Source organism: Microcaecilia unicolor, chromosome 10 (genome assembly GCF_901765095.1).
Source record: "Microcaecilia unicolor chromosome 10, aMicUni1.1, whole genome shotgun sequence".
NCBI classification, from domain to species: domain Eukaryota; kingdom Metazoa; phylum Chordata; class Amphibia; order Gymnophiona; family Siphonopidae; genus Microcaecilia; species Microcaecilia unicolor.
The window spans coordinates 192779343-192851431 of record NC_044040.1 but is presented as its reverse complement, the minus strand read 5'-3'; the positions used below and the strand labels follow the sequence as shown (position 1 = coordinate 192851431).

Genomic DNA, 72089 nt, shown 5'->3' with positions numbered 1-72089 from the left:
CACGTGGGTGGGTATCAACATGTATGCCTTTCCCTGAGCAAAAGATAAGAAGGCTCAGAGGTGTGGTGAAGTCAGGGAAGGAAACACACACAGGTCAGATTTTTAAGACTTTATGAATTGTTTTAAAGGGAAAATGTATCTACAGAAAAAAAAGAGGTGCAAATCTCTGTGGGTAATTTTTCCTGGAGCAAATTTCAAAAGGAAAATGTACTCATACTTCTCCTTCAAGCACAGATGCAAAGAACACACGGGGACTTTGCATCTGTGTGGGTACTTTTTTTTATGTTTAAATCTTTTTTATTATCATTGCGCAACAAATAGAAAAACCAGTACATATGCAACAAACAGTGAAAAATCACAATGATCAACAGCTAGCCAGGCGTCAACATGTCATTTACATTTTCTCCCATCCCCCCAACCCCTTCCTCCGATTCCCTCCTCCTCAACCCCCACCCCTCTCAGTCCCTAGCCCTCCCAACACACCCCTCCTCCCCCCTCCTACTTAGCATATCCCCTTCCCTTCTCCCTATCCGCACAAGATTTATTAATGTTAACATTACTATCACTATTAGGTACTATGAATTGAGGATACTTTTAACATTAGTTTGATGTGTTCCTGAATTTCTTTTTCATATTAATGCTGCTTTTCTTCTATCTGCGGTCAAAACAGACAATGTAATCGTCATAAAATTATGGTCTCCATTTTGAAAAAAGACAGTTTGAATTTTCTTCATTGCCTTATTTGGATAATCAGATTAATAGAAAGTACATCAATTTAGGTGGTATAAAAATAATAATGCTATAACATTCGTTCCCAAATGGGACATCTTCATGACAAAGTTTTGGTCAAATATAATTGCATTCTCACATTCAGGATTCCTTTTCTCGTTTTTCATTTCAGTTTTCTTCTATCAGAGATAAATCATTTTTTTTTCACTCATTACACTCTGAGATGTAAAAAAACTCACACTCTACAGAAAAGAATTGGCATATCGTAATCTTATAAAGGGACAATGATTATGGCTCATCATAGAACTCAGTCAAGCGACGGAGTGGCAGAGTTCCAGAATCACTAGGCAGGGAAATGGTTAATAGTTTGCTGCAAGCAGGGCTGCCGAGAGACAAAGCCGGACTTGGGGCAAACAATCGTAAGGGCCCCACCCACGCTTAGGCCCTACCTGCACCTGCGTCCTCCACCCCACTCGCATCCCCTGAGGAAATGTGCTGTGAGGAACTTTGGAGTTGTCTTGGCTGAGGCTCAGAGTCTTAACTCCTTAGCTCGGTTCAGCCTGGCCCCAACACCTCAATTCCTGGCTGCTGAAGCCTTCTTCCGTACTTAATCCTCAGTGACAGCATCGCTGCTGTGCTCCCTCGGTCGATGCCAGGTTGTCTGTCTTCTTTCCTGCACTCGTGTGTGCAGCTGGGACCCGGGTTAGCGTGATAACGCGTTAACTCCTCTGCCATAGCAGTTCCTTCCTGCCGCGTTCCCTCTCTCGACGGAAACAAGAAGTATGTCAAACGGAGGCGGGATGAGGCAGGACGAAGGACCTGTGGCGGCACTGAGACTTAATGCGTTAATGCGCTAACCTGGGTCCTGGCCGGCTCACACAAGCAGGTTACTCTTACCCTACTCCTTCCAGAGACATTCTTCCCCAAGACCAACATTTACTTATCAAACCAACTTATCGACAAGTATCCCATGAACACACCTGTTCCGTAATAGTCTCCGTCCAGGGTCCACACCTTTGGAACTCCCTACCCTCATGATAAAACAGGCTTCCTATCGATGTTTAAGAAAGAACTAAAAGCATTCTTATTCCTAGACACTTTCTCTTAGTACTATTATTAACCAATTATCTCTTCTCGGAGTACTGAAGAGCAATCTTATTGTTTCTCCCCCCCCCCCCCCCCTTCAAATATTGTAGTTCTTCCCTCTTCCCTTACAGTCAATGTCTGCCTTAAAGCACTCGTAATAATATTATTATTGAAATTGTAAGCCACCTAGATGGAGCCTCCGACTGACAGGTTAGTAAAACATAATAAACTTGAAACTTGAGAGGAGACCAATGCAGCCTGAGTCTTCTTCTGCTTGCTTGACACCGGAAGCCTTGCTGATGGTGTGGCAGCGGAGGGATCCCTTGGAGGCCGGGTCCGGGGAATCTTGCCCCCTTCCCCCTCAGCAGCCCTGGTTGCATGCCTGACTCGCACATATTTCGATTATAGAACGGGAAACCCAAAATATATTTCTTCATTTCATTTAAATTCTTTTATTTGCACTACTCCCAACCTACCACCTAGAATCCTGCTGCTAGTTTTGGCATTTGTAAATGTTGGGGAGGATTTATTACATTTTTAAGATTTGGCTTCTGTTCCGTGTATTATTGCGAGTATATTAAGGTCTTTGTTTAGCTCAGTTACTAACTTTGTATCAATCTAATGGCTTTTATGCAATGAAATCATACTAATTACTTACTTGGGATGGGAAAAATTGTATATTTTAGTTAATATTTGAGTGCCAATGCAATGTAAGTTAAATTGGTAGCAAATTGGTAGCTGAGTAATGTTATTCTAGACACATTGTACTCATGTTTTTTGGGGGGGAGCAGAAGCACCCTCCCACTTCTATTCATTTCTAGCTCAGTTTGAATCAACGCTTGGATCCATCTCCATGCAGAGCCAGAGGCGGTGGCATGCTGAGCCAACTTTCGGCGTTTGTGCCCCCTTCCCCCATTTTGGGGTAAGCTGGTGATTTCAAAGACAAGGAATTTTGGCACCTTTATCTCCGGGGTTCTAAGCCAGTGCCTCACCTGATTCATGGTTTTAGCAGGCCCTGGCTTCATGAGCCTTCAATCACAACTACTGCATACTCCACCCAAGATACAGAAGGGTCCACGTGCCCCAATCCTTCTCTCAAACCCATTTAGCAAAATAATGCAGGAAAATCGACAAGTATCATTTTGAACTTTGTGAGCAGAATACCTCATTCTTCTTTAACACCACTTCTAGCAGGAGATGAATGCTGCCCAGAGTTAATCAAAGCATATGGCACTTTCACCTCATTTATTTATTGCATTTGTATCCCACATTTTCCCACCTATTTGCAGGCTCAATGTGGCTTACAGAGTTTTGTTATGACATAGTCATTCCAGGTTATCAGATACAATTGGTAATGTACAAGGTTTAAGGGCAGAAAGAACGAGGATGTTATGCAGGATAGTATAGAAGGTGGACTATAATACTGGCTGGGTTGGTGAGGTAGTTTTGTAAGGCTATGGGTTATCTTTGTAGGCCTTGTTGAAGAGATATGTCTTCAGAGATTTGCAAAAGTTAGTTATTTCATCCATAGTTTTTAGGGCTGTAGGTAGTGCATTCCACAACTGCGTGCTCATGTAAGAGAAGGTGGTGGCGTGTATCAGCTTGTATTTCAGTCCTTTACAGCTGGGGTAGTGCAGATTGCGAAATTTGCGGGCTGATCTTATGGCGTTTCTGGGAGGCAGGTCCACAAGGTTTAGCATTTCAGTGGGCGTGCTAAAAGGGAAATCAGGGCGTGCAGTACTTTCTGTATCTTTTACAGAGGGGGATACTAAAGGGGATCAGAATATGTAGCCCCTTCTACATGATGGGGGGGGGGGGCAGAGGTATCAGGCTATGTGGCATCATCTGTATCTATGCAAAAAGATTGGCTCCTTTCCCAACTTCAAGCCACAGACGGGATGAATGTCTGGGAGAGTTAAACAAATTGGGAGAGAATCCGGTAGAGGATTTATTTTTGTTTTTGGTTGTAATTTTAATTTTGATTTGTATTTTTATTTATTTGTATGTTGCTTCATTTTAAAATAAAATGAAACACACACATACACAAACCAAATATATATAAAAGAACTAAGAAACAAAATAAAATGACAAAATGTTCTATGCACACCCATATAATTCTACCATATACGTGCTAACATTTAGGAACAAATCACACACATCAGTCATTAGAATAATGGTATGGGCAACTGTGTGTATGCATATGTGTGTAAATGCCAAAATTCCCCATAAGCACTGTTCTAACACATATTCTTAGGTGTCACAAGGCCCTGCATCTTAACCACTTCAAGGAACAGTTTCAGAACTTAACTTACTTGGTTTAAAATATTGAAAACCACTTTAAGAAACAGTTTCAAAACTTACCTTGCTTGGTTTAAAATACAGAGCTGGTCTCTAGAGTGCCTTCTCTTTAATACAAAGGATCACTAACAACCTACAGCTATAGCACCTTTCAACATCAGTAGTCCCTATTCACTATAGCTTACTCACTCAGGGTGATTATTTTACCATTGGTCAAACAGCCTCTCCCACCAGTGTATTCTACTCCTTCGTGGAAAGATGACAACACCCTTGTTATTCAGTATAACTGATACTCCTTCTGGGATATCTTTGGATATGCAAATCAGTTCATAGTCTCTTTCATAGACTGCCACCTCTTATGCAAATTAGCTTTCCTTTACTGGTACATCATTTGGGGGTTTCTCTTGTCACTTTCTCTTAAGACAAGCTTCAATCAAAAACTAGTCTAAGTATTAGGAGCTCAGTCTAACACCCTCCTTGCCCTTGATAGGCCCAAAATTTAACATGACTTTTACCATCATATCCTCCACCCCCAGCTGTTAATCCCAATTCAAAGAAACGTAATCCACTATTAAAGCAGTTGAAAATAAGTACCTTATTTAGATATACTGCACCTTTGTGAGTGCTCCTTACTCACCAGTATTTTTCCCATGGTCACATCCCCTTCTGAGTTACAGCCAAGCCAATTCATGCTATAGCCCTCTGGAGGAGAGAGCAGGGAGAAGAGAGTACTCATGTGCTGAAGGACCCCTTGTGGCTCCTGTTCCATATCACAAGCCCACAGTCAGGACTCACTTAAGCTTCACCTCTAAGAAAGGTTCTTCTATAGCAACCTGTAATCCCAGTCTCAATGTTTCGGCTCCTCTTTCAACTCAGGGTGACTGTTCCTCATTTATTATCATTTCTTAGCATCCTTCTCTGAAGTAGCATTGGGTAACAGGTCACATTTCTGGTACCCCTAATGTGCCCCTGTCACCTTCCTTGGGGGGATACAACACTGGTTTCTCAGCTTTAACAGATATGCAAATTAATCAGCAGATGCAAATCCACTCCAGTAGCATCCATGATCCAATCCTGTGGGGAACTTCTTTCCAACAAACCATTCATCCCATTTCTTCTCAACGGAGCCCACTTATTTGGGAGACCTGGGTCTCAGTTTATAACAGCCCCCTCCCCTGGACAGGACTTTCCACTCTCACTGTAACTTTACAGTCCTGTCCTTCCCCCCCCCCCTCCCCCAACTGTTAGTCCAATTCAACTAGCATTCAGTTCTATCTGGACCAATGTTCCTTTCACATTGACTTTCTTAGCATCATAGCAAGGTAAGTACCTTCTTTCTCAAGCTTTATAGTGATCCCTTTTCCTTCTGGCTTCCTGGTGGTTCCTTTGCCAGCACTACCTCCTTTTGTTCCAATCCCTGTATTCCTCTCCTCTTAGCTCCTCTAGGTGTTCTTTATATACGGCTGCTCATAGCCCACCACACCCCTTCTGAGCCCCTCCTCCTGGTTCCAGAAGGGTTCAGTACTTTCTCCAAGGTGCTTTTTTCTTAAAGGGGAATCCTCGGCTATGGGTCCTCCCCAGCCCCTATGTTCCTGACACGAGCTCCCTCTAGTGGCCCCTTCAGGTTATGACCTGGGTGTCTCATTGGAGCTCCCTCTAGGGACTGGATCAGTGCATTTTCCCATCTTTTCTCTAGGAGTACGCCCTCTGGCGGCCTCCTCAGAGTAGGGCAATCCTGTGTTTATCACAATGCATCCAATGTTATAGAATAGCGCACAACCAGATTTGCACACAAATCATAATTAGTGCTGTTAACTCCAGTAATTATTACACTTCATTAACTGAGGGCCCCGTTTACTAAGACACGCTAGTGTTTTTAGCATGCGCTAAACGCTAGAGACATCCATAGGAATATATGGGTGTCTTTAGCGTTTAGCATGCACTAAAAAATGCTAGCATGTCCTTAGCGCAGCTTACTAAACAGGGCCCCAAATATTCTGCTTGTGAATCTGGGATCTGTTAGGCACCTAAATTTGGGTGACCTTTATAGAATCTGGGGTTTATTGTGTACGTTACATCTTCACTGCATTAACACACTATTTTTAGAATCTGTAATACTGCCTTATTACGAACACTAAAGTTTATTCAATAAGACACCGAATTAAGGGGTCCTTTTACTAAGGTGCGCTGAAAAATGGCCTGCGGTTATGTAGGCGCGGATTTTTGGGAACGCGCAGAATCATTTTTCAGCACACCTGCAAAAAAGGCCTTAAAAATTTTTTTTCCCAAAAATGGATGTGCGGCAAAATGAAAATTGCCGCGCGTCCATTTTGGGTCTCAGACCTCACCGCCAGCCACTGACCTTGCGGTAAAGTCTCATGCGGTAACCGGGTTCTAATGACCTTTGTGTGCCAAATGGCACTTGGCGAGCATCCAATATGAAATTACCGCAAGAGCCATGTGGTAGCCACGGCAAGAGCCAAGGAACCAATAGGCTTACAAAGAGCAACGTATGACCTCCAGTTTTGATTATCCTCCAAAAGGCTTCATATGCCAAAATTATATTATCCTAAAGATACTGAATAAAATCTAATCTGTATAATAAGAAAATCCCAGTTTGGGAGGTTTTTTTTTCTTAAATATATACCCCTAGAAAATGCAAAAGCATTTCCATGCAAATCTTGTCAATAGTGCCAGAGAGACATTACAATTGGCAAGCATTTCACATATGTCATTTCAGGCCCTCTTTAAAGTCCCCACTAGAGAGGTATCTACATTCAAAATCCAAAAATCGCAGTTTGGCACTGTCAACGCTGTTGGCTGTCTGTCTCAAAAGAAAGGAGAGGAATTACACAAGCTTGGGGGTTGAATTAACCTCTTACCCTGAGCATATTGTCGGTGTAATGTAAGAGAAGTCTGCACTGCTACCATCCGTGTAGCTTTTATTTGAACAAATGGAAGCCTTAGGCTTTCAGAGTTGTCAGTCTAGAACCTTTCATGAGCACTAAAGGGTCATAACACTACAGGGCATTAGCATTTACTTGTATCATGTGCAAACAAGGTGTTTAGTATGTGTTTTAAGAAGAGCTGATGTTAATGAGATACAAATAAGGAACGAATTACCACAGAAGCTAACGTACAAGCTCGCAAGTATGTGTGTATTGAAGACAATATTGCAAAAAAAATATAACGACACATTTTGGACTAGATTCTATATATCACACCTGTGAAATTCACTTAGGTATATTCTATAAAGTACACTTTAATTTGGGTGTACTTTATAGAATAAGCCTAAATTTCTGTGCGGTATACAGAATAGGGCAAGCACCAGTCCACGAGACTAAATTTAGTCGCAGTCAATTATGCCAACTAAAACCTGGTATAAATCCCGAAGCCTAATTTATACGTAGAGCAGGTATATTCTATAATAATGCTCACGTGGGGTCCTTTTACCAAGCTTGGGGGAAAAGGGCCCTGTGCTAGCAATGGGGGTCATTTTTCCCACGAGTCAGGGTCCTTTTTACTTCAGCAGGTAATAAAGCCCCCACCACACATGGCCATGCGATAACAGAGTTACCGCATGGCCATGCGGCAGGGAGCCCTAACAGCCACCCATTGAGGTGGTGATAAGGACTCCCACACTAACCCGGCAGTAACCGATGCCCGATTACTGCAGGGTTATTTATTTTATTTATTTATTTATTTATTGCATTTGTATCCCCACCTCTTTGCAGGCTCAATGTTGCTTACAATACATCATGAATAGTGATAACATGAGAAAATACATTTAGTGTTACAGAAGGATCGTGGGAACATGATAATAAAACATAAGATTAGTTTAACAAGTAAAAGTTGTAAGACATTTCTGGATATATGTATAGGAGTGCTCATTTATTGATCTTTGTGGTATGCTTTGTCGAACAGATGGGTCTTCAGTAGTCTGCGGAAGTTAGCCAGTTCATAGGTCGCTTTTAAGTTGCGTGGCATTGCATTCCAGAATTGTGTGCTCAAGTAGGAAAAGGTTGACGCATGCATTATTTTGCGCAAACCATTTCCTGGGGTTTTCTTCTTCTCCCAGAAATGGCACGCACTCTGGAGGGGACTACTGCCAGTGGCTGTGTCGGGCCAGCGGTAGTCCTGGAAGAACGAACGGTAAGCTTGTGTTGGGCTTATTGCCACTCTGTAAAAGTGATTATAGAAATACCCATGACCCACCCATACCATGCCCACTTTTCAATTATGCAACTTATATTTACATGCACCATGTTACGGAATGCGCTTAGACAATAGTGCATGTAAATTAAAATTAATGCTGATAATTTGCTTGTTAACATCCAATTATCAGCACTGATTAGCTTGTGAACTGCTTAAGCTATGCACATTGTTATGGAATAGGTTGTGATTTCCACGCGGAAATCTTGACGCAATATATAGAATCCCGGGGTTTGTGTATCCTAATACATGTACTTTCTGAATTTGTTCACAGGTTATGAGCATACCATTAGTTCATCATATTTTCACAGTAAAACCATTGTAACCTAGTTGTCACACATTGACTATTGGCAATGGATAACTAAAGCATTAAATTGGTATTAATACTTCTTATTGGCAACTTGACTTCTAGCTATACAGTACACAAGTCTGCCACTATGAGGTCAGAGGCACCATTTTGCACTAGGTGCCCAGTGGGGCAAAAGTACATGATGATTGCTCCAGCTTCCTACTAGAAACCAAGGAGATCCCCAGTAAGAGTTCAAGAGTTTAATATTGCAAAGGGTCTGTAAAAGGTGGGCAGGGATTCTGAGAATTGTGCAGATAAGGTTATGATTAATATTATAGGAGTTGGGGATAAACTGACTCATCCCACTTATCCCCTTCACAGTTGGTCTGTCTTGGAGACTACTATCTTGTTGCTACGGCCAGGAATCTGCAATGTTCCTGGCTGCAGAACGTTTAAGAGCTCAGGACATCCTTTTTCTTTTTTTGTCCTTTTTATAAATCGTTATTCCTGCTGCATGTGCCAGCAAACAATTGTGCATGCCTACATGCCATAAGCATTTTACAAGAGGCTGTGCATTTGGCAGAACCTTTTGTAAAATACAAGGGAAACTGAGCACATCCTGATATGCATATCTCAAATTCCTCCCTTGACATGCTATGCAAAATGGAACTTTGAATGTGATAAATGAGTAGAAATAGGAGAAAATGAAGCAGCCATGTAGACTAATACAAAAGAGACATCACAAAAAGTAATGAAGATAGTGCAGGAAGGCAGAAGAACAGAGTATTATGTCCCGTGGATCCAGTGATGGGACTCAGATATTTGAATGAAATCAATGAATCTTTATGAGGTAAAACATGCTATTTGGCCCATGGGCATTTTAGCAGATCCTTCAGGGGCTGCAATAATTTCCATGGCTGCTAAAGAGGTACCACCTCAAGAAGGTCTTATAGAAATGCCCAGGCCATAGGGTCTTGGAGGGATCACGGTCAAATCTCTTGGGTGTGTCGGGGACCCTGGCCAACTCATGGGCTGTAATTGGGAAGGGGTCTCTTTGGGAGAAAACAAAATAGAATGCAGACCTACAGAGCAAATTAAAGACTAGTTTTAGTAGCACTTGCCTCACTATTAAAGGCAAGATAAACACAACACTTGTGTTCAAAACAAGAATCCCAGTGAAACAAGGTATGAAGAAACATGAAAAGACAAGGCAAAACAGGAGTCCAGACAAAATCTGGAGCAGGAATCTGGTACGGGAGCAGGAACTGGACAAGACACCAGAAAACACAAACACACACACACACACACACAGCAAGACACACAGCAGGATATAGACACAAAAGCAGTGACCTATCATTGAGTTAGACACAAAAGCAGTGACCCATCATTGAGTTAGACATGAAGCAAGGCAGATAAACCATCAACATTCTGGACTGCCCTCTACAAGGCCAATCAAAATGAGACACAGTCAAAAGAGACAGACAAGAACAGAAGACACCTGAGTACACACCCATCAAAGAAAGACAGTGAAAGGAAGGGAAGCAACTCTCTTTAAGAAGGACAGTCTCATGCCTGTGCTGTGCATATTAGGGATGGGCTTTTATTTTTGAACCAAATATTGTCTGCTGATAATAGTGCATCCTCTTTACACATAGTGGGTAATTCTCAAAAGGTTGCCTAAAGTTGGATGATGTGCACTAAGCATCAAATCTACATTGGCAATTATGTGTATAATTACAGTTACCAAATGCTAGCATTAAGTCCTAAGTTACATGCCTAACTTATGCTAACTTAAAGGCTGGTGTAAATTCTCATGCCTAACTGCTATCAGGAAGCCAACAGAAGGTGAATTCTCCACAAAAAAAGCGAAAGGCAAGCAGACAAACAGTGGATCCAAAAAACTCCCCTCTCAGATGGTGTTCTTGAACAAGGTTTTTATTCAGATAAAATTACGACCAAGAGGATTATGATGTAAAAATTCTTTAATGTATAAATACTGTAACCCAAGTACTGTAAAACCTGACAAAGTCGCATTTTGGCAACTGCCTGCAGCAGGAGTATAATACAATTCCTGCAAGACATATAGACAAATGTTAAGTACTTGAAAACATAAAAAATGATACATCGATACTAGTCAAAAATCTTCTCTTCCTCACCCAGTAGCTAGAACAATTCAAGGGACATTTATTCAGGTTTAGTACAAAATCCAGTGCTATTGCCTCAGGATTGTCTCTGGTCATCGTCCAACACCGCAAAAGGTAATGCTCCTCAGCATACCTAGCTTTTGTCAGATGAATGGTTGTACTAGTTAAATACAACACTGTTGTCCGTCCATTTCCCCTGCAGATACTAGCTGTCAGTTATGGATGGCCTGGATTGTGGGTCATTCCTTTGTCTTTTGAGGAGAAAGACATGTAAGCTTTTCAGAATAAGTCCTCACTTGAACCTAGTGGCACATCTTATATAATAATTCTCACCTCCAACGTTCTGACTTGCTGCCTGGGACCGTGGCTCATTCTGAGTTGGTCTGCTCCGTAGATCAGGCTGACATCACTGTAGCCATTATGATGTCAACTTCAGAACCTGGGGGAAAAAAAAACATGCCTCACAGCTGATCCATGTCCAGAGGAGGGTCGCTGGACATGGGTGGCTGGAGGGGGGGCGAAGCAGGGGAGAGAGGAGGTTCGCTGGACATGGGTGGCTGCAAGGAGGGCAGGGGAGAGGAGGGTCACTGGACATGGGTGGCTGCAGGGGGGGCAGGGGAGAGAGGAGGGTCGCTGGACATGGGTGGCAGGAGGGGGCAGGGGAGAGAGGAGGTTCGCTGGACATGGGTGGCTGCAGTGGGCGCAGGGGGAGAGGAGGGTCGCTGGACATGGGTGGCTGCAGGGGAGCCGAGGAAAACCTTGCTAGCGCCCGTTTCATTTGTGTCAGAAACGGGCCTTTTTTACTAGTAATATATGAGTATGATTGAAAGGCAGTAGAGGAAAGCACTGGAATCAACTTATTCATTTCCTGCATTGGCTGCTGATCAGGGGTTTTAGGAATCCAGGGATTTTTGTCATTCACCTTAAGGAACTTGGTTGACAATTCCAGTCCACAGTCGAAATAGGACGGCAAAACCAAATCCAAGACCTCTGACAGGACCAATTCTCAGTCTGCAGCTGCAAGCATCTAAAAAATTAAGAGAGAGATTAACATGAACAAGCATAACCTGAGTATGCAAGTTAGGCAGAATTAACTTTAGGGCTGATAATCAGCATGGTTTTAGCAGGCAGGATAGGTTCCTGCTTGCTTAAATCATACTGAACAGGTCAGCTGCCAAAATTCAATGGCCTTAACTGAACAGGGCCACAATCATCGCAGCACTGTCCAGTTAGTGTGGAGGTGGCACTTAACCGGTTAGTGGCAATAATCGGTCTGCTAACAAGTTAAGAACAAAAAGTTAAGCAAAAAGGCCATCCTAACTTTAGCTGCCAAGCAGTGGCATAGCCATAGGTGGGCCTGGGTGGGCACAGGGCAACTCAGCAGTGGCACAGCAACAATGTGGCTGGCAACGATCCCAAAGCCCCACCAGCTGAAGACTCCCAGCATGTCTCCTTCCAGGAGATCAGGGAGTCACTTAAAAGTCCACTCTGCCCCAAACCACCAAGTACCTTTAAATCCTTTAGTTCTTCGCTGGCAGCAAGTATCAATACAGTCCCCCCTGCTGGTACCAACACAAGCCTTCCCTCTGATGCAACTTCCTGTTCACGAGACTAGGCAGATACGTCAGAGGGAAGGCTCGGAGTCGATGTAAGCAAAGGGGAATGAGTTGCTGCTCGCTTTTGATAAACCTAATGGATTTAAAGGTACCAGAGGAAGTCAAGGACTGGAGTTAAGTGACCCCCCCCTCCGATTTCCTGGGGGGGGGGGGGTGAGGGAGAGATGGCATGGGTGAAGTTGTCATGCTCACCCACTTTGGGCTCAGGCCCACCCAAAATTGGCTACACCCCTACTGCCAAGTTAACCAGGAACAGGTCTGAATATCAGCCAGTGCACGGATAACTTCCAGGTGACCACACTGACCCAGGACCTTGATTGAATATCCAGGCTTAATTCATTCCTGGGCCTTCAGTGACTTAAAAACCACTGACTACTACGGGCTGAATTTTAGGCCCACTGTTACCAATAGTGGCGTAGCCAGACCTCGGCAGGAGGGGGATCCAGAGCCCAAAGTGGGGGAGGGGCACATTTTAGCCCGCATCCCCCAGCCGCCGCCCCTCTCCCGACACTTCCGACTGACCCCTCTCCTGCTGCCGCCGCCACCACCACAAGGTACATTTGCTGGTGGGTATCCCCAACCCCCGCCAGCCGAAGTCTTCTTCAGCGCCGGTCTCCGGCGCGCCGCGTTTGCTGCTGATCTGTGCTTTCTTGAGTCCTGACATCCTGCACGTTCCTTTAAGTGAACCTGAGCGTGCAGGACGTCAGGACTCAAGAAAGCACAGATCAGAGACCAGCGCTGAATAAGGCTTCATCTGGCAGGGGTTGGGGACCCCCGCCAGCAAAACCAGGGGCCCGGACTAAATTTGTGGGGGCCCAGGCCCTTGTGGCCCCACCTAGCTACGCCCCTGGTTACCAACGGGTAAAAAATAAACAAACAGCAAAAATACAAGAAACTAAGACAGAAAATAGGCAGTATTGTTAGAGTAATACACAGGAGTAAGAAACAGATTTAAGCTATAATTCAAAACTGAAAACCATTGATCTCTGCCTGAAAGAAACAAGAGGGTGAGGAAAGGAAGGAGAGGGGAGTGAGCAGACCTGGTTATAGCTATTCCTAGCCCAAGAACGGCTTGTGTGGGCAGGCAGACTACGCTTGCAAGCTATTTGCCAAACTTTGAAGACGAGGGGGAGTGGGGAGGAGAGGGAGCGGGGAGGTGGAGGAGGAGGGGGAGGGGAGAGGAAGGGGGAGGGTACCGCATGAGGTACCACAGAAAGATAGGATCAATTTTTACGCAGTCCTATTTATGTAGTTACCTTGGCTGGTTGACTGTTGAATACTGACATTTAACCAGCCAAGTGCTGACTCCACCCCAGAACATTCTCAAAATAGCCAGTTTCATGTTGGGCACTAACCAGACATTTTCAGCGGAACTATCTGCTGAATACTGCATCTGACTGCCGTGGCACTGTCCGGTAAGTGCAGGTACCAGTCTAGGGGTGGAGCTTGGGCGGAGCCAGTACTTAACCAGTTGGAAGTGATGTTTTAGTCTGCAAATTGGTTAAGCAGGTAAAGTTAGGCTGGTGCTCAGCTAACTTCTGGGTGACCGCACTTATTCAGTGCTGGATGCTGGGCATCACTGTTCACTCTAAGCTGAGCAGGCCTCCTCCAACTTCATTTTTTGTCGGGGGGGGGGGGGGGGGGGGGGTGCTTCAATATTGTGTTTTCAATTGCAAGGGGTAGACAGGTTCCCTGAAGTCCTGCATGGCTTGCCTGTCTCTCTCTCTCTACTGAAAATGTGTTAGTGAAACAGCACCTCCAACTGGCAGGAAAGTAGGTGAGTGACTCCTGCTGAGCTTAGAGGGAACAGTGCCAGGCATGGCCTGGGACTGAATATCCGGGTTTAATTCAGCCCATGCCTGTCAGCGACTTAAAAAACACTAGGCTGAATGTTACCCTCAATAAGTAAGGGAAAGGCCTGCTGAGAAAGACATGCTTTTCATTTCTTATGAAATGTAGCCCTACATGAGATTATTCTTAACTCACTTGAAAGAACATTCCAAAGGTTCAAGTTTCATCAGGCCCACTTGATGGAAAGAGGGGGCATCCGATAAATTCACACCTGTTGAGGAAATGAATATATTTTAAGTTCAACACTAGCGCATAATGGATCTTCATGTTTTAAATACTAATATGATTTTAAAATCAGATCCTCCAAATTATAGACCACCAATGGAACTCATGAAATATAGGAGTGATATGATCTGTTCATTGAGCACCTACATGTGTAACTTAGAGGCTACCATTAAGACATATTACTTTACCACAAACTTATACTATTTTAGCCTAGGTCCCATTTTATGTAATGAGACCTAGTTACCAATAGTAACCCATCTTAACTTCCCCCCTTAATTAAAGAAAAAAGAAATGTTTCTGGAAATCTAGATCACTGCTATATGTAATAAAAGTGAAAGTATAGGGCGATCAAGCTATTGTGACATCACTGATGAGGTTGCTTCTTAGGCATTGGTGGAATGAGGCATTATGACATCATAATATCAACTCTGGTTACCAGAGATTGAAATTCGTCACACTAAAGGGGGAAGTTATCAACTTGGGCTACTGTTAAGACAGGGTATTTTACCACTAACTTGTGCTATTTTACCACAGGTCACATTTTATTCAATGAGACCTAATTACTAATAACTGGGGTCAAGGGCGTATCTGGACTTCGCCGTTAGGGGGGTCCAGAGCCGAGGTGAGGAGGCACATTTTAGCCCCCCCCACCACTACCATTGCCAACACCCCCCTCCGCCGCCAGAACCACCTCCAACAACTGTGGCCCCCCCCTGCCTGCCGTCGCCTACCTTTGCTGGCGGGGGACCCCAACTCCCGCCAGCCGGTCTTCTTGCTTCGTTTGGTTTCTGAGTCTGTCTAACGTTCTGCACGTACAACATGCAGGATGTCAGACTCACAGAAACAGAACGAAGCCCTGCAGATCGCAAGGCTTCGTTCTGTTTCTGTGAGTCTGTCATTCTGCACGTTGTGTACGTCCAGGCAGGACGTCAGACAGACTCAGAAACCAAACGAAGCAAAAAGACTTCAGCTGGCGGGGGTTGGGGTCTCTCGCCAGCAAAGGTAGCAGACGGCGACGGCAGGTTGGCGGTGGGGGGGGGGGGGGGGGGTTGAGAGGGTTGTTGGCAGGGGGTCCAGGGCCAAATCTATGGGGGCCCTGGCCCCCCGTGGCCCCATAGCAGCTACGCCCCTGACTGGGGTTAACAGTAAAATAACATATCTTAACAGCAGTGTTAATAACTTCCCCCTTAGCTACACTGGGCCATTAACTCATGTAAACTCCTTATTAACATGTGCAGATGCCACCCAATCCTTCTAAATTGCACCATTGAGTATTAAAATGGTGCATTCATGTGCTGTTGGTATCACCTGTACTCTTGGATAAAACTGCTTGTTCATTCACCTCTTTTATATTTTCTTAAACAATTTGATTTAGGAACATTGAGAATTGTAAAAAAAACCACTTTTATTAATCTATTGAGAATCAGAAGTTTAATAGAAATATATAAATATGGAAAATTAGCCTTATTGATACATTTGGAGATCTAAAGTATTCAAAATATGACGCTATGCTTTAAATAGTTCTTTCAACAAAAGAATTTAAGTTTAAGTGGAACTCCAAAATTCTTCTCAGATTCAGTCTGACTAAATATTCTAAAAGGGTTCCAAATGTTTCCAAGTTAATGACTGCAATCTTTTAATCTATGTTTTGGCAAAATACCAAGGTTTACAAGTAACGATGCATTTAGAAGATATTTCTGGTACACTGAAAATGACTCATTGCATAGCAAACAAGGCTCTGCCCTTCATCAGGAAATGATACAACGGTCCAATGACACAGTAGAAAGGAAGCCTGGCTGGATCCACGGCTGCAGGATATAACAGGGTGGCATGCCCAGCTTCTAAACTGCATGGGTGTAGAGTGGGTGTGGAAGTGTTAACCAGCTAGCATGTTACATTTACTGTATGCTAACTAGCTACCGCAAAATTTGTACAATGCCAACTGAGGGCAGTTACGCAGGAGTACTTAGCATAGGGTTACCATATGACTCCAGATAAAGGAGCACAGATTGCGCCAGTCCGGGTTTTACTTCTGGCTTTAACTGTAAGTAAAACCCATACTGGCTAATCTGTTCTCCTTTATCTGTAGCCATTTTCTTTCAGCGACCACAAGGGGCAGGAGCGAGGGGCCTGCGCTCTTGCCCCCCAACGACCACCAGGGCTACAGGTAGGCCCAGGGGAAGGGCCTACCTTGACGGCTGGGGGAGGGCAGGGTGAGTTCCTGCCACGGGCTGGGGGTGGGGGAAGGAAAGAGGGCAATTGTCAGGGGCGGGAGGGGGCTTGGGGGCTTTTTTACAAAAACAAGAAAAAAAAGTTATCCAGCTTATAATTGAAAAAGAAAAACGCCTATATTGCGACCCAAATCGGGAGATAGACGTTTATCTCACAAAAACGAATAAAGCGGTATAATCGAAAGCCGAATTTGGACGTTTTCAACTGCACTCCGTCGCGGATGCGGACAAAGTTGATGGGGGCGTGTCAAAGGCGTGGTGAAGGCGGAACTGGGGCATGGTTATCGGCCGATCAGAGATAGGCGCCTTTCGCCGATAATGGAAAAAAAATATGCGTTTTTAGCGAGAATTTAGGGCACTTTTCCTGGACCCTGTTTTTCCACGAATAGGGCCCCAAAAAGTGCCCTAAATGACCAGATGACCACTGGAGGGAGTCGGAGATGACCTCCCTGACTCCCCCAGTGGTCACAAACCCCCTCCCACCACAAAAATATGCCGTTTCACAACTTTTTATGTTCACCCTCAAATGTAATACCCACCTCCCTGGCAGCAGTATGCAGGTCACTGGAGCAGTTATTAGGTGGTGCAGTGGACGTCAGGCAGGTAGACCCAGGCCCATCCCCCCCCCCCCCCCCACCTGTTACACTTGTGCTGGTAAATGGGAGCCCTCCACACCGCCCCCCAAACCCACTGTACCCACATGTAGGTGCCCCCCTTCACCCCTTAGGGCTATAGTAATGGTGTAGACTTGTGGGCGGTGGGTTTTGAGGGGGATTTGGGGGGCTCAACACACAAGGGAAGGGTGCTATGCACCTGGGAGCTCTTTTACCTTTTTTTTTTTTTTTGTAAAAGTGCCCCCTAGGGTGCCCGGTTGGTGTCCTGGCATGTGAGGGGGACCAGTGCACTACGACTCCTGGCCCCTCCCACGAACAAATGCCTTGGATTTATTCGTTTTTGAGCTGGGCGCTTTCATTTTCCATTATCGCTGAAAAACAAAAACGCCCAGCTCACAAATTGTTGAATAAAACATGGACGTCTATTTTTTCCCACAATATGGTTCGGTCCGCCCCTTCACGGACCCGTTCTTGGAGATAAACGCCCATGGAGATAGACGTTTTCGTTCGATTATGCCCCTCTATGCGGGCCCCGGCCCGATATTCAGCTGAGGCAGCATAACTTTTAATGTAGCTCCAGCTGAATATCAGCCTGGCCCGCATAAGTTCCGGCAGCCTGCCCATCCCAAATTATCCCCCAATATTCAATGCCAGTGCCCGGACATGGCCTGGCACTGAATATCAGGGGATAATTTAGCTGGCGATGATCAGTGTTTAAAACACACATGCACCGTTGCCTGTTGAATATCGGGAGAGGGGGAGGGGAAAGGAGAATGTACAAATTGGGAAATAGATTGAAGGTTAAACAATGTAGTCTCTGAATTTTGGAAGTTAGGGAAAAAGTAGGGAAATTTACTGTGATAGTTAATCCAACATCTCTGATTTCTGATTATGAAAATGCACTTTCTGTAACTGTATTCCTAATCCTCTCTGTCTCACTCACTTTAAATATGTATTTCTCTTCTGGAATTGGTGATCACCATTATGGAAAATGTAAGCCACATTGAGCCTGCAAATAGGTGGGAGAATGTGGGATACAAAAGCTACAAATAAATAAATAAATAAATAAATAAATAAATAAATAGTGTATCCTATTTTATGACACGCTGCTCAATTTGTTAGTGAGATGTGCTAAATTGATCAATACGAGGCATATATGACTTGCATTTTCATCCATTTCGTCTTCAGCAAACATATTTATGCTTTCCACAAAAGTAAACTCCTCTCAATTACCGGTTGATTTCCCCAGTGCATTCCACACAGCTTCTCAAACTGATGATGGTGTATAAAATATTGTAATCTGGTTATATAATGATCTCTGAAGGATTTTATTCTAAAGACATCAAAGCCATAGAACAATATTCTAGTAACATTTTCTCCAATAAAGGCAGCAGTTTAGAGGATTTAGACTCACTTGATTATCCTCATCTAGGCTTATGAACAGAGATCAATATTGCTGTAGCATCACTTGTGTGAATTGAGGTAGTCCTTTCACTTAATTTTGAACGAATTCGACAAGGTTTTATGCTGAAAACGCCTTTGTTGTGGCCTAGTATCATACAGAGCAGGGGTGGGCAATCACCTTCCTCGAGGGACACAATCAAGTCAGGTTTTCAAGATTCCCACAATGAATATGTATGAGAACTGTTTGCATACAATGGAAGCAAATCAATCTCATGCATATTCATTGTGGAAATCTTGAAAACCCAGCTGGGTTGTGGCCAGGGACGTAGCCAGCCTTCCGTGGGAGAGGGGTCCAGAGCCCGGGCGGAGGAGGCACATTTTAGCCCTTCCCCCGGCGCCGCCCCCCCACCGCCGACATTGCCGCCCCCCCCTCCCGCCGCGAACCCGCCGCCGTTGCAGCCTACCTTTACTTTTGCTGGCGGGGGATCCCACTCCCCGCCAGCCGACGTCTTCTTCTTAGTCGCTTCCTGCTCTTCAATTTGTTTGCTGACGTCCTGCACGTTGTACGTGCAGGACGTCAGACTCAGAGATCAGAACTGCACGTACAATTACGTGCAGGACGTCAGCAAACAAATTGAAGAGCAGGAAGGACTGAGAAGACGTCGGCTGGCGGGGAGTGGGATCCCCCGCCAGCAAAAGTAAAGGTAGGCGGCGGCAGGTTCGCCGGGAGGGGGGTCCTAGGGTGAGTCTGCGGGGGCCCCGGCCCCCTCAGGCCCCACGTAGCTACGCCACTGGTTGTGGCTCTTCAGGACCGTGTCTGTGTACCCCTGATGTAGAGCATAGACACAACAGGCCTTTGCACTGAAGCACATTATACAAGCTAAGGCCACTGTAGCATGCATTCAGAATAGAATGCTCTGCGTGAAGACTCTATAATTTAAATTACATTTATATTAATGTCCTAGAAGACATTAGTGCACACACAGTAGTGCTAGGGCATAGGCACATGTACAAAAAGAACATCAAAAGCAAATGAGGCTTTAGTGGGTCCCTCCCCGGAAACTCCGTTCACTGGGTAATTTTCTCTTATTTATTTATTTATTTATTGGTCCACTTGTATCCCACATTTTCCCAGCTTTTTTGGGCTCAATGTGGCTAACAAAATTACAATAAAATACAAAATACAACAGCAAAAAAAAAAAAAATCCAGTAAAAGAGTTTGCAAATTAAGTACAGAGTAGCAAAGATAAGAGAAGCTGACAGAGGGGAAAGAGCGGATAAGCTAACAAAGCGGGAAAAGAATAAGGGGGTTAAACGTCATTGTTGACTTCGGGGTAGGCTTTGCTAAACAAATAAGTTTTTAGCAGTTTTTTTAAACATTTGATGATCCGACGACTCTTTCAGGGGTCTCGGCAAAGCATTCCAGGTTCGCGGGCTGATGAACGAGAAGGAAGAGGCGTAGATTATCTGCACCCTCCTCCTCCACCGCTAACTCCAGACTCCGTTCCTTTTATCTTGCTGCACCATATGCCTGGAATAGACTTCCTGAGCCTGTACGTCAAGCTCCATCTCTGGCCGTCTTCAAATCTAGGCTAAAAGCCCACCTTTTTGATGCTGCCTTTAACTCCTAACTCTTACTCGCTTGTTCAGCACCTATTTTTATCATTCCCACCTTTGTAACTCCCTTATCCCTTATTTGTCCTAGTTAGATTGTAAGCTCTATCGAGCAGGGACTGTCTCTCTATGACCAGCGTACAGTGCTGCGTACGTCTAGTAGAGCTATAGAAATAAGTAGTAGTAGTAGCAATTAACATATGTTATGGACAATTATTGATTATCACCAATTTAGCCAATTACTTTCTACACTTATCTGCACTCCACACCCAAAACTGTGTGCTTAACATTGAGAAACCTATACAGAATTTAGGTGATAGTATGCACTGTTTGCAAAGAGGGCACACTCTTTTCGAAGGACACGAAGGTGGAGAGTAAACTATGGGAGTATGAAAACTTCAGATTTACCATTATTTGATAAATCCTTTCCATAATGGCATAGGGGCCAATGAATTTAGGACCAAGTTTAGCACATGGAAGCTTCAGACACATATTCCTACCCCCCCTCCCCGGGGAGGAGTGTAGGGAGACATGAGAGTGGAGAGGTACTGAGGAGCTGCAGAGTGAATGCACTTGTAAGTCAATAAAAGGAGTTCGAACTGTATGCGGAAACGGATAGGGAGCACTAATTACTGGTTACTCACATAACCTGTGCACCTAATTTATCTCATGAGCAACTTCAAAGGATGTAGTCAAGGGAGGGTCATGGGCAGGTCATGTCATTCCCAGGATTTAGGCACACAGTTATAGAATACTTCCATTTCTGAAACCTAACAATGGTAGTCAGATGCGAGCATTTGCACCAGCTTCGTCAGGCATAAATCCTCACCCCTAAAGTTAGGCATGAAAATGACTTAAACTAGTATTCTAAAAAAAACATTTCCACACAGAACTGCCTTTACAGAACTCGTGCTTACCGCACATCATCCCAGCACCTAACTTTGGGTGCCATTTACTGAATCTACCCCTATTTGCAAAGAGTGGGCGCTATTACTGGCTCATTTTGACATGTAAATGATATGCAACAACATGAGATACCGCGTTGACATTTGCCATGTCACTGCGAATGACAGCTCATCCTTAACACGTACTTTTACATGCATTAAGGGCTAGATTCTAAACATGGTGCCAGAAAAATCGGCACTGAAAATATTTCCGCCTAGGCGTATTTGGTAAACCACACCTAGATTTAGGTACAGTTTGTAGACTATGCCTAGTGGGTTTATAGAATACACCTAACGACCACGCCTGTGCCTAACTCTAGGTGCGCCCACTTATGCCAAGTAAAATACCGACACCTAAGTTAGGTGCGGAGCAAGTGTATTCTATAACCGTGTTGAGTAGATTTTCGGAACACCCAAGGCCTACCCGTTGCACACCTATGCCACGCCTCCCTTTTGGCTGCATGCATTAGAATTTGCATGCACCACTTTACAGAATACACTTAGCAAGTTGTGCGTGTAAATTCTAATTAATGCCTATTAGCATCAATAATTTCTTAAGTGGCCATTATCAGCTCTCATTGGCTTGCTAAATTAAATTGCACGCACAAATGCAGAATACAACTGGATTTGCGTGTGCAATGTCGGTCATGCTATATAGAATCCGGGGGCAAAGGAAGCTTATCCAAACGCCACGACCTAACCCTACGAAACCCACCTATTCATCACCTGTTCCTGTGGCAACGGCTATGACTCAGACCACACCTCCTCCAATTTTTCCCTATGCTTATCCTCACCCTATCCTTGACTATCTCAACTTAGCCTAAAACTAGCACCTCCTCCTACCTCCTCTCCCTTATATTATTACCTAACCACACATCCCCATTACTCTGCTAAGCTTAGCTTGTTTTTCTCTGCATTATACTTTGTAATTCTACTACTATGTAAGCCGCATTGAACCTGCTATGAGTGGGAAAGTGCGGGGTACAAATGTAACAAATAAATAAATAAATAATTACAACACTAATCATAGTCTTATATTCTAAACATTCATGCGTTGTTTTGCTGGCTTACAAAAAAAGTATGTACAAGTTCCTTTGAGTGCTGTTTTTATTAGGCTATTTTGAAAGTGAAGTGGCCTAGTGGTCAGGGTGGTGGACTTTGGTCCTAGGGAACTGAGGAACTGAGTTCGATTCCCACTTCAGGCACAGGCAGCTCCTTGTGACTCTGGGCAAGTCACTTAACCCTCCATTGCCCCATGTAAGCCGCATTGAGCCTGCCATGAGTGGGAAAGTGCGGGGTACAAATGTAACAAAAATAAAATAGATACTATTGGAGATTCTACATGGAATGTTGCTGCTATTGGAGATTCTACATGGAATGTTGCTATTCCACTAGCAACATTCCATGTAGAAGGCTGCGCAGGCTTCTGTTTCTGTGAGTCTGACGTCCTGCACATACGTGCAGGACGTCAGACTCACAGAAGCAGAAGCCTGCGCGGCCGCATTGATGATCTGCAAGGGCCAGGCACAGGCAGCTCCTTGTGACTCTGGGCAAGTCACTTAACCCTCCATTGCCCCATGTAAGCCGCATTGAGCCTGCCATGAGTGGGAAAGCGCAAGGTACAAATGTAACAAAAAAAATATCTGGTTTTTAAATTCTTATTTCATCACACCAGCCCACCCAGATCCTCTTTCTTCTTCATGGTTCCCCTGCTACCAAAGGGGACCAGAGCAAAAGAACATTATAGGGAGACTGATAGCGAGCTGTCTGTCTTTTGCGGCAGGAACATTCAATGTAAATGTTACTGGCTGATTGAGGTAGACTGTAAAAGATATATGCCAGTAAGCAGGGACAGCAAAAGAGGCTCAGCCATCTCTGTTTGTCCTCCTTAAACCCAAGGGACATTCCACCCCAACCCTTCCCCATCCATTGTAGCTATTGACTGTAATGGTGGGCCCAAACTCAGCTGATCATTCACAGACCATGTTCGAGTTGTGGAGTGCTAGGTCAAACAGTGTGAGCATGCAATGTTTTTGACCAGGGTTGACAGCCTAAAAGCTGATACTTTCTCTGGACCGCACACAGGACCACATTGTATAATGTACACAAACAGGTGTAAGTATTACTTACTTAAGGAAGAATCAGGCTTAAAATGTGTCTCTTGGACTTCTCACATAGGTATTCTCTTACAAAATCAGGATTAATATGTAGAAATACAAGCCAGTGGTTCCCAAAATGTCCTGGGGAGCCTCGGTCAGTCAGGTTCTCAGGATATCTGCAATGAACATTCATGAGATTCATTTGCATGCACTGCTTCCACTGCATGCAAATTTTTTCTCATGCATATTCAGTGTGCATATCCATAAAACTTGACTGGTTAGGGTTCCCCAGGACAGGTTTAGGAACCACTGCATTATACACTTATAACTTCGTCCTTTGAACCGACACTGTAATCCTAACTTACGATGCAGATGTTTCTTGATATTCCTGAGTTATATTGCGGCGCTGAATGTTGTATTCAAATCTGAGATCTTCCTGCTGCTCTTGTTGATCAACCACATTAACCAAAACGAAGTTCTCACAGCCTGAAAGCTGTTGGTAACTGCTGAGATGCAATGCTGAAAGAAAAACAGGGCATCAAAATACCATCTGTGGCAACCTGCCACAAACTCTGTATAGAATATTCATCAGAGTTTCAGAGCACACACACACAAAAAAAAACGTTAGTACTGCACTTAAGTGTTTTATTTCATCTAATTCATGTAAAACAAATTTCTTATTGTGTTTGTGTGTCCTCTCATTACAGAGCTCTCCTGGGTAAAGCATTCAACTAAGCTTATTCTAGAGAGAAAGATAAGTAAATGGAATTATGTGACATAATTCAAATTTCTTACCTTAATTCAAAACGGCAGAAATTCTGTGCAGAGTACAAGTAAGTCTAAGTATTTACGGGTCAATATTCAGCTGAATTAATTCTGGCTATGCAGTGCTGGATTCAGCAAATAGGATGTCATAACTTTATCCGGACAGTCTAAATCCCTGGTAACGTACTGCACATGTATTAATTTGCATCTTGAACTTATTGTAATTTGTGTTATATTCTGTACATGATTATATTTTACTCTCTTTTTGATATGTTTGTTAGATTTTTGAAAGAAAATTTGAATTATTCACAGGAAGTACCGTATTTTTCGGACTATAAGACGCAACGGACCATAAGACGCACCTAGGTTTTAGAGGCGGGAAATAGGAAAATTTTTTTTTTCCTTTTTCCCAACTCTAAAACCTAGGTGCTTCGGTGCGTCTTGTCCGAATCCCGCCCTCCCCCCGGCCCTGTCACCACTTCTCCCTACTCACGCGATCTTCCCTGGTGGTCTAGTGACATCGGGGCAGGAAAGAGCCCCCTCTTTCCTGCCCAGCGCGCTGCTCTCCATCCTCCTGTATGCATTGCTGCCTGACGGTCTCGGCGAGATTCAAAATGGCCGCCAAGAATTGAAGTCTCGGCGGCCATTTTGAATCTCGCCGAGACCGTCAGGCTGCATACAGGAGGATGGAGAGCAGCGCGCTGGGCAGGAAAGAGGAGGCTCTTTCCTGCCCCGACGTCACTAGACCACCAGGGAAGATCGCGTGAGTAGGGAGAAGTCTACCTTTGGACTATAAGACGCACCCCACATTTTCCTCCCAAATTTTGGGGGAAAAAAGTGCGTCTTATAGTCCGAAAAATACGGTAGTTCCTCCATTAAATAAGATTTATTATATACCTAGTACAATGAAAAAGGTTGAAGGAGAGATATCAAATGATTTACAAAATGTCACAACTATTTTGGAGAAATCTATAGACGATGCAAGTGAAAGAGGGACGCTGTTGGTGTCCTTTGTTTTTCAGCAAGACCTGAATGCAATTATGAGATTATACTTTAAATCAACTAATCGTATTTTTGCAGGTCAAAAGATTTGGCTTTACCCCGATGTGACAAAATCAACTCAAGAAAAAAGTTTCTTTCTATGAGGTCAAAAGTTGTTGATAAAGGGGGAACTTTCCTCTTGGCTTACCCGTGTAAATGTCTCATAAGGCTTAATCAGACAAAATATGTTTTTTATGTTCCTGATCAGCTTAAATCCTTTCTGGAAGTAGAACAGAGTCAGAGTTAAAAGAAATGTAGAGAAATACGACACCATAATTTTGGAGAAATTATTTGATAATTTGAATTTTTTTAAACTTCACTAATTCCTTATTAGGCTTTGAGGTCTAAGGAAGCCAGATTGTATTGGACTGTAATCTTTGAAATGACTATATTTGTATGACTATTATGGCTGTGTTTAACTTGACAGTTTGTTATACCTGTTAAAGTTTAATGCAAATAATAATAAAAATTATTATATAAAATATTTTACTCTTTATTGTTTGTTTGTAAGCCACATTGAACTTGATTCTATTTCGGGCTAATGTGGAGTATAAATGTCACAAATAAATAAATATATATATATATATATAAAAAAAAAAGCATAAGGTTATCGTTTTCACTGTGAAACAGAATGTGATTTTAGCTGTACACACTCCCCCAGATTCTGCATAGGTCACCCAAGTTTGGGCGCAGAGCCCAGATCTGTGCGTGAACTAGCCAGTTAGGTGCTAGCAGTTAATTAATGGAGTTAACAGGCACTTAATTGGCAGTAATTAGGAGTTACATGCTGATCTCGATGTGTAATTAAACTCTGGAATTCGTTGCCAGAGAATGTGGTAAAGGTGGTTAGCTTAGCGGAGTTTAAAAATGGTTTGGATGGCTTCCTAAAGGAAAAGTCCATAGACTGTTATTAAATGGACTTGGGGAAAATCCACTATTTCTGGGATAAGCAGTATAGAATGTTTTGTACTTTTTTGGGATCTTGCCAGGTATTTGTGACCTGGATTGGTCACTGTTGGAAACAGGATGCTGGGCTCGATGGACCTTTGGTCTTTCCCAGTATGGCAATACTTATGTGCTTATGATCTGCCCTATTCTATAATATGCGTGCTGAAATTTCATAGTGTGAAACTCAAAAGGGGTGTGGCCATGGGAGGGGCTTAGGCAGGTCTGGGGTACTCCCAGAAATTAGGCATAATGTTATAGAATACCTGCATTTGTATGTCTAACTGTCCAGTTGGGTGCCAGCATTTACATCTGCCTTTGGCAGGCATAAATGCTCACATACAAAGTTAGGCACAGACTCCTGGATTCTATATAGCATGCCTAGAGTTATGGACGGTTCTGCACGTAAATCTAGGCGTAGTCTATAACTATGCGAGCATATTAATTGTTATAACAAGCTGTTGTGTTAACAGCTCTTAACAAGCAATAATTGGCAAACATTAGAATACATGCGCGTACATTGCTAAGCGTATTCTATAATGTACTGTGCGTAAATTCTAATGCATGCAGGCAAAAAGGAGAGTGCTTCGGCGTTTTGTAAGTGTTTCCGAAATCTACACGCATTGTTATAAAATATGGGCCACTGTGCGTAAATCTACGCGCAGGGATTTACACCAGCTTTTCATTGGCGTAAATGGACGTGCATAGATTTAGTCACATGAACTACATCTAAGCATATTCTAAATATCATGTGTAGATTTATGCATGGTATTTAGAGAATATGCTTAGGCGCAACTGCCTAACGTGCGTTAATTTTAGACATCATATATACAATCGGGCCCAGAATGCACGCAGAGGCCCCCCGGCCCCCCCCCCCCCCCGCTTTACAGACTACTAGTGGATCATCCCGCTGCCTAACTTTGGGCACCATTTTTTGAATCTAGTTCATTATCACGCTTATTTTCGAAGGAGAAGGGCGGCCATCTTCCGACACAAATCGGGAGATGGGCATCGGCATAATCAAAAGCCGATTTTGGGCGTCCACAACTGCTTTCCGTCACAAGGACGACCAAAGTTTAAGGGGGCGTGTCGGCAGTGTACCGAAGGTGGGACGGGGGCGTGGTTAAGAGAAGGGCGTCCTCGGCCGATAATGAAAAAAAGAAAGCCGCCATGACGAGCACTTGTCCGAATTTACTTGGTCCATTTTTTCTTGCGACCAAGCCGTGAAAAGGTGCCCGAACTGACCAGATGACGACCAGAGAGAATCAGGGATGACCTCCCCATACTCCCCCAGTGGTCACCAACCCCCTTCCACCCAAAAAAAACAAAACAAAAACAAATTTTTTGCCAGCCTCTATGCCAACCTCAAATGACATACCCAGCTCCATCACAGCAGTATGCAGGTCCCTGGAGCAGTTTTTAGTGGGTGCAGTGCACTTCAGGCAGGCGGACCCAGGCCCACCCCCTCCCCTACCTGTTACACTTGTGGTGGTAAATGGGAGCCCTCCAAAACCCACCCGAAATCCACTGTACCCACATGTAAGTGCTCCCCTTCATCCCTAAGGGCTATGGTAGTGGTGTTCAGTTGTGGGGAGTGGGTTTGGGGGGATCAGCTCACAAGGTAAGGGTGCTATGCAGCTGGAAGCAATTTGTGATGTCCACTGCAGTGCCCCCCTAGGGTGCCCGGTTGGTGTCCTGGCATGTGAGGGGGACCAGTGCACTACGAATGCTGGCTTCCTCCCACGACCAAATGCCTTGGATTTGGTCGTTTTTGAGATGGGCATCCTTGGTTTCCATTATCGCCGAAAACCAAGGTCGCTCATCTCTAAGGTCAACCTAAATGTTGAGATTTGGGCGTCCCCGACCGTATTATCGAAACGAAAGATGGATGCCCCGCCCCTTCGCCGGGGCGTCCTTAGAGATGGGTGCCCTTAAAGATGGGCGCCCCATTCGATTATGCCCCTCTATGGGGCCTTTTTACAGAAGTGTGACAAGTTTTTGCTCTTACCATATATTATGTGCAAAAACTAGCACAGGGTAAATGCAAAACCTATGTAGCAAATGCTGAGCTGATCCTATTTAATAGTTCAGTGATGGTATGTAGGTGGTGGGAGGCGGGACTGGTGGTTGGGAGGCAGGGATAGTGCTGGGCAGACTTATACGGTCTGTGCCAGAGCCGGTGGTGGGAGGCGGGGATAGTGCTGGGCAGACTTATACGGTCTGTGCCAGAGCCGGTGGTTGGAAGGCGGGGCTGGTGGTTGGGAGGCGCTTGATAGTGCTGGACAGACTTACACAGTCTGTGCCCTGAAGAGCACAGGTACAAATCAAAGTAGGGTATACACAAAAAGTAGCACATATGAGTTTGTCTTGTTGGGCAGACTGGATGGACCGTGCAGGTCTTTTTCGGCCGTCATCTACTATGATACTATGTTACTATCTGTGTCCACAGAATTCCCTCTGACCTGCACCGTGTGATACAAATACACAGCTGCACATGGTTGTTAGTATAGATGTGCACTTGCAGCTCTGCCTGTCAGCATCTTGTATACCAGGGAAACAATATTTATGCTAATCCAGTTGAAAGCTCCAATAAGTGTTGTCTCTTACAGAGATGAGATTGCAAGACTGCTCACAGCTCCTGGATTGCCTTCTTAGCACCACTGTTTGCAATAATCATCTTTTTCAGGGTCAAGTTGTTGTAGGAAAGGTGACCGCTATCTCTTTCCTCCTGTCACAGCACCTGATGCTGAAAACTATCCAGCCAAACTCCTCCATGGACAAGCCTGCTCTTGGGCCACATAAAAGTCACTGTGTGTATTTTTACGTATTGGATTACTTGTAAAAGAAGCGTTTTAGATGCATACAACAGAGTTTACGTGCAAACAATCTTTTATAACATTACCCCTCTACTGGGCCCTTTTACTAAGCCGTGGTAAAAAGTAGTCTGCAGTATGACTAGCGCTTGGGTTTCCCAGGCGCTGAGGCTACTTTCAACGCGGCTGTAAAATGGCTGCATTTTCTATTTCCCCCATTAACGGCCGTGCACTTATTTTCCAATTAGCACGGGAGCCCTTAGCAACGGTAAGCCAGCTTATTTTCGAAAGAGATTGCCGGTCGTCTTCCGACACAAATCGGGAGATGGCCGGCGATCTCCTAAAGCCAGCCAAATCGGTATAATCGAAAGCCGATTTTGGCCGGCGACAACTGCTTTCCATCGCGGAGCCGGCCAAACTTCAAGGGGGCGTTTCGGTAGGGTAGTGAAGGCAGGACCGGGGCGTGCTTTGAGATGGCCGACCGCCCGATAATGAATAAAAGAAAGCCAGCCTTGATGAGCATTTCGCCGGCTTCGCTTGGTCCCTTTTTTTCACGACCAAGCTTCAAAAAGGTGCCCCAACTGACCACCGGAGGGAATCAGGGATGACCTCCCCTTACTCCCCCAGTGGTCACCAACCCCCTCCCACCCCCAAAAAAAAAATAAATATTTTTTTGCCAGCCTCAAATGTCATGCCCAGCTCCCTGACAGCAGTATGCAGGTCCCTGGAGCAGTATTTAGTGGGTGCAGTGCACTTTAGGCAGGTGGACCCAGGCCCACCCCCCCTCTACCTGTTACACTTGTGGTGGTAAATGTTAAGCCCTCCAACCCCCCCAAAACCCACTGTACCCACATCTAGGTGCCCCCCTTCACCCATAAGGGCTATGGTAATGGTGTACAATTGTGGGGAGTGGGTTTTTTTTTGGGGGGGGGGGATTTGGGGTGCTCAGCACCCAAGGCAAGGGAGCTATGCACCTGGGAGCAATTTTTTTTTTTTAATTTTTAGAAGTGCCCCCTAGGGTGCCCGGAGGGTGTCCTGGCATGTCAGGGGGACCAGTGCACTACAAATGCTGGCTCCTCCCACGACCAAATGCCTTGGATTTGGCCGGGTTTGAGATCGCCGGCTTCGGTTTCGATTATCGTCGAAGACCGATTCCGGCCATCTCAAACCCGGCCATCTCTGACATCTGGCCGGCCCCAACCGTATTATCGAAACGAAAGATGTCCGGCCATCTTTTTCGATAATATGGTTCGGGACTACTCTTTGCGGTGCTGGCCAAATAGATGGTCAGCCATCTATTTGGCCGGCGCCGTTCGATTATGCCCCTCAAGGGCTCCTGCACTAATCGCATGCCAATGTATCTACACTAACCGATTAGCATTGGGCAAGGCTGCCCTCCACCCGCAAACACACCCCAGCGCTAAAAAAATAAAATTGATTTTTTTTTTTAAACTTGTGCCAATCCAAAAACTACTGCGGGACCCTTGAGCATGCCCTGTGGGGGTGGATTTTAACCTGTGCTAAACACGCTTTAGTGATTACTGTATCTTAGTAAAAGGGGCCCATTGTCTTTTTAATGTCTATTCTGTTCTACATAGATACTTCTATACCACTTACAACCATAATTTCAAAGCAGGGGCGTATCTGCGTGGGGCCACAGGGGCCTGGGCCCCCGCAGATTTCGCCCTGCACCCCCCTACCACCGTTAACCCTCCCCCGCCTACCGCCAACCCTTTCCCCGCTTACCGCCGTCACCTACCCCGATGTCCGCTCCTGCCGGCTTTTTAAACTATTACTTCAGCTGGCGGGGGACCCCAACTCCCGCCAGCCCAGCCGAGGTCTTCCTTCTTCATCCTCGTGCTGTTAAAGCTGCATGATGCATCCTTGGCCTCCAGTTGGATGGAGTTTGACGTCGCAGCACGTTGACACGAGGATGAAGAAGGAAGACCTCGGCTGGGCTGGCGGGGGTTGGGGTCCCCCGCCAGCTGAAGTAATAGTTTAAAAAGCCGGCAGGAGCGGACCTCGGGGTAGGTGACAGCGGTAGGCGAGGAAAGGGTTGGTGGTAGGCGGGGGAGGAGGGTTGACGACGACGACGGCAGCGGGGGGGGGCAGCGGCGGTAGGGGGGGTTATAATGTGCCCCCTCACTCTAGCCCCTGCCCCCCCTACCGCCAAACCTCAGATACGCCCCTGTTTCAAAGTGGTTTACAGTCAAGAAGATATCATATTTGGACATGAATTACAGTATCAAAAAGCAACAATATACCACTGATATCCTCGGTTAAGTGCCAGGGGTTTTTCTTTGGGAGTTGGTGTGGTTTTCCATGAATAGATTTATTTTTTTTGAAGGGGGGTGGGGGAGGATAGACCCAGCAGCCATATCCACCTCTTAACAAAATTCCCCTGAAATAAACATTTATAAAAGCAAACTGAAACAAAATGAAAATATATAAAAATTAAACAAAATGAAAAAAAGTCCAAGCAACAAGGAAACTAATCATTTTTTTTTTTTGCCTACACACCTCTATATTCAGTTCTCGTTATGCCAGTGTAGACTGTTTCCCAATTCTATGCATTGATTCATTCTAAGTTGTGCCTGAAACTCTCATGCAAAATGTATACCCTGTGTGCTGGAATCACAGAAAGACTCAAAAGTCAGAAGTAAGCATCAATATAGTAGATCATTTCTGGAGTACAGAACCAAAAACCTTTTATGTCAGACTTAAAGGCTAGGCTCAAAGATTAAAATCAGTTCAAGTCGACTAATGGAGATGTGCAATAGAAAGAGTAAAGCACACTGCCTTATTGAGAATGAAACTGGCCCTGATTCGGTCATACACAACATAACCAAGTGCCTCTGACGCCAAATTTTTCAGAGCTAGGTGCTGGAGAACCAGGGGCGTTTCCAAACCTCACAGAGGGAGGGGGACAGAGCTGGAGCGAGGGGGGGGGGGACATTTTAGTCTGCCACCCCACTGCCTCACCTCCCCCCACCACAGCAGCAAATACCTTTGCTAGCGGGGGTCCCCAACCCCTGCCAGCCGAAGCCTTCTTTGGCGCTGGTCTCCTCGCCCTGTGCTTTCTTCCTCCTGACGTCCCGTGCACGCTTCTTTCAGTTTCACTTAAAGGAACGTGCAGGACGTTAGGAGGAAGAAAGCACAGGGCAGCGAATGCGGCACACCGTAGACTGGTGCTGAAGAAGGCTTCAGCTGGCGGGGGTTGGGGAACCCCGCCAGCAAAGGCATTTGGTGCTGTGGGGTGCAGTGGGGCAGTGGGGGGAGGTGAGGAGACCGGCGCTGAAGTCTTCGGCTGGGTTTGGAACCCCCGCCAGCAAAACCAGGGGCTCAGATTAAATCTGGGGGGGGGGGGGGGGGGGGGGGGGGGCCCAGACCCCGTGGCTTCACCTAGCTATGCTACTGCAGAGAACTACATCAGTTGAGTTACCTTGACATAGTTCAGGCCACTGCCGCACTTTTCTGGCCTACTGGCTGCGGTAGCAGTCATAGGTTACAAAAGGCTCAGCACAGAACCTTGAAACAGGAACACAGTCTTAGGGTCTGGAAACTCAACCCCCTTTTCTAGGTTGCCTTATCTTAATTTGGACTACTGCTGAACTCTTCTATCCTATGGCTGCTATAGCAATAAAAAGTTACAAAAGATGGCCTAGAGCAGGAGCCACTGGCATGGGCTACTTGGTAATAGAAACCTATGCAAAGGTGTGTGTGGGGGGGGGGGGGGGGGGGGGGTTAGGAGAAATTGAGACTGCATGCCTGCTCCAAGCTCAACCAGGGGCCTCTAGTAATGTTTTACTGGAATTGCAGCTGGCGGGAAGGAAAAAATTGCAAGCGGTATCAGAAGAGTCTAAGGGCTTCTTTTACAATGCCGCGCTACTGATTCCTGCGCTGCAAATGAGAGGAAGCCCCGTAGGAACTGAATGGGCTTTCTCTCATTTGCCGCACCGAGAATCGGTAGAGCAGCTTTATAAAAGAGGCCCTAAGAGTCTCCCTCTGCCCCTCCCCCCCCCCCCCCCCCCCCCCGCCAAACCATTAAATCCATCCCTGGGAATGAAGGTGTTTTTAAAACAACAGGTAAAAACCTAAACACAATAGTCTGTGTCCATGTAACGGACAGAAAGTTCAGAAAGAAATAATCTCTTTCTTCAACAGTGAATTTTTTTTATATAATTCACTACCTGTCCTATTCATGCAACATCATAAGAAGTAAAATTGTGACATGAAATCTAAAGGTCAAATTTATGTTTCAATTTGCCTTAGTTGAACTATCACAAAGATATGATTGATTTGTTTTTAGATTGCTAAAGTTATCTATCTGATTTATCCTAGTAATGAGGCATTCTCTTCTTCAGCTTCAGATTAAACTCTACTTTCCTTCCACAGAAGGGACCCCAGCTCCAGTTCTAGAGCACCGTTCCCTGTGACATCAGCTGCACGGAGCAGATTTTAATGCTATAGCCACCGACCGTTTCCTGATGGCAGCTTCTTCATACGCCTTTTAGTTGAATTGATTTATTAATTTGTTGTTCTACCATTCACAAATTGTCAATGCAGACTACAATAAAATATCGTACAATAAAAAAAACAGACAATAAAGCATAAACAGTTAAAAATCAGTCATTCATAATGCATAGCTGTCTTGAAATAGCAAAAGTCCTACAATGCTTCCTAAATATAATATAATTAGCCTTCTCTCTCCGTTCCAGTGGCAACCTATTCGAAATGCAATGGCCTGTATATGTAGAGATCCTCTTGGGGCAAGTTCTCCAAATGGGTTAGTTTTGCATGTACCATGACAGGAATGACCCACACTACTAAATCAGTGTATGTGGAGTATGATCTGAGTCTCTGAAATTTATTGCTAACAATGATCATAAAACTTGCATAGTACCAAAGAGACATTCTTTCTGGTGTTCATAAGATGTATAGGCAACTCATCCAGGTGCATCTGCAAATTCTTATCGATCAGGCCTGTGGCACCCAAAACAATGTGAAATATTTCTTTATCTTTCTCGGTCTCAGACTGCATCAGGCGAGCCATTTTGCTGAAACGAGACTACTAAGACTACTAGGAGTAGTTATGTTCTTGGATGTATTTATAAAAAGAGATTCCCCTGAAGCAGTCTTCTGTTGGCGAAACAGGGTTCCCTGTTGGGAGATAGAGAAATAGCACAAACAGATCGAGAGACCACATTAGTTTGTGGAAGAATATCTCACATGTACCATCCAAGATAAGTAACGTTTTGTTTTTTTTTTTGGTTACTTCTAATTTGACATTAGGTGTTTGAAAAGGTGGATGGGTATTGATATGATGAAGATAAATATGGTGGAGTTTTTTTTGAAGACTTATGATTAATGAGGTGCCCTCTCTATTCAAAAAGATGTGTCCTTTAAAAAGAGGTGTCTCCGATAATACTGAGGTCTTTTTTTCTCCACAACATTTCTCATTGTTACTTACCACATTTGCCTTTGAATACCTTCTTCATAATTGTAGAATTATTAGCTAAATCTGATGAAACTGAAGCACCCATTGCTTCCTAGATATCCACAAAACTGTTGATTTTTCTGGGCTGATATTTAAATTCTGACACTGCAGTCACCTCATCACCGTTATGATTGTGCAAGTCACCTTCTCGATACTCGGACACAAACCACTATTTGAATGCCGTATGCAAAATAAAAAAACAAAAACCAGATATTCCAACTCATTTTTCTCCAAGGGTGCCAAATAGACATTAGAGTGGTGCTAAATTTTGTGGAACACCATACGTAACCAGATAACCCTAAAGTACGAATTCTCCCCAAAATTACTTGCTACTTGACATTAAGAAGTCTTCCAACCAACGCAAATATACACCTGACCTGCCCTTCCCAGATGATCAAGCAATAATGAATGACTCACTGAGGAAATAACAAGCTGTATAGAAGTAACACATCCTTGCCTTAATTTACTTGTACAGGAATACTATCTAATAATACTACTTAGTACTGTCTCTGTGTTACAATTAAGAAGAAATCCTGCCTGCATTTGATGCAGGACCCCAGTACCTTCTACATGTTGTCATAAGTACCATATACCAACTTCTTCACTATTTTGCCACCAGTGGAACTCTGGACACGGGGTGATAATGAATCAGCTCAGCTCCCAACCCAACATCTTTCTTCACTATGAGAGTAACAACTGCCTGCCTCCGCTGATGTAGAAGCACCCCTGATGACATGAAAATGTTAACCAAATGAACAAAATCTCTCTGAACAGCTTCCTCCAGTAGCTGTATCATCTGGTTTGGAAGAGGATCCAACCTACTAACAGAACTCATAAATCCCTTCAAGATTGTTCCTGTTCCCTGGGCAGAGATGGACTGAAAGAAAACCAACTTACCATCCAGCTGCCCAGAGTCTTCACCTCCAGGAGCCAGTTTCACTTCCTTCCTTTGACTTCCAGTGCTCTAGTGAACTCTGTTCTCCTGACCTCATACCCAAATCAAGTGTTCTTTTCCTCTGATTATTATCTAAAAGCCAATTTATATCCAATTCACCAAGTGACAAAAGAACCAACCAGTTTATCTATCTTATGCAGAAATATTCATCAAACTGATCAATAGTCAAATCATTATGATGTTGCTTAGATTGCCCTTCCCTGTCAAACACTTCACTAACTGAAATAGCTTTTTAGATTGATTATCATTTGATGCCAATAGAGTGTTAATATATTGCTTCTTGGCCTCAGCGGCCTTCGGTTGATAAAAATGCTTCATGAACCTGGCAATGCTGCCAAGCTTCGAGAGTTCCTGCCTGTCTCCATATTTACACTAACCTGAGTCTAGTATGATACCACCTCTAACCCTTAATCAATCCTACAAGAAATTATAGCAGAAATGGAAAATGTGTCTGCAACAGATGAGCAGGTAGACTAATAAGCCCTCACTGCCTTCCCAGAGACAAACCTTCTAAACCATAGAAATTCTCTACGTAAGCAGCCTCAATTCAGAAAGAAAGGTTTTTCTAAATCTCCCTTCATGGGTCACTAGACTATCTCTTTTTACCTTCTGATTCCAGTCTAGGAACCTCAGATAAACCTTTTACTAAGGTGCGGTGAAATCTGGCCTTACTGAGTTCTAAGGTGGGACTTTCCCCACACGCTGAGCCTGGATTTACCGCAGCATTTTGTTTTCTTTCTAGGTCATGCGCTAATGTTTCCATTACTACATAGCTTCCGCAAAAAAATAAATAAATAAATAAATAAATAATAACATGGGAGCATGACTGCCCCCTATTTAGGAGACTCTCACATTAACCCAGCATTATCCAGTTAGCACTCGGTAATCCTAATGCGCTAGCTGGATAACATGGGAACACCCACTTTCCATCCATGACACATCCTCTCAAAAAATATATATTTTTAATAGTTAACATGCACGAAGGGTGTGCAAACAGAAATTACTGCACAATGCTTTAACACGTTTTGTAGTAAGCATTTTCTCACGGGCTAACCACGCATTAGGGCTTAACCCCATAGTGACTGGATTAAGAAACTAGTTTTAAAATTTCCAAGGACACATTATTATTGAGATCGCTGGAAACAAACACTAAATCCAGGATATTCCCTTGTTCGTGGATAGCTGTATCAATTAACTGATGAAATCCATCATCTGCCAGATAAGACCAAAACTTTTAACCCAAATGAACTGAAATGTCTATTACAAGATATATTGAAATTGAAAATCCCATTATCAAAAGGTTAGGAAAATCCAAAAGTAAGCTATTCATAAATTCAGAAAGTCCCAGCAGACTAGAATGACATAAACCTGAAACTAAACAAGTATTTAATGTTTGCAATCTGGGGAATACTCATCAGTGAAACACATATGATGAATAAAATATAGCTAGCCCTCCTCCCCTCTTACCAGTTCTTGACTTTGCAAGATAACCAAAATGATAGGCATGCTACATCCTCCTCTATCCACATATTAGTACATGCTACCTGCAAGTTACACTTTGAAAGCCCAACTTTGATTAGTTCTGTTTTAAGATTAATGGAACATACATTAACAAGGACCATCACACACCTCTTCCACAAACCTAGCTTAATTCTTCTTCCAGCTTTTTACCCTGTCCATACATCACTGGTGGAATGAAACCAACAACATCCTGGATATCAGCACTTCCAGTAAGCTGGAGGTAGACGTATACTTCTCTCTTATTAGTTTTAAGTTATTTTAATGTGCATACTGTTCTACTCTTTGTTTGTAGTTTGTGTTGGAGGATTTCATTCAATTTGTGTGTTCTTCTTTGAGGATCAGTGTCATGGCTGTGGCCGTGCTCCAGCACTGGATCACCTTCCCGCTCCTCCGGCAGTCTCCCCATGGAGGTGGGTCACATGAGCAGTGCATCGGGGCACTTCTTTGGTCTGGCATTCTGTTTGTGGTGCTGCGCCAGTGGGAGTTGGCTTCCCTAGGTGCCGAAGAGCCTCCTTTATAGTGGCGGGAGTCAGAGATGATGTCATCCAGGCGGGGCTATGTAAGCTCTTCTGGACTTCTCTTCCTTGCTTTTGCAATGAGGTCACCTTGCCTTGTCTCAGCTGCCTCATCTCAGGCCCCTGTCTTGCCTGCCTGGATCCAGCCTTGCCAGCTCCTGCCCTGGCTGTCTCCAGTTCCAGCCCTGCCTGACTCCAGTTCCAGCCCTGCCTTGTCTCCAGCTCCTGCCCTGCTTGTCTATGGCCTCAGCCCTGCTCCTCACCTGCTCCAGCCTGCCCTATCTTCAGCCAAGTCTTGCCTGCCTTGTCTTCAGCCGTCTGGCCTGCCTTGTCTTCAGCCAAGCCTTGCCTGCCTTGATTCTAGCTCAGCCTTGTCTGCCTCACCGGTTTCCAGTCCGAGCCTGCCTGCCTAATGCCGTGCCTAGTCCAAGTGACTCGCCTGCTGGCAGCTGGTCCCCGGCGGTGGCCCAAGATCTCACCTTCCCTGAGTTCATGACACTTAGGAAGAGTCAAGCATAATGGTTTGCTAAGACTCTGGAGATTCAGGCTTTGAATATGTGCAGCATCATCAGTGATTGACATATGTAGCAGAAGTGATAGGTGGCATCTTGTGGCCAATCTGCTTCATTGGCCCTCTGCCTTTTTTCCTTTCTGTCTGTCTTTCTCCAGCAGAAGAAAGGAGGTTTTAATGCCCCTGTATAAGACGTTGGTGAGGTCCCACCTGGAGTATTGTGTTCAGTTTTGGAGGCCGTACCTTGGGTGGCGGGGTGAAGAGGGGTTGGTGGTTGAGAGGCTAGGAAAGGGGAGGGCAGACTTGTACGGGGTCTGTGCCGGAGCCGGTGATGGGAGGTGGGACTGGTGGTTGGGAGGCGGGAAATACTGCTGGACAGACTTATACGGTCTGCGCCCTGAAAAAGACAGGTACAAATCAAGGTAAGGTATACACATATGAGTTTATCGTGGGCAGACTAGATGGACCGTGCTGGTCTTTTTCTGCCGTCATCTACTATGTTACTATGTAATTTTGAGATACTATTAGTTATAAGTTGGTCTAAACCAATAATATCCATGAACATTATAGATAAAGGAGACAGCATAGGCAAAGGCCTTCTTATCATTAATTAGAAGCCTTGTGTTACTCAATGAAACTACTGCAACACCCACAGTTCACGGCAACATTAAAATGAGTTTAATAAATCTTATATTATCTCTGATTTACTTGCAGAGTGGATTATAGGAATTTTCCATTTTCCAGAATCCTGACTCTAAGAATTTTATAACAAACCGAACATCAGTCTCGGGTGGAAAAGAAGGGAGGTTAACGAATAGCTATTTTCAAATCAAATCTTACCTTCAAATTCACTGTTCTTTCTCCTCGTCTATCAATGACTGAACACTTAGAATTAGGGCGGGATTCTTACCTGCTAGCCTCCAGATTTCCACCTCTAGCACCTTAAAATTAACAGATTTGTTCATTTTCCAGAACTTACAGTAGACATGTACAGCACTATAATTTTGGGTGATTTTAATAATGTGCAGGTCATGCAAGGATAGCCTTGATAGAAGCCCTTTTCTCAATGAATTAATCCCCTTACCTATGATGACTTGCTATTTCAAAAGAATCTAAAGCATTTCCATTAATGCAGCATTGATAGACTTACTTAACTTCGATTCCTCGGTCAGGCTACTAATTGATTATTTTTAAATAGACTACAGAATGTGAGTTGTTAACTCCGCCTCAAGTTTGAATTGATCCGTAAAGGAAAGATAAGGATTAATTTTAAAAATATTGGCTACAGGATATAGGGAAATGAATAACAGGTAATGCTGTCTATAAGGTTGCAAGTAACGTCTCAATAAAACTATAGATGTAGTAGCTTAAGGAAAAGTTAAATTGCCACCTCAAGCAAGTTAGGACCTTAACATTCATCATAATTAGCTATAGCTGCAGAACGACCACACAGTCAAGTAACAGGGCCCTCTATTTGTCCTCTATGAAATCCTACACAAGCAGGGTTATATCAGACTGGACTACTGGACAGGACATTTTGCATTCATTTTAGTAGTGATCAATAGACTTAGGTTTCCCAGCTCAAGGAGGGTGTCAGTGTCATCCTGACTACCTAAGCCCTGTCCCCATGATGTCAAGCCAGGGCGATGGAAAGTCCATCATCATCACCTATTTCAGTATCTTATCCTTTATTTCAAATGTTAGAATTGCCCTGAGGCAAACCATCACTAGTGGATGATATAAGAACAAGCCAAAGTGACCGACACTTTGAGAAACCCTGAGACAGAACAGTCTAAAACTTCCTGCTAGAATTCAGTCTTCCATGAAAAGACCCAGTTAAATGTGTGAAAGAGTCAAAGAACTTCCAATGTATCCTATCAAATCAATTAAAGAATCTGAGATTGATTATGAAGAGTTATGGGCATAGTTACCCATGTGGGCTACCATTAAGATGTGTTAATTTAGTGTTTAGCCCACTTACTAGTTCACTGCATAAAATGGAACCTGTGGTAAAATAGGATAAACCAAATATCCCAAAATATTGGGAGATCCACTACAATAGCGTAAGGCGTATCGAGCTTACACTCATAGTAACATAGTAGATGACGGCAGAAAAGACCTGCACGGTCCATCCAGTCTGCCCAACAAGATAAACTCACATGTGCTACTTTTTGTGTATACCTTACCTTGATTTGTACCTGTGCTCTTCAGGGCACAGACCGTATAAGTCTGCCCAGCACTATTCCCGCCTCCCAACCACCAGCCCCGCCTCCCACCACCGGTTCTGGCACAGACTGTATACGACTGCCCAGCACTATTCCCGCCTCCCACCACCGGTTCTGGCACAGACCGTATAAGTCTGCCCAGCACTATCCCCGCCTCCTAACCACCAGCCCCGCCTCCCACCACCGGTTCTGGCACAGACTGTATACGTCTGCCCAGCACTATCCCCGCCTCCCTACCACCAGTCCCACCTCCCACCACCGGCTCTGGCACAGACCGTATAAGTCTGCCCAGCACCATCCCCGTCTCCCGCCACCGGCTCTGCCACCCAATTACTCAGGTAATTAATCTCACTCTGAGGAAAAGGCCTCAAGAAGCCCCCAGCTTATACACTTTTAGCTTCGGGGGATGGACTGCTTCATCATTGGCCAAAAACCTCATAATTTTATTGATTTAATATTCCTTGCATATACTATTGTTCAAATCTCAGTGGCTATGCAGCTCTGTTCTTTTCACACCCGAGTTTATGGGCAAGAGAATAACTGAGCTTATCTGTCGTCTCCTTCTCTTTTTTTCTCGTTCTTCCTTACACCTCGAATCTTGACCACGGTAAAATAGGATAAGTCAGTGGTAAAATAGCATGTTAGTAACTACACCCCTTAGGGTTAATTTTCTTGGCAAAGCAATAAACTAAACATGATTCACTTAGTGTTATGGGTAAGGAGAGTATTGAGAGACCTATGATATCTTTTATACTCGGGGGGGGGGGGGTAATTTTGAGATGGTTGCTCATTTATTGGTTGTTAAACTATTTTCACAGGATGGGTTAGGTTAACTTACTTTAGATCCCTATCCATCATGGTTAATCACAGCTATTTAAAATGTGATGTTTAACCCCTTGACCTGCATTGTTAACACCTTCTTAATTGATGGATTATTCCCAGGTTCCCATAAAAGTACTATCGTTTGCACACTTATGAAAAAGCCTTCCCTAAATGTATCTCTTCCAGAATTATAGATACAATTATAATCATCCCCTTTTTTTGGGTGAAATAATTGAACAGATGGAAGATACAGGATTTTACCAGATTATAATAAAGTCTAGACAGACACTTTCCAATCTGGTTTTGAGAGGGAACATAACAGGAAAAAAAAGCTCTTGTATTTTTATTGCATTGCCTAAATTGTGAGCTGGATGATAGAGTGTCTGTCTTTTTTGGTTTTACTTGTCATTTCACTATTTCCAGGGGTTGCACAAGAATCTGTTTTTATTTAATATCTACCTGTACAATATTAGCCAGATAATTAAGAAGTTTGGCATTTTAGGCCGAAATATATGCAGCTGATATCCAACCCAGCATCTGGATCTAATCCAGATGAAGCTATAAATACCACATATAATTTTCTTCAGGCTGTTGTACAATCAACAACCAATTTGGAGGCCTCTTTTCATTTTAGATTAGGCAATGCTAGGCTGATAAGTCTCTCAAAAGTGGAGGAGTGGGTTGTAGACCTGAGGAACTGGGTTTGATTCCCACTGCTGTGTGATGGTCAGCTGTGGGTTGAGATCCTGGGGAACCAGGTTCAGTTCCCTCTGCAGCTCTGTGTGGCCCTGGGCAAGTCACTTAACCCTCTGTACTGCTTAGATTGTGAACCCACTAGGGCCAGTCCCAGTACCTGTAAAATAAAAATGTAAAATGCTTGGGCCTAAGCAGCAGAGGCGTAGCTACGTGGCGCCATGGGGGCCTGGGCCCCCGTAGATTTGGCCCTGGACCCCCCTGCTGATGATCCTCTCGACCCCTCCTCCTGCCGCCAACCCTCCCCCCCCCCCCCCCCCCCCCGCCGCTGTTGGCTACCTTTGCAGGCGGGGGACCTCAACCCCCGCCAGCCAAGGTCCTCTTCTTCTGGCGTAAGGCTTCGTTCTGTTTCTGTGAGTCTGACGTCCTGCACGACGTCAGACTCACAGAAACAGAACGAAGCCTTGCGCCAAGAGGAGCAACGGTAGGCAACGGCGATGGTGGGGGAGGGTCCAGAGGGTCGGTGGTGGGAGAGGGCTGAGAGAGTCGTCGGTGGGGGTCAACGTTGGTGGTGGTGGCGGCAGCAGCATGGGGGTCAGCAATGGCGGGGGGGGGTCGGCGGTGCCCGGGGGGAGGCTAAAATGTGCCCCCTCACCTCGGGCTCTGGACCCCCCCTCCCGCCGAAGTCTGGCTACGCCCCTGCTAAGCAGTATATAAATACTTAAATGAATGATTCTTACTAGATATTAAACTATCTGAAATCAGAGATAAAAGCAATTGTTAAGGCTGCACATGGCCAAGCCATTTGCAACTTGCTATGTAGGCCTGATAATACTTGGTTCTTGCTCATTCCCATCCATTTTAATGAGAGACTCCCAACCTTCTGTTCACTAAGAAGCCTTTTTACTAGGCGCTAACACTAACACGCTCCTAATGCAGCTTAAAATGACATGCTAGGGACACGTCCTGTGGTTATTTGTCAAATATTCTCGCTGTCCAAATTAAAAAAAAAAAAAAAAATTTATTCTGGGGGCACCTCTGGGGGTGTTTCTGTGCTAATCAGCACAGCTACATTATCACACGAACTGATTAGCGCAGGAATAGCTCGTGGTGGTAAATGCACATGTTCTTTAATGGCTGTTCTTTAATGGCTCATGGCAACATTAGCGCATGGCCATTAATACAAAAAAAAAAAAGAGAAAGTGGCCATTTTTATGGGTGTGGTAAAAATGGCCTTAGCGCTAGGAAAATACCACACAAGGACATGATAAGGTCACTTTTGCTGCAGCTTAGCAAAAGGGCCCATAAATTAATGCAATCTTTTGATATTGCAGGTGTTAACCTACCTACTAAGCTAAACTGCAATACTTTGACACTTGTATCACCTACCCGCCCCACCCACACACACCCTTAGCACCATAAACGTTTCTCTCCCAACCCCCTGCAGCTATCCTCTTGTACCCAAGCTGAAAGAATAACTTATTATTGCTGCAATGGATTTGTGCTGTCTACTTCCTGTGTCCTTTATTTCTGAGATTGGATTCCCCCTGGCACGCCTATGATTTTAATGTTTTTAATCCCTCTTTGTCTTTTGTGGCAGGGGTTGCATCAGCGTGACACTGACTTCATTCTCCAGCATGGTCTCAGCTGATCATTGGGTAGTGGGGCCTGACTGCTCCAGCACTCTGGTAGCTCAATATCCCTTCTGTATTCGCCTGTTCTCCAAGCGGGGCCCGCCCGGCGCTGGCATGGCTTAGATGCCTGATTGGTCTCTCCTGCTCCTATGTGCCACACTGCAGAGTTATTGAATTTACTTCCTGCCTCTTGTGTGAAGTACTTCCTGTTTGGATGCAGCACAAAGAAAGACTTGAGAAGCGGGGCAGGAGACAAGCAAGTAAGCAGGCCCAGGGAGGTGTTTGCCCCAGGCCTGGCTTTGTAACTCGGCGGCCCTGCATATACAAGCGGACATATGTATAGGGATGATCCACTCCCTTCCCTTTGACAATTGTCTGCAAAATAGGTCCATTATCGAAACCACTGGTTCTCAACCCAGTCCTCAGGACACATCTCCACAACGAATATTCACGAGATAGATTTGAATGCAGTGGAGGCAAGAGCATGCGAATGTAATCTCATTCATATTCATTGTAGGCATCCTGAAAACCTAACCCACTGGCTGTGAAAACTAGGTTGAGAACCGTGTTATTGATCCTTCTTTGCAGCCCAAATGATAGAAATGTTGCTTTCAATGTATTAAATTCCTTTAATTGTTCGATTATCTGTTGAACTGATTTCCAGTGGAATCAAATAGTCCAGAAACCATCAGGCTAGCAGACCACGAAACAAATCAGGATATCCGGAGATCCAAATAAAATACGGTGTTATTACTGTGCATAAGGAATGAAACCTCCACCTCTCTGAGAAGAAAACAAACTAGCATTTTCTCAAAGAACAATAGTTCAGGAAGGTCTACAATGACTAATCAAAGAAGTGAGCTAAATGAGAAGGTGCCCATTACCACCAGTCAGAAAGGAAAAGGTGAGATACACAGAGAAGGAACCAGACTAATATAATAATCTATCCTATCTTTACACAATTGTGATCATATATGAAGCACAAATAAAAACCTTTATTGTTTTCACTTCTTTGTCCTTAGTATTTATTGCCTAAAATAAAAAGCAAAAGAATTCTAGCTAACAGTATTTACCTTTAATAGGGTCGGGAATTGAGGGCTAACTGGGGCCTCCAAACCTATCAGAGTATAGACATTCCCTCTGGCCATTTGTGTGATATACTATCGTATTTTGCAGAATGCTGTTACTGTACAGTACAGTCCTCGGTTGTGCCTATTTCCTAGTTTCTGCTGTCATGAATTAGGAAGATTACATGGTCTGGAAAGATGTTCTAAGGTTTGTTGGTTCAGAAAGGAAAGCCAACAAAATCACTGATCTAAATATGCTGAGAGACCTTGGATCCTTGTAGATTTTTTTCAGTTTCAGAACTGATCTTTCATCCTCACTTCCTTCAAAAAGAGTGATAATATTTATCTACCGTATATACTTGAATATAACCCCATCCGATATAAACTGAGATAATATTTTTTCCTCAAATATAAACTGAGGGTTTATATGCCAATATTTCTCCTTTTCCCTCTCCCCTGTGGTGACTGACATTTCTCTTCTTCTCCCTTCTACCGTGGTGTCCAGCATTTCTCTCCTCTTCCACCCTTGCCTCACTTGTGGTGTCCAACGTTTCTCCCCTTCTCCATGGTGTCTGACATTTTCCCCCCTTACCTCACTCTCCTATGGTGTCTAGCATTTCTCCCCTTATCTCTGTCTCCCTACTTGGCTGATGCTGAAGCTAACACAAAAAGCTTCATGGTCGGCCAGTGAAGGGCTTTGAGCCAGGGGCGTATCTGGACTCTGGCGGTAGGGGGGGCCAGAGCCAGAGAGAGGGGGCACATTTTAGCCTCCCCCCCAACGACCCCCCCCGCCCCCGCCACTGCTGCCATTGCCAGAACCTCCCCACCAACGACTCTCCACCCTCCCCCCACCATCAACCCTCCCCCGCTGCAGTTGTTTACCTTTGCTGGCGGGGGACCCCAACCCCCCGCCAGCCGAGGTCCGCTTGCCGCCTTTTAAAGATATTTCTTCAGCTGGCGGGGGACTCCAACCCCCGCCAGCCAACCCGACGTCTTTAAAGTTCTTCTTTCGGCCTCCGTGGCCGTGCTGTAGTTGACTGTTCAATCCAGTTCTGAGTCTGACGTCCCACGTCAGACTCAGAACTGGACTGAACAGTCAACTACAGCACGGCCACGGAGGCCGAAAGAAGAACTTTAAAGACGTCGGGTTGGCTGGCGGGGGTTGGGGTCCCCCGCCAGCAAAGGTAAACAACAGCAACGGGGAGGGTTGACGGCGGTAGGGGGGTCCAGGGCAAAATCTGCGGGGGCCCAGGCCCCTGTGGCCCCACGCAGATACGCCCCTGCTTTGAGCATCTGGACATGTTCATCATACCTGATGGAACCTACCCCTTAAAACTTCTTATTTCAGAGGGAGTGGGAGCCAGCAGGCCTTAAGCATGCACAGATGCTCCAAGTTCTGTACCTGCTGACCATGATGCTTTTTGGGTCAGCGTCAGCCAACCTGGGAGAGGGAGGTAAGGTGAGAAATGTGGAAGAGGAAAGCTTGAATATAAGACATGATTTTTAATGATTTTGTTGGAAAATAGGAGGTAATGTCCTATTGTGGATTAAAAACTGGTTAAAAGATAAAAGCAGAGAGTAGGGTTAAATGGTCAGTATTCTCAATGAAGAAGGGTAGATAGTGGGGTTCCCCAGGGGTCTGTGCTGGGACCGCTGCTTTTTAACATATTTATAAATGATCTAGAGATGGGAATAACTAGTGAGGTAATTAAAATCGCTGATGACACATTCTGAAAAATTGCAAGAATACCTTAAAGACTGGGCATTCAGATGGCAGATGATGTTTAATGTGAGCAAGTGCAAAGAAGAACCCAAACTACACCTATGTGATCTAGGGTTCCACATTATCAGTCACCACCCAGGAAAAGGATCCAGATGTCATCATTGATGATACATTGAAACCCTCTGCTCAGTGTGCAGTGGCAGCTAGGAAAGCAAATACAATATTAGGTATTATTAGGAAAGGACTGGAAAACAAAAGTGAGAATATTATAATACCTTTGAATAGCTCCATGGTGTGACCGTACCTGGAATACTGTGTACAGTTCTGGTTATTGCATCTCAATAAAGATATAGTGGAATTAGAAAAGGTACAGAGAAGGGTGACAAAAAAGATAAAGGGGATGGGACTTCCCTATGAGAAAAGGCTAAAGCGGCTAGGGGTGTTCAGCTTGGAGAAAGCTGAGAGAAGATTATGATAGAGGTCTATAAAACCCTGAGTGGAGTGAATCACTTGTTTACTCTTTCCAAAAACACTAGGACTAGGGGGCATGCAATGAACTACTACTACTACTACTACTATTTAGCATTTCTATAGCGCTACAAGACGTATGCAGCGCTGCACAAACATAGAAGAAAGACAGTCCCTGCTCAAAGAGCTTACTATCTAATAGACAAAAAACAGAGTAAGCAAATCAAATCAATTAATGTGTACAGGAAGGAGGAGAGGAGGGTAGGTGGAGGCGAGTGGTTACAAGTGGTTACGAGTCAAAAGCAATGTTAAAGAGGTGGGCTACTAATTAGTGTACTTAAAACAACCGGAGAAAATATTTCTTCGCTAAATGTGCAATTAAACTCTGGAATGTGTTCCCAAAGAATATGGTAAAAGCAGTTGGCTTAGCAGGGTTTTAAAAAGGTTTGGATAATTTCCTGAAAGAAAAGTCCATAAGCAATTATTAAGATGGGCTTGGGAAAATCCACTGCTTATTTCTAGAATAAGCAGCATAAAATCTGTTTTGGCATCTTGCCAGGTACTTGTGAACTTGATTGGCCACTGTTGGAGTAACCAAACAGCAATGGAGATGACCAAAAACCAATACGGCGCAAAAGAGGGGCATAATCGAAAGAGGCGCCCAAGTTTTCCTGAGGACGTCCTCGTAGGACGTCCCGGCGAAGGAGCGTGGAAACCCGTATTATCAAAACAAGATGGGCATCCATCTTTCGTTTCGATAATATGGTTGAGGATGCCCAAATTGTGAAATTTAGGTCGACCTTAGAGATGGTCGTCCTTAGAGATGGTCATCCCCGATTTTCGGCGATAATGGAAACCAAGGATGCCCATCTCAGAAACGGCCAAATGCAAGCCCTTTGGTCGTGGGAGGAGCCAGCATTCGTAGTGTACTGGTCCCCCTGACATGCCAGGACACCAACCGGGCACCCTAGGGGGCACTGCAGTGGACATCAGAAATTGCTCCCAGTTGCATAGCTCCCTTACCTCGTGTGCTGAGCCTCCCAAAATCCACTCCCCACAACTGTACACCATTACCATAGCCCTTATGGGTGAAGGAGGGCACCTACATGTGGGTACAGTGGGTTTTTGGTGGGTTTTGAAGGGCTCACATTTACCTCCACAAGTGTAACAGGTAGAGGGGGGGATGTGCCTGGGTCCGCCTGCCTGAAGTGTACTGCACCCACTAAAACTGCTCCAGGGACCTGCATACTGCTGTCATGGAGCTCGGTATGACATCTGAGGCTGGCATAAAGGCTGGAAAAAATATTTTTAAAATTTTTCTGAGGGTGGGAGGGGGTTAGTGACCACTGGGGAAGTAAGGGGAGGTCATCCCCGATTCCCTCCAGTGGTCATCTGCTCATTAAGGGCACATTTTTGTGGCTTGGTCGTAAGAAAAAAAGAACCAGGTAAAGTCGTCCAAGTGTTCATCAGGGACGCCCTTCTTTTTTTCCATTATCGATCGAGGACGCCCATGTGTTAGGCACACCCCAATCCCGCCTTCGCTATGCCTCCGACACGCCCCCGTGAACTTTGGTCCCTGCGAAGGAAAGCAGTTGAGGACGCCCAAAATCAGCTTTCGATTATGCTGATTTGGGCGACCCTGTGAGAAGGATGCCCATCTTGCCATTTGTGTCGAAAGATGGGCACCCCTCTCTTTCGAAAATAAGCCTGATAGTCTTTTAGATAATCTTTAGTTGATGAGGGTTAGCAAAAATACACTTGGGACGGTATGGAAACAGGATACTGGGCTTGATGGACCTTCGGTCTGTCCCGGTATGACAATGCTTATGTTCTTAAAAAGAATCTTAGATTTCTCAATTTTCCAAAATCTCATTTATTATCCACCTTGGAACTGTTCAATATTTCTCTGACATTTTGATGTGTTATGAGGAAGGTGGCTGAAGAAGGGTAAGATGCTTTTTCAGCTTCTGATACTTTGGATCTTTCTGGTTTTTTAGAATCTTCTTCTGACAGCTTATCTTATAGGGCTATACTTCTTGCTGCATTCCTCAAGAAGCTTGATAAGATTATCATGTTAAAAAGCTATTTTCAAAAAATGGCATACTTTTTTGTGCACAAAAATTATGGGGTAGGTATTCAAAAGGAAGGAAGGCTCTCATCTGATTAAATCCCAGAGGCTGACCCTGGAGCACATACTCTGTGCCACTTAACTGGCTAGTGCTGCTGAATATGTGCTTTGATGTACCAGATCAAAAGCAGCTGAAAGACCAAGAAAAATAGAAAGGGCAGCACAGCTGCTATTTAGAATTAGTTTAACAGTATTAGACCAAAGAGGGAGAAGGATGCTTATAGTAGCCCATCAATGTAGGATGAAGGCATTAGTCTTATCAAGATAGTCAACCAGCTGTTCAGCAACTAGCGTTTCCACAATCTTAGGTCCTGATGCTCAAAAGTAAACGCGGGCGCTAGAGGCCATTAGCGCCGCATTTACTTGCGCAGAATGTTCAGAGACCCAGAGCGCGGGAACAACGAGCGCGCAGATGAACGACGCAAGTAGCATGCTAATGTAGTCAAGCTCGTGTCAAAGAGGTCATTTTGTATTCCCTCCCTAATGCTCAGAAAAGAGAGCCCAAAACAAAACTGCCTTACCGCTGCAAAAAAATACAGACGTTAGGCTGTTGGAAGCGAGGATTTCTCATAATTCTCATGCTTCTCTCATTAATCTTTTCTGCAAAATCTACCGGTTTTGATTGCTTTTGTAAGCCGAAGGAAGCCCGTGCAAGCCCCTAGGTGCTGGTCAAGAGAAACAGCAGACCCAAGCGAAAGCACACATTGGTGTCTGTTTCCTGCAGCTAAAATTAAAGCGTTCATGCTAAAAAAAAATTTAAACATCCAAAGCGAAAACACACATTGGCATCTGTTTCCTGTATCTAAATATGAGAGTCAAAGCTAAAAAAACAAAACAAAAAAAAAACGCACATATTTAGGCTGCAGAAAACAGACCCCAATGTGTACTTCACATTCGGGTTTTACCAGGAACATGCGCATAGGAGCCGACTTTACCACGGAACTTTTCTGTGAACACGCCAAGCACGATCCTCCCATGCCAGAACACAGTCCTCCAGCTGAACTTCCTAATGCTCAACACTATGAGCATACCTATATTTGCATCTCATCAGCAATAAGCATTAGGGCATTGTTGTTCTGCAGTGTTCCAGCGGTATTTTTACGGCACTATTCAGAACAGCACTGGAGTTTTGAGCATCGGGGCCATAGAGAGGAAGAGGAAATTAGGAGATAGGGTGAATGTCACATGCAAAGGAAAGACCTACCTTGGGATATTTACAGTGTGGGTGAACAATAGCTTGATTCCAGTTATCAAGGAAAACATTAAGGGAGAAACTAGTAGTCACCACAGAGAGCAGAAAGGGCAAAAAAAAAAGGATTGATAAGCATTTAAGAATGAAGGCTGGCAGTGGGTCAGTGAACAGAGATGAGGCTTTTAAGGAACTGGTTATCCTTGTACTATGAGAGGCAGATGGAAGGTTGAAGTGAGATAGAAAGTCAGAAAGGGCAGGATTAGGAGGGAGATCAAGATCAACTGGCAGAGTGCGACAAGCTGTTGGTGATAATGGTGAAAAATTACCATGAAAAGCCTGACATTTACTGGAGAAACTGTTTACAAAATCATAAGGGGAAAGGATGGTAATAGGGAGCACAGTACTGGAATTGTTACATTTCCTCAAAATACCATAAAGGGCGGGAGGAGTTAATGTCTTGCCTAAGAAGGGAGGATTTCACGCTTATAGAACTGAAAGAATTCATGAAACATTGGTTCAGAAAAAAGGTGAAGGGTGAACATTCCAATGGAATTCAGCCCTTCAAACCTACCATCTATGAAGTTTACAGCCAGGGTAATACTAGGGTTTAGATGACCTTTTCCAAGAAGTATGGAGGATTCTTCTTGCAGGAGTGACCTTATCCTGGCTGGCACAAAGAGAGGAGTTCCAGGAAGTGACCTGTTCCTCAAGAGATAGAGAAGCAAAGTACTTGGGGAAGCTTCCAACACATTGTGAAGAGAAAGGGTTTTCAGATTTATCGTTGGCTGAATGAAGGGGTTGCAGAAAGAACAGTATATGACAGTTGTTGCTAGTGAAGCATAACAAATAAGTGATCAGACTGGGAGAGAGAGGAGAGGTTAGAGGAATGAGCCATAAGTAAAATCACGACATTGAGAGTTTGCCCAGTTTAGTGGGTAGAGAAGAGAATAAGTTGAGAAAGCCCAAGTTCAGAGAAGAAAGCATTACAGTCTTGACTCACTGAATCAGTGGAGTATTCAAACTGTATGTTCAGATCACCAGGAGAATGACAGGATTAAAAGACAAAATCTGAGTGGACAGTAACTCACAGATGTGTTGAAGTGAGGAGAGAGTAACGGGGGGTGACTGATATATTAGACAGACATCCAAAGGGGAGGCACCCAATATCTTAAAGGCCAGATGTTCAAAGCAGGGGTGGCATTGAGAACTCTGATTACGGATCTGAAGGAGGTTGGAGAAAATGAAGATTGAGGCCCCCATCCCATGAAAATGAATGAAATCAATACTCAAGAGTTATCAAGATAAGCTGTGTCAATCAGTAAGCCAAGTTTCAACCATGCAGAAGACATCCAAAGATGATGAAAGTATGAGGTCCCTGACCAAATTTGTCTATTGTGTAGGGAGCATACCTTAAGGTAGCTTATTTTGAGCACAGTATTGACTGTGCTGGAAGAACCCAGAGAGGGTGGGGAGCTATAGGCACGAGGAACAACAGCGAGAACTCTTACCTTGGGCTGGCAGAAGGAGGAAAGGAACAGCTATGGCCTGTGTCCCCAGTGGGAAGGTATTGGTTGGAAAGCTGTCGTGTATTGGTAATGACACGCTAAAAGAGAATAAAAAGTGATGGGTAAAATGCAGAGGATAGCTAAAATCAGAAATGCCCACAGAAGGCACATGAAGGAGTGCACTAAGGAGCACAACATGCTCCATCTTCACGTTAATGCAAATGATATCACCTCTGGGGTAAGTCGATGGGCGGCACACTAAATGCTGAATTCACGGCAATCTAGCACAGAGAGTACAGCATCAGCTAACGTGTGAGCACAATCAGCACAAACACATAATGTTCCCTGATTAGGTCCAGCATTGAATATCCTGTTCATTTTTTGCCACATTAGTCAGCACGTTTTAATTGCTGACCACAACAGGCTCAATATCGGCCCATCTATATATTTCCTGATGTTTATTGAGTCACTCAAATTCAGAGGAAAGTCTGTTTTGTAGCTCAGACCTTGTGTTTTGGCTCCTGGGGCAACTTTCGTCCTCATATTCCTTATATGTCTGGTTACCTTTCAAAGAACCAGGTATATTTTTTTGGAGACATTACAGCTGGATTAATTTCCTTAAGCATACAAATACCTAAGATTTTCATTTTACTTGGATTTGGTTAGGGTAATTTTGGGGTTCATTAGCATGTTTTTCATTCTGCAAATGTGATTCTCTCTTTGGGGACCTTCTACTAAACGCCAATAAAAAGTGTCCTTTGTGTGTCCTTACACTGGTCATTCCCATGTGCTAAGGCCACTTTTCTCACATGAGTAAAATGGCTGCTGTTTCTATTTTTTTAATTAATAGCCACACGCTAATTTTCTAATTAGCGTGTGGCCATTAGCACGTGAGCTCCTACCACCACCTATTTTCTAGGTGGTAAAAGCTCATGCGCTAATCACACGCTAATTGGTTGGCACATGGCAATGTAGCTATGCTAACCGATTAGCACAGAACACGCCTACTCTCAGACCCAGACCTGCCCCCAGTGCTAAAAAATAAAATGATTTTTTAGCACATGGGAAGCCTGCGCCGATCAAAAAATTACCACGGGACGCCTGAGCGTGCCCCGCAGTACAGCCTCTTTTGCTGTGGTAAGCACATGTTAATACTTAACAAAGCTTAGTACAAAGACACTTTTGTTAGAAACACAGAAACATGAAGGCAGATAAGGGCCGTATTGTCCATCCAGTCTGCCCATCCTCAGTAATCACTAACTCCTCCTTTTCCTAAGAGATCCCACATCTGTCCCATGTCTTCTTAAACTCACCCTATTTGAGTTTATATTATTATAGTTACATTTGTACCCCGCGCTGTCCCACTCATGGCAGGCTCAATGCGGCAGGCAATGGAGGGTTAAGTGACTTGCCCAGAGTCACAAGGAGCTGCCTGTGCCGGGAATCGAACTCAGTTCCCCAGGACCAAAGTCCACCACCCTAACCACTAGGCCATTCCTCCACTCTCTCCTTTCATCACCGCGCCCATTTTTTGGCTGCATAGGTATGAATTCATGCTCGCTGCTTTATAAAATATACTTTCGCTTCTTTTCTCGCTTCATAATGTAAGTTGCTCTTTAGTTCTTTTTCTTTGGTGATTCTATATGTTAGATGATTGCCTCTGTTCTTTATTGGATTGCTTTTGCTATTTCATGTAAATATACTGAAAAATGCTAATTAAAAAAACCCAGAATAAAACATACTCCATAAAAATAGTTATCTAATTAAAAACACATTCTCAAATCCCCTATCACATGGCCCATTATTTCAAGCCTCTATAAATAAAAATGCCTTATATTTTCCAAAAACCCTCCATATTCACCTTTTTGCATAGTTCCAATGAGATTTTATTCCATAGAATTGGCTCTGCTTCTGAAAACACAATTGATCTTGGAACCGCCAATTGAGCATTCTTAATTGAATGAATCAACATCAACATAGTGTCTTCAGAATGAAAAGGAAGTTGGAGAAAATACTTAAACATCAGCCTTTCCTGGAATATCAAGAACAGCACCTTAAACTTAACTCTTGCTCTCATAGGCAGTCAATTAAGTTCTTTCATATTAGGGATCACATTCTCATGATGTTTACATTCAGTGATTAATCATACAGTGGCATTTTCTACCAATTGCAGTGCTCTAATATTTGGATAATGCCAATGAAAAAAATCAATGCAGACCTGGATCACAGAACCTACCAATCCAAAGCTATCCAGGATTTCTAACAGGACAGAATGGTGCATCAGGTCAAATGCTAAAGATAGATCAAATTTCAGTGATATGACCTGGTGGCCATGAGACATTATTAACCTAATCTGAGCTAATAGAGTCAAGAAGCAATGTTACTATCCGGCTTATTTTCAAAGGAGATCGCCGGCCATCTTCAGACACAAATCGGGAGATGGCCGGCGATCTTCTGAACCCGGCCAAATTGGTGTAATCGAAAGCTGATTTTGGCCGGCGCCAACTGCTTTCCGTTGCGGAGCCAGCCAAACTTCAAGGGGGCGTTTCGGTAGGGTAGTGAAGGCAGGACGGTGGCTTGGTTATGAGATGGACAGCTTCGCCCGATAATGCAAAAAAGAAAGCCGACCCTGACGAGCATTTCGCCGGCTTCACGTGGTCCATTTATTTTTAGAACCAAGTCTCAAAAAAGTGCCCCAATTGACCAGATGATCACCAGAGGGAATCGGGGATCACCTCCCCTTACTCCCCCAGTGGTCACCAACCCCCTCCCACCCAAACAAAAAGAAAACATTTTGCCAGCCTATATGTCAGCCTCAAATGTCATACCCAGCTCCCTGACAGCAGTATTCAGGTCCCTGGAGCAGTATTTAGTGGGTGCAGTGCACTTCAGGCAGGTGGACCCAGGCCCATTCCCCCCCTACCTGTTACACTTGTGGTGGTAAATGTTGAGCCCTCCAAAAAACCTCAAAGCCCACTGTACCCACATGTAGGTGCCTCCCTTCATCCCTAAGGGCTATGGTAGTGGTGTAGAGTTGTGGGGAGTGGGTTTTGGGGGGCTCAGCACACAAGGTAAGGGAGGTATGCACCTGGGAGCAATTTTTGAAGTCCACTGCAGTGCCCGCTAGGGTGCCCGGTTGGTGTCCTGGCATGTCAGGGGGGCCAGTGCACTACAAATGCTGGCTCCTCCCACGACCAAAAGCCTTGCATTTGGCCGGGTTTGAGATTGCCGGCATAAGTTTCCATTGTCGCTGGAAACCGATGCCGGCCATCTCTAAAGCCGGCCCAAATGCTGACATTTGGCCGGCTCCAACCGTATTATCGAAACAAAAGATAGCCGGCTATCTTTTTCAATAATATGGTTTGGCTGCCGCTTTACCATGCCGGCCATATAGATGGCCGGCGCCGTTCGCTTATGCCCCTCCAAGTGTATTATTTGGATTTGCTCTAATCTTTTCAGTAGTAGTTCAAGGTGACTTACATTCAGGTATCCTAGATATTTCTGTATCCCTGGAAGGTTCACAAACTAAGTTTGTACCTGAGGCAATGGAGGGTAAAGTGACTTGCCCACGATCACAGTTAACCTATGGACTCTCTTAATCTAGAGCAGTGTGTTTTAAGTCTAGTCCTGGAGTAACCCTTGCCACTCAGGTTTTCAGGATATACACAATCAATATGCATGAACTTGATTTTCATACACTGCCTCTATTATATGCAAATCTCTTTCATGTATATTTATTGTGGATGGGCTGATGCAGGAATTATGTGGAAATCATAGATGTTCAATGCTGGTATCCGGATAACTATCTAGACAAATTAGGACACCCCCGAAGGCATGTGGTAGGAGCCTATTCAATAAAGGAAAGGCTTGATCATCTTTATTGTGAATGGTTCAGAAATAATACAGATTTTACTTGGATCTGGTTAAAATACCAAACATTACCTGGGAAATAGTACAAAGGTTTTCTCTAGATCAGTGTTTCCCAAGTCCAGTCCTGGAGTACCCCTTGCCAGTCAGGTTTTCAGGATATCCACAATAAATATGCATGAAAGAGATTTGCAGATAATGAAGGCAGTGTATGCAAATCAAGTTCATGCATATTTATTGTGAATATCCTGAAAACCAGAGTGGCAAGGGGTACTCCAGGACTAGACTTGGAAAACACTGCTCTAGATTAAGAGAGCCCACTGGTTAACTGTAATCTTGTGATCTTGGGCAAGTCACTTAACCCTCCATTGCTTCCATTGCCCCCTCTCCAGTCGGTTCAAAACTCTGCTGCCCATCTCGTCTTCCGCCAGGGTCGCTTTACTCATACTACCCCTCTCCTCGACCCTTCACTGGCTCCCTATCCGTTTTTGCATCCTGTTCAAACTTCTTCTACTAACCTATAAATGTACTCACTCTGCTGCTCCCCAGTATCTCTCCACACTCGTCCTTCCCTACACCCCTTCCCGTGCACTCCGCTCCATGGATAAATCTTTCTTATCTGTTCCCTTCTCCACTACTGCCAACTCCAGACTTCGCGCCTTCTGTCTCGCTGCACCCTACGCCTGGAATAAACTTCCTGAGCCCCTACGTCTTGCCCCATCCTTGGCCACCTTTAAATCTAGACTGAAAGCCCACCTCTTTAACATTGCTTTTGACTCGTAACCACTTGTAACCACTCGCTTCCACCTACCCTCCTCTCTTCCTTCCTGTTCACATTAATTGATTTGATTTGTTTACTTTATTTATTTTTTTTGTCTATTAGATTGTAAGCTCTTTGAGCAGGGACTGTCTTTCTTCTATGTTTGTGCAGCGCTGCGTACGCCTTGTAGCGCTATAGAAATGCTAAATAGTAGTAGTAGTAGGTACAAACTTTGATTGTGAGCCCTCCAGGGATAAAGAAATATCCAGGGTACCTGCATGTAAATCACCTTGAGCTACTACTGAAAAGGTGCGAGCAAATCCAAGTAACTCACATAGAGGGGCATAATCGAACAGAAACGCCTATCTCCATGGGCGTTAATCTCCGAGAACGGGTCCGTGAAGGGGCGGAGTGAACCGTATGTTCCAAAACAAAATAGACGCCCATGGTTTATTCGCCAAGGTGTGAGCTGGGCGTTTTTGCTTTTCACCGATAATGGAAAATGAAATCGCCCAGCTCAAAAACGAATACATCCAAGGCATTTGTTCATGGGAGGGGCCAGGATTCATAGTGCACTGGTCCCCCTCACATGCCAGGACACCAACCGGGCACCCTAGGGGGCACTTTTACAAAAACAAAAAAAAGGTAAAAGAGCTCCCAGGTGCACAGCACCCTTCCCTTGGGTGTTGAGCCCCCCAAATCCCCCTCAAAACCCACTGCCCACAAGTCTACACCAGTACTATAGCCCTAAGCGGTGAAGGGGGGCACCTACATGTGGGTACAGGGGGTTTGGGGGGGTTGGACGACTAGTAGCATTAAGCAGCACAATTGTAACAGGTAGGGGGGGGATGGGCCTGGGTCCACCTGCCTGACGTCCACTGCACCCCCTAACAACTGCTCCAGGGACCTGCATACTGCTGCTTGGGAGGAGGGTATGACATTTGAGGGTGAAAGTAAAAAGTTGTGAAACATCATTTGTTGTGGTGGGAGGGGGTTAGTGACCACTGGGGGAGTCAGGGGAGGTCATCCCCGACTCCCTCTGGGGGTCATCTGGTCATTTAGGGCACTTTTTGGGGCCTTATTCGTCAAAAAACAGGGTCCAGGAAAAGTGCCCTAAATTCTAGCTACAAACGCATCCATTATCGGCGAAGGGCGCCCATCTCTGTTCGGGTGATAACCACGCCCCAGTTCCGCCTTCACCACGCCTCCGACACTCCCCCGTCAACTTTGTCCGCATCCGCGACGGAGTGCAGTTGAAAGCGTCCAAAGTTCGGCTTTCGATTATGCCGCTTTATTTGTTTTTGTGAGAAGAACGCCCATCTCCCGATTTAGGTCGGAACTTGGGCGTTTTTCTCGTTCGATTATAAGCAGGATAGTAGCATTGCTACTTGACTCTTTATTAGCTCAAATTAGGTTAGTAATGTCTCACGGCCACCAGGTCATATCACTGCAGTTTGATCTATCTTCAGCATTTGACCTGATGCACCATTCTGTCCTGTTAGAAATCCTGGATAGCTTCGGATTGGCAGGTTCTGTGATCCAGTGGTTTGATGGATTTCTTAGAAGGAGGGTCTATTGAGTTCAGAAGGGGCAGCAAGAATGTTGATCCTTGGATTTCTCCAGTTGGAGTTCCTCAGGGATCTCCTTTACTCCCTATACATTTTCACGTGTTAATGACAACTCGGGAAGTTTTTTTTTTTTTTTTGACCTGGCTAAGGATCGCACTGATGATATCACAATAATCTTTCAGTGACTGAGCTCTGCTGAGGCAAGTCTTGTAGAAATAACAAGATATTTTCGTATAATGGAACAGTGGGCATCTCGGAATGAGTTGTAGTTAAATACTAGTAAGATGAAGATTCAGCGTTTTACTCCTCCCTCAAATGAGCCTGTTACTGCATCGTTAGTCATTTTGGGCTTGCATTTTATGTTGAAGTCCTCCTTGAGGGGATTAAGAATAATCCGGGATAGTCAAGTTACTATGAAGAATCAAATTAAGCACCTTGCCAAGAACTACTACTACTACTACTACTATTTAGCATTTCTATAGCGCTACAAGGCGTACACAGCGCTGCACAAACATAGAAGAAAGACAGTCCCTGCTCAAAGAGCTATGTAATAAAAGTAAGCCAAGTATAGGACAATCAAGCCATTGTGACATCACTGATGAGGTTGGCTCTTATTGGTGGCCTGAGGCATTATGACATCACAATATCACCTCTGATTACAAGAGACTACTACTACTACTATTTAGCATTTCTATAGTGCTACAAGGCGTACGCAGCGCTGCACAAACATAGAAGAAAGACAGTCCCTGCTCAAAGAGCTTACAATCTAATAGACAAAAACTAAAGTAAGCAAATCAAATCAATTAATGTGAACGGGAAGGAAGAGAGGAAGGTAGGTGGAGGCGAGTGGTTACAAGTGGTTACGAGTCAAAAGCAATGTTAAAGAGGTGGGCTTTCAGTCTAGATTTAAAGGTGGACAAGGATGGGGCAAGACGTAGGGGCTCAAGGTATTTCTCAAGCTGAGACAGTTACATCGCATTAAAAAAATAGATTCTAAAGAACGTTTTCAAGTAGCAGTTCAGGTGCTGGTACTGTTTCCTCTTGGCTATTGCAATTCTTTATACATCTGCTGTTCTAAATCATCAATGAGATATTTGCAGATTATGCAGAACACAGCAGTGAAGTTCATTTTTGATAAGTGAAAGTCAGATCGTGTTACACCCTTACCGAGAAGCTTTCATTGGCTTCCAATAGAGGCTTGTTGCCAATTCAAGCTATGCACTCTAGTGTACAAGATTTTCCATGGCCTTGCCCCTGACTATCTGGTAGATTTGCTTATTATTGGGAAGTCAGAGAGATAATTTAGGTTGCGTGATCAAGGCTTATTACAGTTTCCCACTCTAAAAGGTGTCAGGTATAAATCGATTCATGTAATGGGTTTCGTGTATAGTTCAGCACAATGCTGGAATTCGTTACCTTCTGAATTGAGATTGACTTCTAGCTATTTACAATTCTGTAGGTTGTTAAAAACGCATTTATTTTCCTTAAATTTGTAATCTAATGTTTTAGATATTTATTTTGGAGTATTAGAGTATTGGAAATCTGCTTAGATAGATGTTCCTTGGGTAGGCCCAACTTCTTTTATATACTATAATCCACACAGATCCAGAAATGGTTTGTAGAAGACTATAATTTTTTTTCTAATTGTATTGTATTGTGTTGCAAGTTATGGACAAAACAAATTCATCCTGAAATACTGAATATTAAAGAGGTAACATAGTAACATAGTAGATGACGGCAGAAAAAGACCTGCACGGTCCATCCAGTCTGCCCAACAAGACAACTCATATGTGCTACTTTTTGTGTATACCCTACTTTGATTTGTACCTGTGCTCTTCAGGGCACAGACCGTATAAGTCTGCCCAGCACTATCCCCGCCTCCCAACCACCAGCCCCGCCTCCCAACCACCGGCTCTGCCACAGACAGTATAAGTCTGCCCAGCACTATCCCCGCCTCCCACCACCGGCTCTGGCACAGACCGTATAAGTCTAAGGTATTAAAAATGGGCAAGGACTAGTGTTTGAGGGTTAGGTTTGCAGCGCGGTCTGAATTGTACTACATTGCATGAAGATGAAAGGATCTTTCATTCAATGTCTAAGGGACAGATTTTACTTCTCCTTGTTGATGAGTTCTGAAAACATATCCCATGTCCTTTCAAAGGAACGCACATCCCTAGCGCACACGTCTGCAGTGGTGGATGTAGATTTTTCAGCTCCCACGTTAAGGAACTAATTGGCCTGTACACAGTTTGTCTCCAAGATAAATTTAAGCGGAGCCCCCATAACCTTGAACTTCACTATCACCTTTCTATTTTTACACATTAAGTGACCAATGTAATCCCATTAATTGTGTACATTTCTTTCTCAAACCACGGGACATAGATGTAAACAATTAATGGAACCAAATTAGTCACTTATTTGCCAGAAAGAAAGATAAATGATAGTGAAGGTCAAGGTTATGAGGCCCTGCTTAAACTTATCTTGGAGACAAACCCCTGGACTCTATATATCGTGGCCAGATTTCTGTGTGCATTTTGAGTAAAATATTGAAGCTAATTAGCACTCATTAAATTTTTCACATGCATCTGGCTGCATGCTATTCTATAAAGCATGGTGCTTAATTCTACTAGCGCATAACTCAAAAGGGGTTGGGCCCATGGACGTGTCAGGTGCCTCCCAAAAAGTCGCATGCGTAGTTATAGAATACGGCCTCAATGCGCCTAACTTGAACGCAAGCGTTTACACCAGGTTTCAGCGTTTAAGCCTGGTGCCTAAAGTTAGATGCGGGAATCGGCACTCAGCACGATTCCATATAGGGTACACGCATTTAAAGAATCGCGCTTACCACCGATTTTTTCCAGCTCCAAATTCTGAGTGCCATTTACAGAATTCCTTCCAAACTGCATATAGTCCAATCAACTCCTTAACAAAGGGCCTGGCAATCAATACCCCCCACTATAGGTAAGTATTCTGGGGACGTCCATTGGTTTAAAATGTCACAGGTCATGTCGGTTGACATTTCCTACGTTGTTTCACATTGTGTTTTGCCCAAAATTATAAAAAACAACAACAGCACCATCATTTCAGAGTTTTTTCCTGTGGTGTAAATACTGCACATTACTTCCCAATGTGCTCTTTGGGGTCCTTTTACTAAGCTGAGGAAAGTACTAATGTATGCTTACCACAGCAAAAAAAAAAAAAGGGCTTACCGCAGGGTGCACTCAGGTGTCCAGTGGTAAGTTTTGCATGTGTGTGTACTACCCATGCACCAGTGGCGTACCTACGTGGGGCCTGGGCCCCCCTAGATTTGGCCCTGGACCCCCCTGCCGACGACCCTCTCGACCCCCCCTCCCACCGTCGCCTGCACGCTAGCCACATGCTATTCGGTCAGAGTGCAGCAATGTTTCCGTGCTAATCGATTAGCACAGACCACGCCTTCTGTGTATTCCCTGGCTTATCCCCAGTGCTAAAAAAGTTATTTTTTAGTGCATGGCATGGCACATTTTAGCCCCCCCCCTCCGGCACCGCCGACCCCCCCCCTGCCATTGCCGACCCCGCCGCCACCACCACCACCAACTTTGCCCCCCCCCCTGACGACCCTCTCGACACCCCCCTCCTGCCGCCAACCCGCCATCGCCTACCTTTGCTGGCGGGGGACCCCAACCCCCGCCAGCCGAGTTCCTCTTCTTTCCGCAAAAGGGTTCCTTCTGTTTCTGACGTCCTGCACTTACAACGTGCAGGACGTCAAACTCACAGAACGAAGCCTTGCAGATCAGGAAGACTTTTGCGGAAAGAAGACGACCTCGGCTGGCAGGGGTTGGGGTCCCCCGCCAGCAAAGGTAGGCGATGGCGGGTTGGCGGCAGGAGGGGGGTGTCGAGAGGGTCGTCAGGGGGGGGGCAAAGTTGGTGGTGGTGGTGGCGGCGGGGTCGGCAATGGCAGGGGGGGGGGTCGGCGGTGCCGGAGGGGGGGGGCTAAAATGTGCCATGCCATGCACTAAAAAATAACTTTTTTAGCACTGGGGATAAGCCAGGGAATACACAGAAGGCGTGGTCTGTGCTAATCGACCTACATAATGGGTGGCAGTGGGGATTCACATACTAATGGGGAAATTAGCACGAGTAGACAATATTAAGACTCACAGAACGAAGCCTTGCAGATCCTCAGCTTAGTCAAGATCGGGAGGCGGGGCTGGTGGTTGGGGGGCGGGGATAGTGCTGGGCAGACTTGTACGGTCTGTGCCAGAGCCGGTGGTGGGAGGCGGGACTGGTGGTTGGGAGGTGGGGATAGTGCTGGGCAGACTTATACGGTCTGTGCCAGAGCAGGTGGTGGGAGGCAGGGCTAGTGCTGGGCAGACTTATACGGTCTGTGCCAGAGCCGGTGTTGGGAGGTGGGGATAGCTCTGGGCAGACTTATACGGTCTGTGCCAGAGCCGGTGGTTGGGAGGCGGGGCTGGTGATTGGGAGGTGGGGATAGTGCTGGGCAGACTTATACGGTCTGTGCCCTGAAGAACACAGGTACAAATCAAAGTAGGGTATACACAAAAATTAGCACACATGAGTTATCTTGTTGGGCAGACTGGATGGACCATGCAGGTCTTTTTCTGCCGTCACCTACTATGTTACTATGTAAGAGGATTAGCATACAGGACTCCAAGATGTAAGATCACCGAACATATAAAGAGGAATCCAATAATTTATATGGAAATATAATGTTTGATTTTAACAAAATATTTCTAAAAAGCAAGGAAAAGATCTCAAAACACCCGACTGCTTACTTTCAGTTCTCAGCGGCTTTAACTGGGCGGCGTGGTGTTCATCACTGGTCATAAAAACCTTGCTTAGAAAGAATTATTTTAACTTTTAATTTATTTCGAAATAGATTTTAACAATTTTGCTCTTTTTACACGAAAACTTTTTTAAATATATTGACAATATCAATGCTAACTTCAAATTTTCTTTGGTTCATAAAAACCTTCACTGATTCTCATGAAGTGCTCTAAAGCAGCTTTACAAAGATAAAGTAAAGTCGAGCACTTATCTGTTGCCCGACGTTGGCCCCATCCGTTTCGCTTGTGGGCTTTTTCAAGGGCTGTGCTTCGACAGGGAAAGCATTGAGAAAATTTTTTTCCTCTCTCTTGATCTGACCGAAGTCTGGCTACGCCCCAGCCATGCATTAAAAAATAACTTTGTTAGCACTGGGGATGGGCCTGGGAATACACAGAAGGTGTGTTCTGTGCTAATCGATTAGCACGGCTACATTGCTGCACACTGACCGATTAGCATGTGGCTAGCGTGTGAGTCCCTACCACCTACATAATGGGTGGCAGTGGGGATTCACATACTAATGGGAAAATCAGCACATGGCCATTAAAGGGGAAAATAGAAAATCAGCCATTTTAAGTTAGCAGAAAAAATGGCCTTAGCAAGTAGAAATGAACCACATAAAGATGCACAGTTAGGAGAAAGGTCCCATTTGTGAATAATGCGCACTATTTTCAGAAGAGGGCACCCTCTTTCCAGCAGTGTTCGCTAATAAAGTTACTCCTCCCAAAATTTAAAAAAAAAAAAAAAAGGTAAAATGAAAACCTAAACAAAAATTCCCGTAAATGGCATAAGAAACGAAAGCATAATTAAAATGGGTACAAAGCTATTATTCATAAGTTCAAGGAAGACACAGACATTAACCGCCGGATTCTATATATTGCACCTTAACGTTTGTGTAGAAATGGAAGTGTATTCTATAGCAATGCAAATAACTGGTTAATTAGCTAATCAGCATTGTCAAGTGGATGTTAACAAGCAATTAGCACTAATTGGCATTAAGATTTACGTGCACAACTTTTATTCTGTAATGTGGTGCGCATAAATTCTAACTTGCATAGTTGAAAAGAGGGCATTGCCATGGGAGGGGAAGGGAATGGGGCTTGATATACTGCCTTTCTGTGGTTTTTGTAACTATATTCAAAGTGGTTTACATAGTATATACAGGTACTTATTTGTACCTGGGGCAGTGGAGAGTTAAGTGACTTGTCCAGAGTCACAAGGATCAGAGTCTGCTGCACTAACCACTAGGCTACTCCTCCATGGGCATTTCTAAAATCTATGTGCGTTGTTATAGAATACACCCACTCTGTGTCTAATTTAGGCATCAGCATTTATGCCAAGTCAAACATGGTGTAACTAGCCGTGACTACATTTGGTCATGTGGCAAGGAACTCAACATAATTCTATATACCATGCAGAAGTTTAAGCGTATTCTATAAAATTTAGGCATACTTTAGAAAATACGCCTAGGTGTATTTTTTTCCAAGTAGAATTTTCAGGCGCCATATATAGAGTATAGCACTTAGGACTAAATACCGTATATGGCGCCAAAAAATCAGTGCTGAAAAAAATGAGTGCTAACCCCCGGATTCTATATAGCGCTCCTAGAGATCTGCATTGAAATCCGGGCGTATTCTATAACAACGCATGTAACTTAATTGGTTTAACAAGCTAATTAGCACTGATAACAGCACTTAACAAGCAATAATGAGCACTAATTGGCAATAATTAGAATTTATGTGCAAACTCACTAAGCATATTCTATAACGCAGTGTGCCTAAATTCTAATGCATGCAGGTTAAAAGGGGCACGGTTATGAGCGGAAAATGAGCACTTCGTGGGCATTCTGAAATTAGTTACAGAATATGCCCCAGTGCGAGTAAATCTATACACTGGGATTTACGCCACATTTCCATCGGTGTAAATGGAGGAGTATAGTTTTAGGCACTGTAATATCAACTTAAGTGTATTCTATATACCGTGCCTAAATCTAGGGATCCTTTTACTAAGCTGCGCTGAAAAATGGCTTGCGGTAGTGTAGACATGGGTTTTGGGTGCGCGCCGATCTATTTTTTAGCACGCCTGTAAAAAAGGCCTTTTAAAACATTTTTGTCGAAAATGGACGTGCGGCAAAATGAAAATTGCCGCGCGTCCATTTTGGGTCTGTGACCTTACCGCCAGCCATTGACCTAGTGGTAAAGACTGATGCGGTAACCGGGCGGTAATGACCTGTGCGCATCAAATGCCACTTGGCGCACGTCCAATACACGCATCTGAAAATAAAGATTATTTTTCGGACCCACGTATCGGACGCGCGCTAAAAATTAACTTACCGCAAGAGCCATGTGGTAGCCAGGCGGTAGCTCCATTTTGGCGCACACTGGGTGTGCGTAGACGCTTACTCGGCTTAGTAAAATGGACCATTATAGAATACTCCGGTGGACATGTTTTCTGGGTGGATTTTGGCGCCACATATAGAATCCGACCCTAAGCGCTATTCTAAAAAATAGTGCTCCAAGTTGGTCACCGTTTCTAGAATAGCGTTTGGTGCCGAGATCCGCACCCAGTTTTGGGCACAAGGATTTACACCAACTGAATCCTGGTGGAAATCCTCACTCCTAAATTAGATATGGATCTGCTTAATTCTGCAACACTGTGTGGAAATTCGAGGCACGCCCCGATCCACCCAATGCCCTTCCCAGAGCCACCCCCCCTTTTCAGACCCATGTGTAATAATTCACACACACATCTTTATGGAAAGTTGCGTCTAAAAGACGCATGCTGAAATTCAAATTCCAGCCAATTAGTGCCAATAATTGATTGTTGGCACCCAATTATCAGTGCTAATTGGCTTATTATGCAATTAAATTATGCGTGCAAATTGAGTGTGCATCCAAATTCACATGCACTATTTTTAGCACCATATATGGAAAGGGGGGGAGGGGGTTAAGGATAACAGCATGGGAATATAGGGTACATGGGTCACATTAGCTCGTTATTTTAAAAAGACGGTTGGTTAATTCACCCACAATATTCCATATAATCAGGACAAAAGAATTTTTCAAACCCATAACAGTATGGGCGTTTTGATACGTTTGATCGGAATAATGGCACTACACTGCCACTGTACAGTTCTTCGGAAAAAGGGATAGGGGAATAATGGAGGGTTTGAAAATTGAGGTATATTATTCCTGACAGCAAAAGAAGGGAAGATGGTGTTCTGAGCTGAACAAAACTGATACAGCATTTTCACTGTGCATTAAAGCAGGTGTTTCCCCGTCATCATCTGGTATCTTTTTACTGTATTGTGTCTTTTGACCTCTAGCAGTGCTATGTAACAGATAACGTTATCCTTACATAACAGCCAAGACCAGTATAGATGGAAGGTACTGGTCCTAGAATGGAAGGGACACGGTATCTGCTATATTGGCCTGGGTGAATAGGGCTCACAGCTCTTTGAAGTAGCCAAAGAAACCTTTGCTCATCTACTGATGAGACCTTTACCCTTAAATTGAACTTTCAGAAATTCCATAACACATTTTTTTCAAAATTGTCCCCTTCCTTCACCTGTTTATTTTGACACTGGGCCACCGGACATTCCCCGGGGTCACTAGCTTCTCCGGCAATATCCTGCCCGTGTAACCATTTTAGATTAGAATTCCTTCCCTTCTGCCCAAACACAGCCTTATTACCTCTTTCTCGCAGTCCATTGCCAAGCGGGGATGTCCTTACGTTTCTGGGCTCCTTCCAAAGGGACGCAGCCAAAACGCTATCTTCTCTCGCCTTGTGGCTCAAAGGAAAAGAAGAAACGTTGCAATGATACCGAGCGCAAGGGGTTAAAGTCCTCGGATCGCCCGGGTTTGGACGAAAATTTGAAGAAATTCTGCCGTGGTGCACCCCAAGCGATTGTGGATTGCCCCCCCCCCCCCCCCCCCCCCCCCCAGATCTGCCGGAAGCCTCCTCGAGGCTAGGAAAGAACAAACCGTAACAGACAACAACAAAAAAAAAGCACACACTTGGTGCAAAAGGATCGAAGGGAGAGAGAGATGCAAACATGCAACGGATTTAATTCCACTGCCTAGCTGCGATCCAGGATCTCTCTGTCTCTTTTGGGGTTTTTTTTTCAACCAGAACATCCCTAAATGCAGCAGTGATCAAAACATATTGATTTAAAGCAAAAGTGACGCAGAAACCCTTGAAGGAGAATGAATCACCTTGGAAGCCCTTTTTAGGGGGGAGGGGGTGGCTAAAGCTTTTCGTATATCTTACGCTTCCAAGCTAGTCGCCAGATAGGGAAAACGAGATTTGCTGCAATTTTTGAGCTGGGAAAAAAAAAAAAATCGAAGCAGCCTTTCCTGGAGGGCTTCATATTGCATCCTCCTGCATGGGAACTCACTCTACGCGTGCATGTGTGAGAGGGTGAGCGCCCCCCACCCCATTCCTCCCCCTCCAGCCCTAGAAGAGCCAAAAAAAAATTCAACCACCAAAAACCCATCCAGCCAGGAGGGGATCCCAGCTCTGGTTCTCCGACCGTGGACCAGGCGCGCCCTCCCCTCCCCTCCCCCACCTTTTATGATTTTTTTTTTAGGTTCTGATTCTTCATGCTCGTTCTGGTGACGTCGTGAGAAGCCCCCGATCCGGACCGAGAAGGGGTGGGTGGGTGGGGGGCTGCTGCTGATGGTGAGCGAGAGATTTCGTCGGTGTGATTGAGCGTCCCAAATGATGTACCGCTGCTGGTGAGGAAAAAAAAAAAACCCAGAAGAGATTAAGGCAAAGCTGGAGAATGAGAGACAGAGCGAGGGAGGGAGAGGGGCAGCCCTGGCTGGCAGGTAGCGGCTGAGTTGGGAGGCTGCAGATGACTCCCTGGCTTCATTGAGGAAGCTGAGCTGAGCAGGGGCTGCATGCTGAATTCAGCAGCCCATTGAAAGCACAGGGCTCTCTCACTGCATTCCCAGCACGTCCCAGCCTCTCTCTCTTTTTCCTTCAGCCTCAGCAGGACTAAACAGAGAGACACACAACGGAAAGAGAGAATCAGAAACCTTTAAACTCCACAAGCTTTGTCACCCCCACCCCCCCTTTGGATGTGCCATTTTCCCAACTGCAGACGGGTAAGTACTGATCCAGTCAATATCAGCCTTGTTTACTTTCCAAACAGACAGAACAGCATCTGAAATGGGAAATATAACTTAAGGATACACTGTGTGTATTGATGGAAGGACTGGCTGCTACTGCAATCTAGATCATGGGTTGTTGTTGTTGTCTTTTTTTTAACTACAAATTAATTATGTCCTTTTAATTTAAAGCAATTTATCTTTTTACCCCCCACAAATGCAGCAAAAGCCTAGCTTCCTTGTTTTTCCCTGCAGGCTTGGGCATGATATGCAAGCTGATAGTGAGCCTTCATCTCTCTGTGGTTTTTTTTTTCTTTTTGCGCAGAAATGCAGCATCTGCTTTAAGTTTCAGTTCAAGGAGGTATTTCCAAAATATCTCCTCTGTGCGCTTGATGGGCAATAGCAAGATACACGGGACTAACACAGATATATTTATTGACAACAGTGCGAATAATTTCAGTCAATGCAATCCAGCAGTAGGCTAAGGAATTTGATTATCATATTGCTTGCATTTTTAATATGCGAGGCAAATAAAAGGAAAACAGATGGAAGTCAGGGGAGTCCTTTGGTCCAACTGATGTTCACTGCTGCCCTCTCTTTGAATCATACCTGATCCAGGTTGCATTGGGAAACCGAAAGGGTCAATATACACACACAGATTGCACACATATATTTTCCTCCACCATTAGCTGTGAACTGGGTCCCACCAATTAGTCTTAGTCTCAGCCTGACAGTGCATTTAAATCACAGATCCTGCAAGGCTCGGCAGCATTTAGATGTCCGTTCCCTATTCAAAGACCTCAGGGGCATGTTCTAGAGCTAGATTAATCATTTTTAAATACTTTGCATCGACTAAATTGGAAGATAGGTTGTCGGGTTTTTTTTTCTTCCTGACAAAATAAGCACCTGCATTTATCAGCTTTTATCTGCCCATTGGATATAAGTCGCTAATTATCACGGTCAAGCTGACATCTACCAAAAAGGAGCTTAAATCTGCTAACTACTTCTATTTCTGCACACTTAAACTTTAAAGCCCATTTTATTCGTGCCATGTGATATAATAACTTTTGCACCTGAATTGTTTATGAATGTTTGCATTTGCACTGGGTCTGGTTTGCTGATTTAATTTTTTGAAATGGTTACTGCTGACTGCAGTCACATAAAAAGGTAAGAGAGAATATATGTATTGTTTTCAGTATTTATCACTGTGAATTATGCAACCCCAGGCTCTGTCTAGGATGAATTTTTCTCCTAAAATAGTATGCAAATGGTGTAATAAGTAGCATTTATTCAGCATTATTAGCTCAGGAAAAAAAGTGTCATTGCATGGTGAAAGGTTTCATAATGACAGGATTGCTTGAAAAAATAGGCAGAAAGAGGTTTTTTTTAGGACTCTTGGTACACAAATGTTGGATGCAGCCTTTTCAATTGACCACCACTGGCTTTATAATTAAAAAAAAATGATAGCACAAAATAATACCAATAATGATGTAGTTTGACTAAGTGCCAGATCTCTGTTTTTTTTTTTTCTTTGCAGTTTTTGTAATCAGTCTTCAATGGAACATTCCCCAGCTGAAGCTCGTCTTAAGGGAAGAATGCTGTGGATAATTCTTCTTAGTACGATTGCTCTGGGGTGGACTACGCCAATTCCGTTGATCGAGGACTCTGAGGAAATCGACGAGCCTTGTTTTGATCCCTGCTACTGTGAAGTCAAAGAAAGCCTCTTCCACATACACTGCGACAGTAAAGGATTTACAAATATTAGTCAGATAACAGAGTTCTGGTCAAGACCTTTTAAACTTTACCTCCAGAGGAATTCGATGAGGAAATTGTACAGCAACAGTTTCCTTCACTTAAATAATGCCGTTTCCCTGAACCTCGGGAACAATGCACTGCAGGACATCCAGGCAGGAGCTTTTAATGGGCTGAAAATTTTGAAGAGGTTATATTTGCATGAGAATAAATTAGATGTTTTTAAAAATGACACTTTCATGGGCTTGGAGAGCCTGGAGTATCTGCAGGCAGATTACAATGTCATTAAACGGATTGAAAGTGGGGCATTCAGAAATTTGAGCAAATTGAGGGTTCTGATTCTGAATGATAACCTTATCCCCATGCTACCCACCAATTTATTCAAGTCTGTGTCCTTAACCCACTTGGACTTGCGCGGGAACCGATTAAAGATCCTGACTTACAAGGGTATGTTGGATCACATTGGGAGAAGCCTCATGGAAATCCAGTTGGAGGAGAACCCTTGGAACTGTACCTGTGAAATTGTGCAGCTAAAGAGCTGGCTTGAGCGTATCCCTTATACGGCCCTAGTGGGGGACATTACTTGCGAGACCCCCTTTCATTTCCATGGGAAGGATCTGAGGGAAATAAAGAGAAGCAAACTATGCCCTTTGCTATCTGATAGCGAAGTGGAAGCTAGTTTGGGGATTCCTCAGTTGCCATCTAGTAAGGAAAATGTCTGGCCTACCAAACCTTCCTCCATGCTATCCTCCTTCCATTTCACTGCTTCATCAGTTGAGTACAAGCCATCTAATAGGCAATCCAAACCTACCAGGCAACCCAGAGTGCCCAAACCCCCACCTACATCTCGAGGCCTCTATCCAGGTCCCAATCAACCTCCCATAGCTGCCTACCAGACCAGACCCCCAATTCCAATAATATGTCCAACTGGATGTTCCTGTAGTTTACATATCAATGACTTGGGGTTGACAGTCAACTGTAAAGAAAGAGGTTTCCACAATATATCTGAACTCCTTCCAAGACCTCTCAATGCTAAAAAATTGTATTTAAGTGGTAATTTGATACAGAAAATTTACAGATCAGATTTTTGGAATTTTTCTTCTTTGGATTTGTTGCACCTTGGAAACAATCGCATTTCTTATGTTCAAGATGGAGCTTTCATTAATCTTCCAAACCTTAAAAGTCTGTACTTAAATGGCAATGACATTGAAAGGCTGACCACTGGCATGTTTAGGGGTTTACAAAGCTTACATTATTTATATTTTGAATATAATTTGATAAGAGAAATTCAACCTGCTGCTTTTAGTCTGATGCCAAATCTGAAGCTATTGTTTCTCAATGACAATCTGCTGAGAACTCTTCCAATAGATGCCTTTGCAGGTACGTCCTTGGCCAGACTAAACCTGAGAAATAACCATTTCCTTTACCTTCCCGTGTCTGGAGTTCTGGAGCACCTTAACGCTATTGTACAAATCGACCTGAAACAGAATCCCTGGGATTGCACCTGTGATATTGTTCCGCTCAAACAATGGATTGAGACCATCAGCTCCGTCATAGTGGTGGGAGAAGTCTTGTGCACGAGTCCTGAAAACCTGACAAATAAGGATCTCAAATCGGTCGAGATGGAGATTTTGTGTCCGGAGCTTCTGCACGCTGCTGCTGCTTCCCCTGCTTCACCGGATAATGCATTTCCTACTAGTTCGTCAGTGTTTGAGTTTACCTCACCAGGGGGCGCCGTTCCCTTATCTGTTCTCATCCTCAGTCTTCTAATCCTATTTTTCTCAGCTGTTTTCATTGCTGCAGGCCTTTTTGCTTTTGTGCTGAGAAGGCGTAAGAAACTGCCTTTCAGAAAAAGACACGAGGTGGATTTGACCGGCATTCAGATGCAGTGCAGAATCTTCGAGGACAGACCCAATAACTCCCCGGAGAAAGCCCCAGGTCATGTATATGATTACATTCCGCACCCAGTAACCCAAATGTGTAATAATCCTATCTACAAACCTAGAGAGGAAGAAATAGGGGAGGAATTTGCAGAGACTAAAGAAAACAATACTAATTATAGGACCTTGATAGAAAAAGAGAAGGAATGGACAATGGCAGTGTCCAGTTCTCAACTCAATACAATAGTTACCGTTAATCAGGCTGGGGAGTTGCCAGGTTTTCATGAAAATGGGGTGATTTTCCCTGGTTTAGTAGATAGAGAAAAGGCAGCTCCTACTGTGGGGTTTGTGGACTGTATTTATGGCACAGTGCCCAAATTGAAGGAGCTGCACGTTCACCCCCCCGGCATGCAGTATCCTGACCTACAGCAGGATGCCCGATTAAAAGAAACCCTTTTTTTCTCTACTGGAAAGGGATTCTCTGACCAAACCCAAAGTGAATACCTCGAGTTAAGGGCCAAACTCCAAACCAAGCCGGATTACCTCGAAGTCCTGGAGAAAACAACGTACAGGTTCTAAAGTTAGTTTAACTTCCTAGTGCTTAAAAAAAAAAAAAAAATCGCATGATACACAATAGAGGATACAGTTGTGCTCTCCCGACTTGTTTTGGAGGACGAGCCAGACTCGGATCATAATCTTATGAAGTGCCTTCGCAGACGTCTGCCAGCAACGTTATCAATCACTTTTTTTATAGGAAACTTAAGATACTTAACTGTGCCATGTAAGGTATGGGGGATCGTTGATCCTGTTAAGTATGTAATTCCACATGTCATGTTTGGCAACAACTTACATTTTCTTTCTGGGGAATAAGATGGCATTTGTGGCTTTCTTATATAAAGATTAGCCCATGGCACAGATTCTGTACATTAATGCAGTTTGCTGCATGCCTGA

At 44.4% G+C, this 72089-nt stretch overlaps 1 protein-coding gene and 1 long non-coding RNA gene across 2 annotated transcripts; one reads left to right on the top strand and one right to left on the bottom strand.

The window, feature by feature from the left end:
- Positions 1-11580: 11580 nt before the first annotated feature.
- On the bottom strand, positions 11581-66237 carry LOC115479337. Its single transcript, XR_003943657.1, has 4 exons — positions 66088-66237; positions 23722-23875; positions 14361-14436; positions 11581-11785 (listed from the first exon to the last, which is right to left on the bottom strand). It is a non-coding gene; the product is annotated as an uncharacterized LOC115479337 (long non-coding RNA).
- Positions 66238-67479: 1242 nt separating this feature from the next.
- Positions 67480-71717, top strand: SLITRK3 (SLIT and NTRK like family member 3). The gene is made up of 2 exons (XM_030216570.1): positions 67480-67503; positions 69044-71717. Exon 2 carries the CDS (start codon positions 69063-69065, stop codon positions 71715-71717), a length of 2655 nt encoding a protein of 884 aa, XP_030072430.1. The 5' UTR covers positions 67480-67503; positions 69044-69062.
- The last annotated feature ends 372 nt before the right edge of the window (positions 71718-72089 follow it).

What these genes read in the sequence shown, in the direction of transcription:
- SLITRK3 (XM_030216570.1), top strand. Translation starts at nt 69,063, where the DNA reads ATGGAACATTCCCCAGCTGAAGCTCGTCTTAAGGGAAGAATGCTGTGG.